General features: G+C 38.6%; 4 protein-coding genes and 1 pseudogene across 7 annotated transcripts; 2 read left to right on the top strand and 3 right to left on the bottom strand.

Annotated features, from left to right (window-relative positions):
• Positions 1-9,622: 9,622 nt before the first annotated feature.
• LOC122642623 (probably inactive leucine-rich repeat receptor-like protein kinase At5g06940) lies at positions 9,623-13,062 on the bottom strand. Its single transcript, XM_043836154.1, has 2 exons — positions 10,656-13,062; positions 9,623-10,171 (listed from the first exon to the last, which is right to left on the bottom strand). The coding sequence occupies exons 1-2, from the start codon at positions 12,955-12,957 to the stop codon at positions 9,780-9,782; spliced, it is 2,694 nt and encodes an 897-aa protein (XP_043692089.1). The 5' UTR covers positions 12,958-13,062; the 3' UTR covers positions 9,623-9,779.
• Positions 13,063-19,369: 6,307 nt separating this feature from the next.
• Positions 19,370-33,241, bottom strand: LOC122642440. Its single transcript, XM_043835912.1, has 6 exons — positions 33,088-33,241; positions 27,965-28,501; positions 26,509-26,819; positions 26,367-26,423; positions 20,349-20,833; positions 19,370-19,899 (listed from the first exon to the last, which is right to left on the bottom strand). The coding sequence occupies exons 2-6, from the start codon at positions 28,381-28,383 to the stop codon at positions 19,582-19,584; spliced, it is 1,590 nt and encodes a 529-aa protein (XP_043691847.1). The 5' UTR covers positions 28,384-28,501; positions 33,088-33,241; the 3' UTR covers positions 19,370-19,581.
• On the top strand, positions 27,880-41,738 carry LOC122642441 (PRELI domain containing protein 3B). 2 transcript variants are annotated; one of them, XM_043835913.1, is made up of 3 exons: positions 27,880-27,935; positions 29,504-29,513; positions 40,855-41,738. In XM_043835913.1, the coding sequence occupies exon 3, from the start codon at positions 40,857-40,859 to the stop codon at positions 41,412-41,414; it is 558 nt and encodes a 185-aa protein (XP_043691848.1). In that variant the 5' UTR covers positions 27,880-27,935; positions 29,504-29,513; positions 40,855-40,856; the 3' UTR covers positions 41,415-41,738. The 2 variants fall into 2 exon arrangements, with proteins under 2 accessions (XP_043691848.1, XP_043691849.1); XM_043835914.1 differs by lacking the exons at positions 27,880-27,935; positions 29,504-29,513 and adding an exon at positions 38,085-38,134 and having other exon boundaries at positions 40,846-41,738.
• Positions 41,739-50,256: 8,518 nt separating this feature from the next.
• On the top strand, positions 50,257-51,276 carry LOC122643820 (annotated as a pseudogene).
• Positions 51,277-59,173: 7,897 nt separating this feature from the next.
• On the bottom strand, positions 59,174-61,699 carry LOC122641708 (zinc finger A20 and AN1 domain-containing stress-associated protein 8-like). Of its 3 annotated transcripts, none has more exons than XM_043834996.1 (3): positions 61,587-61,646; positions 61,377-61,458; positions 59,174-60,070 (listed from the first exon to the last, which is right to left on the bottom strand). In XM_043834996.1, exon 3 carries the CDS (start codon positions 60,055-60,057, stop codon positions 59,545-59,547), a length of 513 nt encoding a protein of 170 aa, XP_043690931.1. In that variant the 5' UTR covers positions 60,058-60,070; positions 61,377-61,458; positions 61,587-61,646; the 3' UTR covers positions 59,174-59,544. The 3 variants fall into 3 exon arrangements, with proteins under 3 accessions (XP_043690931.1, XP_043690932.1, XP_043690930.1); XM_043834997.1 differs by having other exon boundaries at positions 61,377-61,454; positions 61,587-61,640; XM_043834995.1 differs by having other exon boundaries at positions 61,377-61,699.
• Positions 61,700-62,169: the final 470 nt, after the last annotated feature.

Below are 62,169 nucleotides of genomic sequence, written 5' to 3'. Positions count from 1 at the left end.
GAGAGGGATCTACGTCCTTTTTCGCCAAATTTGAGAGCTGCCAAGCCTGGAGGTAGAGACCATGGACCTGGGGAGGATCCTGGAAAGCAGAGGACGGAGCATCAATAATCGAATTGGCATCAGCCTGGTGCAGAGAACAACCTGAATTTTGATAGAGGGAGGGATGCATTGCAGGTTGCTCGAGCACCAAGTGGACCAACCTCTCTATTTTCGGCATTAGGGACGCAGCTGCCGCTATTACGATTAGGGTTTCCATCTTCAGAGGGAAGCATTGGGGAAGAAGCAGCTGTGGGACCCTTGAGGGCTGACGTAAGCAGAACTAGTCCAACCCGTGGCTCACCCTTCTCAGCCCAGGTAATGTCAAATCTGTTTAACTCTTTAGCTTCCCCCTCTCATGGGCCACCCTTATCTCAAGCCCATAACCTCCACCTGAACTTCATTGAGGCAGTGGGCCGAATGGGTGTTAGTATTTCCATCCAACCCTCCTCTTCTCATTTAAAAGTCACAGAGCCTTACCCACTTACACCAAAAAAATCCCAGAATAGTGAAGCACTGAGGCCCTTGCCTCCTGATTCGAGTAGTACTGTGGAGGAGGCCTCTGTAACTGTTGAAAAGCCTCTCTCTACATGCTCTGAGATGGACACCCACCTTGAACCACCTCAGCTTGCTCCCCCTCTCCTCAGTCTCACCCCAACTCATTTTACCTTGCCTTCATATTCCCTTACTAGCCCTATTTCGGTTGAAACTGCAGATGTGATTGAAGATATTGTAAGCCCAGTTCGAGTAGAACATCACAATAGAGGAACCAGAGCCGGTTTGGGTGGTCCTATTACCAGTGGTAGAGGTTGGAAGCGTGCTGCCCGCTTCTCGCCTTATGTCCCTACCCCCTCAAGTGTGGCAGACTCTGATTTCGCGGGATCCCGGAGTGTTTGGGCCCGCGAGGGATTATGAAAATTTTGAGCTGGAACTGTTAAGGGTTGGGGCAACCCTTGACAGTTCAATTCCTAAAGACTTTAAAGTCTAAATTTTGCCCATATGTTATTTTCTTAATGGAAACAAAGTCTAACTCTGATAGATTAAAGTTGTTGTGTAACTCGATGTTCTTTTCAAATTTTGCTACCGTTGACCCCATTGGCCTTAGTGGGGGTTTATGTATTATATGGAATGCAAATGTTGCTCTGCAAATTTCCTACTGCTCATCTCGGGTTATTGATTGTAATATTCGCATGATTGGGTCCAGTGACTGTTGGAAGCTATCTTGTATTTATGGTCCTCCTAACTCTTCAGATAGGCCGGAGTTCTGGAGGCAGCTTACTGATCTAGGGAATTCTATTTCTTGTCCTTGGTTGATCTGTGGGGACTTTAATGAAGTTCTTTCAGCTGCTGAGAAGCAAGGTGGCCGGTTAAAATCTTCTCGGCAGATCTCAAATTTCCAATCCTTTGTTGATGAGTGTGGCCTCATGGACATGTGCTCATGCGATCCTTTCTTTACTTGGTCGAACAGAAAGAGGGGAAATGATCTTATTAGGGAGAAGCTGGATTTTGCCCTGTGCTCCCTTTCTTAGAGGGATAAGTTCCCTGATGCGAGAGTCTCAGTGGAGTCGGCTTGTGGCTCGGATCATTGTCCTCTTATTATTGAAATATTTCCCCCCCCCCCCCACCTTCTGGGAAGCGGCTATTCAAATTTGAGGATAGATGGAGAGTTCTTCCAGGTTGTGCGAGTGAAGTTACTTGTGGTGGAGTGAACGCTGGCCAGGATCAGATATGTTTAAAGTCCACAAGAAAATTAAAGGGGTTAGATCTCGCCTAGCAAAGTGGAAGAAACTACATGCTAATGATGTGGATTTGGAGGTCTCTAGGCAAATGAATGTCATTAAGGACATTCAGGCTATGAGTTGGCACCCTCACTTCACAGAGTTGGAATCGGATGCTCAAAAAGATCGCCAGTTTCTTCTTGACCAGCAGGAATCCCATTGGAAGCAGAAGGCTAGGATCTTATGGTTGAAGGAGGGAGATAGGAATACAAAATTCTTCCATTCCACTACACTTTAAAGGAGAAGTAGAAATAAGATTTCAAGATTGTTGTCTCAACAAGGGGAGTGGCTTGAGAAAGAGGTAGATATTGATCATGAGAATTTTTCCTTCTTCAATAATCTCTTTACTTCGGATGGTTCGCATAGCCTAGAGAGAGCTCTCCAATTTATCCACCCGAGCTTCACTGATGATATGAATGGAACTCTTTGCCTTCCTATCTCTGATGATGAGGTTAAAGTTGCAGCTTTCAGTATGAAACCCCTTAAGGCCCCTGGTCCTGATGGCCTTCCCCCTGTGTTCTTCCAGTCTTATTGGCATATTGTGGGCCCTGAGGTGTGCAAGGCAATGAGATCCTTTTTTGATTCAGGCTTCCTTCTTAAAGAGTTAAATAGAACTCATATCCTTCTTATTCCCAAGGTGAAGGAGGCAGAAAGAGTTGACCAATTCAGGCCAATCAGTCTCTGCAATGTCGTGTATCGCATTTTTTCTAAAGTTCTTGCCAAAAGATTGAAGAAATGTCTTGATCTGATTGTGGCGCCCGAGCAAACTGCCTTTGTGGAAGGGAAGAGTATCTCTTAAAATGTTTTGATTGCGCACGAGGCCTTTCACTATATTAGGCAGGTCCAAAAGGGGAGGAATTATTTGGCGGCAGTGAAGCTTGATATGACGAAGGCTTATGACAGGATTGAGTGGAATTTCCTCTCTAGAATTTTGCTGAAGATGGGCCTATGTGACAAGTGGGTTCAGCTTATTAGCCAGTTTGTAAGTACAATTTCCTATTCCTTCTTGCTAAATGAAGTCCAAAAGGGAGCTGTTGTGCCTTCTCGTGGTATTAGGCAAGGGGATCCTCTCTCTCCAAGCTTGTTTGTTCTGTGCATAGAATGCTTCACATCCTTGATTGCGGGAGCTGTGGAAGATGAAAGCCTAAGTGGGATGCGAATCAGGCCTGCAAGCCCTTTGCTTACGCATTCTTTCTTTGCTGATGATTGCCTTATTTTTCTCCAGGCCAACCATGGCTCTCTGAGAAGCCTTCGGGATGCTCTGTCTCTTTATTGTGAAGCTTCGGGGCAGGCTATTAACGGGCAGAAGTCCTCCGCCTCCTTTAGCCCCAATACTCCACAAAGGCTAAGGCGTATTTTTGCTAGAATCATTAGAGTGGATGGTTTTATTAGCCCTGGTACATATCTTAGTCTCCCCTCTGAGATTGGTAAGAATAAGAAGGCAGCTTTCCAACACTTGAAGGATGGAACCACTGCAAAAATAGCTGGGTGGAAGGAAAAGTTACTCTCTCAGACTGGGAAAGAGGTTCTTATTAAGGCTGTGGTGACTGCTTCTCCATCTTATCATATGTCTCACTTTAAACTCCCACGTGGTCTCCTCGATGACATTAGTAGAGCAAACTGCAACTTCTTGTGGGGTCAGAAGAAGGAGGAGAGGAAGATTCACTGGGTGGGTAAGGATTGCCTCAACCTCCCCAAGCTTGATGGAAGCATGGGCATCAAAGATCTAAATATCCAAATCAAGCTCTCTTAGCTAAGCTCGGGTGGCAGTTGCTTACTAAGGAGGGTTCTCTCTGGGCAAGATTGATAAAGAGTATCTACTTTCCTTCTTCTTTTTTGATGGCACAAGTTGGTGGTAGGCCATCTTGGGCTTGGAAAAGTATCCTCCATGGAAGACAACTTCTGAACAAAGGACTGATGTGGATTGTGGGAAACGGCCTTTCAATTCACATCTGGGATGACCTGTGGATTCCAGTGTTGGAGGGCTTTAGACTTCATCTTCCCCGCCCTCCAGATTGCCCCTTCCATAGAGTTTCTGATCTTATTGACTCCCAAGCTAAGTGGGATATTGTGAAGCTCTGAGCTTTTCTTTTGCCTTTTGAGATAGAGTACATTCTGCCGATCCCTATTAGCTCGAAGAGGTGTTGTGATACGCTTTGTTGGGGCCCCTCTACTACTGGTATTTTCTCAGTCAAGTCGGCTTATAGATTGGGTACTCAGCTCCTTCAATGCTCTTCTAAGTCTGCGATGAAGGCCACCTCTACCCCAAAAGAGGTTTGGAAGTCTATTTGGAATTCACTTGCTCCTCCCAAAGTGAAGTCCTTCTTGTGGAAAGCCTGTTTGGGTGCTTTAGGGGTTTTGAAAAATCTGAGGCAGAGATGTATCGTGGACTCAGATGTTTGTGTTGGATGCGGACTTGATGTTGAATCGGTCGAGCATGCCATTTTGTATTGCCCACTGGCCAAGCAAGCTTGGTTTGCATCAGTGGTTTCGTTGAGAGTGGATGCTCTTCCCTCTCTCTCCCTCTCGGAGTGGATCTTGGAATGGAGCAAGGGGCCGGGGACTTCGAGGAAGGATCGCAAGATTTGCTTTACTTCTCATGCCTTGGTGGCCTGGGAAGTTTGGAAGCTGAGGAATGCCCGTTGCTTCAGATCTTCGGTTCCATCCTTCAAGCTGTGGATTGCCTCAGTCAATAGGGAAGTCGAGGATGTTCTGTCTACCTCCGTGCATGTTTCACAGTCGGAAGTTTTTGAGAGTTCAGTGGTGATTCCCCCCTCCCCTCCTGTGGGAACCTACTCCTTCTTTGTTGATGTGGCTACTGGTTCTAGCCCCAAGGCCCTTGGCATTGGCTGCGTCGTTTTTTATCCGAGTGGTGAGTTGTGCTTGATTGCCTCTGAGCATTTTGCCTTGGCACCGGCGGTGGTTGGTGAGGTATTGGCAATCCGATTGGCTCTCTCAACAGCTAGGAAGTTGGGAGTGCTCTCCATTTTGGTTTCGTCGGAGTCTTTCCCTCATTAAATGCTTGTCCCCCTCCCTCCTTCCTTCTTCCCCTAGTTTCTCTTGTATTATTCAGGATATTTGTATCCTGAAAGCTTCTCTCTTTCTGTGATTTTGTTCATGTCAGTAGGGATGCAAATGGCTTGGCTCATAATATTGCTAAATGGACCCTCTGTAGCCCGCTAAGCTGCTTTTGGGAACCCCCTTTTTCTAGAGACCTCATGGACATTGTAACCCCTTTCTTGTTTCGGCCTAATGAATAGTTTTTTGGCATCCAAAAAAAAAAAAAAAATTTTAAATCCATTAAATCCAATCAGAAATGGAATTTCGTTTTAATGGCAGGTAGCCAGGTACAGTTTTCAAAATGTGGTCAGACCCAAACCAGACCCATTTTGGATCTAGAAATTGGATATGAACAAAAGCAACAATTGGTTTTCTATATTGACTCATGCAACTTTTGAAATATAAATCTAGAATTTTTTTTCTTTTTTGGTAATAATAAATTCAGAATTAATGAGCATATATTTCTACACCATTATGTGGCCCATTTGACACTTAAGCTAGAATGAAACAATCCATGGGTTCAGTGCATGTGCAATTTACCTGCCCCATTGCCACCCTTGGACTTCAGGTTAATGATATTAATTACCTACCAGTCTACCATTGAATTTTTCCTTTTCCTTCTAAGATGACAATGTAAGGAGAGGGACTTCTACTTGTTTGGTATTGTAGAATTCCACCCTGTGAGGTCACCAACATCGGGGGCAACGTGGTTTTGGTGCATAGTATCGGATTGGGAATCGATCTACTTAAAAAATGATACGATAATAATATGGATCGGCCTATATCGGACAAGTTTACCCATCCCTAATTTTTTTACTGTTTTACCCATGATTCTACTGTTTCATCACCCCCGATATGAGTGACCAATATTGATACATCAAAGGACCAGGATCCTCTGTAGTACCAGTGGGGTGGCAATGCACATCCGACGGCACTGCAGAGGCCATATGTGCCATAAAATCCCCACTCCCCACAACATCATCAATCAATGCCATGTCTACCAAAAAATAAATAAATAAATAAATCAATGCCATGAAATGATGTTGAATTAAATATAAAAGATTCTCATTGGCAAGCCAACTCATAAACCCAAACATTCCCTTGTACTCAAATTAATTCAGATTCTTCTACCTAAAAAAAAAAATTAATTCAGATTCTATCAAAAAAAAAAATTTTACTTCATTTCAGACTTCTAAGTTTTATCATCTCTTTTTTCCTTTCTACGCAAACTAAAATCAAACCCTAGAATCCAGGGGTTGTGATAATGATATGTCATCAACTATCATGTCCAATCTGAATTTAACAAGCCGGGTTTAAAACAAGGAATTAGGATTTGAATCGGCTAGAATCAATCAGGAATTGGCTAGATTTCGCCTGAACCCTAGAAACATCAGCTGACTCCAATCTCGATTCTGAATGCTTCGAATCACTGGTCATTGGAATGGAATCAGGTGATCTGATCTGATTCTGATTCATCTTCTTTATTAAAAATTGAGTTTCTCGATTGGATCGGATAGATTCCAGACCCCGACCCCTATTATAACCCAAAATGGCCTGGAATCAATTGGATCAAACCGATTCGTGCCAATTCCAATCCAATTGGGATCAACGTTAGAATTGACACCAACCGATTCAATCCTTAATTCCACTTTAAAAACTTTGAACAAACTTCTCTGTTGTTTTATGGTGAAAGTTTTTCTTGGTGCCAAAAAAAATACAACCATCAATGACCATAACAAGTTACTGAAAACTTAAAGAAAATGCATGTGACATGATTCTTACTGAAGAATAAGAATTCTTTTCCAATCTTGTCTCTCTCAATCTTTATGTTTTCTAGCAAACCCATCATATCACTCCTTATCCATTTAATTATGTTCTACATCATCTAGCTATAAAAGACACTGCTTGAAACAACCGTTGTGTGAAGGGATTTTCCTATTGACACCCTTACTGGTATCAAATAATTTATAATCTTATTTATTTAATTTTTTCGAGAGAGATAGACACACTCTCCGTGTATGATAAACTACAGGGCGACACCTATGGGAGGATGGGGCAGAGCATCAAACAAGAGGGAAAAGTGGGTCATTTCAAAGGGGGGAAGAGAGAAATAAGCACATAGGGCGCTAGTTTGTGGTGCAACTAGTATTGTGACAAGTCTTTTCCTTTAGTTTTTTAATCACTTTTTCTTCAATTGAGGATAAATCCCGTCATTTCACATATGTAGTTCTAAAATATGCACTAACAATGACATCTTTAATAATGACTTATGATTTGAAAATTTTCTTTTCTTTAATTAAAGAACTTTTAAAAACAAGACCAGAAGATAAGAAGCAATCAAAAGAAGATTGCAAGATCTAAATAAACTTAGGGCATATGGAAAGCATTAACATTTAAAGCAACTGGTATTGGTGTGTGTTATTTGAAAATAGAAAATCCACCCATCCATTTTGTCCTTTTGCTTACATCATTAAATGAGTCATTGATTTCCCTTTCCTTCTGAGTTTGATTGGTCCACCCGTTTGGTCGGGTAGACCTAGGCCCCTAGCACATATTGGGCCAGATCAAAACCGACCAATTTAATTGATCCTTAAAATCGAAATTGAGACTGATTTAACTATTGGTCCATTCGGTTTCGATCATTTATCGGTTATTGATAATAAAATCAATATAATTAATAATAAAATTTAATGAGGACCTTAAATTGATTTCCTATAAGTCTATATACAACATGTATCTTAGTCTTTAATGGTTATAATCAATTACAATCCAATGATCAAATCTATAAATAAATTTGACAAAAAAGTCTAACTAGCATTCTCCATTGTAGAGGAGGCGGTAGAGCTCGAGGAAAATTTTTAGGGTATACAAGAAGGTTTAAATTGATAGCAATGGAGTTTATTAAGTTTCACAAGGAATTCATTGTAAATAGAGAGGCATGAGGAAGAGAGTTTGTAATCATATTCTCCATTTCTAGTGAAGACGCTTTCATATCACCATAAATGTAGACACCTTGTCGAACCATATATATATTTGTGTTGTAATTATTTGATTACTTGTTCTTTTGTTTTCTACATCATATATATGTTTCAATTTCTACATCACTTTTGTATAGGTTTCAGTTTTCACATGCACAATGTATTAAATGTAGGAGTGGAGTTCCTATCACGCCTGCATCTAGAACTCAAACTGTCACATGGCATTTGGTAGAACCCACATTTGGTGGACATGTTGTCCTAATCATCATCTGCTCGATCATAGTCAAATTTACAATCCACTCTACAATTTCCATTCTCTAGCAACAAGATATACACAAAAGATAAAATTGTCTACTATTATAGAATTGAAGTATCCAGTCCTCAGCTATGTAAGGCATATGATAAGTAGATTGAAGCTATCTTCATGTCTAGGATGTAGTCTCCCATCTGCAACCCCATGCAGGATTGAGAGAAACCAACTTCTTCAAAATGCTCTGTAAAAAACTAGAAGAAACAGCTACCACATGTAGCTATGGACAAAGCTATAAAATAACTGCACCAGAGGAATGGGCTACTTTTTTCAAGTGAAAGGAGCTCCTTTTCGAAATCCATGAATCAGATAATGGAGTCTCAAAATAGGTAAAATTAATAACAACTTGCTTATGTCAACATATCAAATTAAGCTAAAAGTGCCATAACAACCTGATGGTAATATGTAGTTCAATTTTCCTAAATGTGAACTAAAATAGAGAGACCAAGCATAATGCCAGAGAGCAGACTAACCTGCAATGCCATTAAATAGTTGAGAAATTCAATCTTCCTCTTTGATAAGGCTTCTCAGTCTCTCTAAGTTTCACCATAAAAGATAAAATCTTAAACAGTACAATCAGAGCCTTGAAAATGTTGAGATCTCATTGAGGGATTGAGTTTGCTTTATTTCTTTGTTAACTTGTAATTGCTAACCTAACTATTCAGGGTTTGATATCTTGACAAAATTCCTACTCCATCAGGAGAGTTTAATTTTTTTATGCTTTAAGACAAGAAGCAGATTAACATTTAGCTCTGGAAAAAGAATCAGTAGGGCCCAAAAGGATAAAATTACCCAATGATGCAGTACAAACTGAAGAGCCGCCTTGAGTCATGAGATTAAATATTGCAGAGGGAAAGCTCTTGGAAGTAGAATGAACTCCAGAAACTCTTATACTTCAGATCAAAGGGATATCTGTTGTAAGAATAGAAACTTTCAGCATTGGAAATGTGAAACCTTTCTCTAACAACTTGTCACTTTGAATGAGAGAGAACACAAATGAATGGCACTTTCGGGAATGGGAACTTCATTTCACCCACAAGAATTATCTCCTCTTTGCAGCATATGTAGCTTAATAGCCTTCCAAATGAACTCTCTCCACTTTTCACAGAATTCTAACAGTATGTGCAATCCTTCTTTGTGAGAGAAACCTCCTGACTTATGGACTCCAAATAGTGGGCAAACCATGCCCAATGCTGCATTGGATTCAAGTACTGCATCCTAGCTGCAAAGGGCAGGCACACATTGCAGTCACCAGGGAAGATGGAACCTCCCTGAAAATTTCTTTTTTGGACCCTATGAACTCTCTTTTTAGCTAGTAAGAGGTAGCAATGGTGGCAATGTTATTTACCTAATACTCAATCGACATTTATTGCATTTTTTGGATGTAGAATCAAGTATAGCACTGACTACCTTTTGCACAACTGATAACTAACACCAACTCTCTTGTGGCACTCAGAAGCAATATAAACAAAATGCATCACTATTTATAAAAATCCCAGAGAGATTCTGGAACTGATTACAAAAACCAATTCTGAAACAGATAAAATTGAAACACAAGAACCAGAGATGAATTTACAAACCCAAAAACCAAAAAATGTGCACAGGAAGTCATTCCGTTTAAGCTCTGCTTGATTCTGAATGCTCGTTAGGGGAGCATAACTCAACACTAGCAGGAAATACAGAATGGAATCGGGCTTTGGAGTCAAGGGACTGAAGTGATCTAACAACCTCAAACATTGTTGGTCGTTTCTCAGGCATGACGGAAGTGCAGCGGAGGGCAACTTCTAAAGCACCCAACATCTCATGCTGTGATGTGTTGGAGACCCTGCGGTCCAAGACCTGGAAGGCTCCATTGGCCACATTAATTTTCCTCCGAACCCATTTCACGATATCGATGGAGTCCCCAAACTCTGGCTGCTCAGCTTGTCTACCAGTGATGAGCTCTAATAACACAACACCAAAGCTGTAAACATCCATTTGTTCAGTCGCTTTCTTGATATATCCATGCTCTGTGATCAAATAACAGAAACAGTATGTCAATACATTTGTACAGTAGCCTTATGAAAATCTCAGTTTGACTGATTCGAGTTAAATCTGAAGCATAGCATTACAAGTAAATGAATGTGCAAAGGAGAAAACTCATTATTAGATCCCTATGCTCTTTTCAGTGTCCTATTTGTAGATTGGTGTTATGAGACTACTCTTTGACACCTTATGTTTCTTCTTCTGACATATGTATTAGAACTAAAGCAGAATCTTAGAAAAAACTGGTCCCTGTAGCATAGCTTAATTGAAACAGAATGCCAGAAACAATTGATCCCTGTAGCAGCATAGCTCATCTAGTGTTTTACAAGAATTTGCATGTTAATGCAGTATAGAGGAATTGGGATATGATCAATTCAACAAAGAAGATCAAAAATAAATTTAACAGGAGTTTATTGAGGCATCGCATTTATTCAGTGCTTAGGAAATGGTTTTGGAGCATATCTGTACCTGGTGCCACGTAACAATAAGACCCTGATTCAGAAGCCATGGATGACACATAAACAGACTCTCCAACAATCCGGTCAAGTGCAAAATCTGTGATCTTTGGTTCAAAATCTGCATCAAGGAGGATGTTTGTTGATTTGACGTTCCTGTGCAGTAAGTGTGGAATGTATTCCTTATGAAGATAAGCCAGTCCTTGAGCAGCTCCAACGGCAATCTTCAACCTAATACTCCACTCTAACTGAAAATCTGACCTGCAAATCAAGTCCCCTAAACTCCCCCTATGTGCAAACTCATAAATAAGAAGTATCGAATCTTCGGAATAGCAAAACCCCATAAGCTTAGTGATGTTCTTGTGCCTGATTTTAGCTAATGTCTTGACCTCAGCCTTCAAAGCTTTCCAAGACTGACTCTTAAAATTCATTAGCCTCTTTACAGCAACAAATTCACCACCTGGCAGCCTGAGAATGTAAACTCTTCCAAAAGCTCCTCCATTACCAATGGCACTTTTCTCATCCATTCCCATAATCAAACCCTGTTCAGTGACTCTTAGAGGATAATAGAACACTGAGCACCAAGCTCCACGGTGAGATTTCAACTTGTAGGATCGGTACATCGCAAAAAATCCAGCAGCAACAACCATGAGACCAGCAGCAAAAGCAATCGATATCAATACACATGTCAGTTTGGTTGGCCCAATGGACTTTGGTCTTTCTTCCAAGCAGGAATTGGGTAATCCTGGTCCACAGAGGTCTGGATTTCCTTGCAGGAATGAAGCCGGAAATCCTGAGATTAGAGATGATGGAACCCTACCGGATAGCCGATTGTAAGAGACATTGAACAGGGCAAGCTTCAGATTCTGTAGCTCTTGTGGGATTGAACCAGTGAGATTATTATCAGAAAGATCAAGATAGGTCAGCACCGGTAATTGAGCAAGAGAAGTAGGGATGTCTCCACTGAGACTGTTGTCTGATAAAGACAATGAAACTAGTTTCCTACATTTTGTAAGCTCAGGAATTCTACCTATCAGTGAATTGTGAGAGAGATTGATTATACTCATGATGGGTGAATCGCAGAAGTTTTCTGGAATCTCGCCATACAAGCCATTAAGAGATGCCGAGAACCTATAGAGACTCCTAACCCTGCCAAGGCCCCAAGGAATTTTACTAATGAAGCTGTTGTTATCTATCTGAACTTGCTCCAGTTGAGCAGCCATTGATATTGATTCGGGTATTTCACTCGACAACCTATTGTTTTCAGCTCTGATAAGCTTTATATTTGGCAATGACCACAATGCATCAGGGAATTCCCCCAAAAATCCATTGTTCTGGACTTGAAACCTCTCAAGATTCAAGCAATCATCGAATGAATCAGTTATAGAACCAGTTAAAAGATTTGTATGAACACTGAAGTTTATCAGACCTTTTCCACGGCAGATACCAGAAGGGAATGAACCAGATAGTTTGTTCTGAGAGACGTCAAAAGATATCAGATTCTCAAGACCAAAACCGAGACCTAGAGGAAACCCACCTGTTAAATTGTTCTGAGAAAGGTCTAAAACCTCCAAACGACGTAAACCTACAAACGAATCAGGAATCTCACCATGGAAACCAGAGGACTGAAGCAGAAGTCGCTGAAGTTGATCAAGATTCCCAACCTCTGCAGGTATCTCACTCGACAATAATGGATTTTCAGACAAATCGAGGTCCACAAGCTCAGTCAAGCTCCCAAAAACAAAGGAAGTGACAATACCTGAAAGTAAGTTACTCCCCAAGTTGAGAACTTGTAGGCCCTTTAGAGATACTAAGCCATAAGGGATCTTCCCTTCCACACGATTTCTGCTCAAGTCCAGCACTCTCAAGGACATAAACTGAGAAATCTGATCTGGGATTGTTCCCCATATGAAATTGTTGCTGAGGTTCAATGTCTCCAAAGCACCACATTGAGAGAGATGAAGAGGGATGGACTGGTTGAAGAAGTTGTTAGCAAGGTTAAGATAAGAGAGATTGGGTAGTTCACAGATTGAAGTGGAGATTTCGCCAGAAAGGTTGAGGCCTTGGAGATTGAGAGAAGTGACTGAGAAAGAAGGGCTGGGGGAGCAGGTTATTCCAGTCCAGTTGCATAGAGGGGTGAAAGAAGTGTTGGACCAAGTTGAGAGAGAGTTCATTGGATCTTCAATGGAGGACTTGAAGGAAAGAAGAATCTCTGCATCATCTGAAGCCCAAATGGGAATGAAAACTTGATAAAAGAGAAACAGAAAGAAGGGAAATTTGAAGGCAGAAGCCATGGAGTAAGTGAGAAAGCTCATGGGTCTATGATCTTGGAGAGTATTTGTAAAGGTTGCAGAGAACCTTTGCTTATTGATGGATGAAGAAGCTTAGAGCTCGAGACTGAAGACCGAGAAATACTGAAATGGGTCTCAGTGCTCAAGGACTAGTAGTGATTGTAAATACATACAGAACTAACTACTTCTAATTAATTAGTCAACAACTGATGGGTGTTTAAGAAATTGGCCATACCAGTCTGCAACAAAAGGAACCCAAAAAATGATGAAATTAAATGGAATTAAAAAATTGAATTATCTATTTATGGAATGAATAAACATTCACTTCAAAACAAAATTCTTTTTGGGGATTGGGTGTGTGAAGAATTTTGGCCCTACCTCACCATTAAAGAGTCTGATTCAGAGAGCCTGATTTGAGCCACTTGAATGGACCAATTGTGATCCAGTGGCCAATATTTATTGGGAAACCTTGTTGTAGGCCCCAATGAATCGGAAATTGGAAATTGGAAATTGGAAAATTGGAAATCGGATCGGGATCGGTCTCTGCTGATATCGATCCGATTTGCCTTGAATCGGTTTGGATAAGAATTGTCCCTGCATTTTAATAAAAATCAGTTTTTATTCTTTTTATCCTTAGACCATATCAGTGGATTGGTATCGGACTGATCAATATTCGGGATTGATCTTAGCCCAACAGTCAGGGTGCTGTCAGGGTCCATCCAATAGTTGAGTTGTGCTGCACACATCTCAGCGCATGTCTAAAGATGTATGTGACACAGTCCAATGACTGGCAGTGCTAAGGGCATAATGGGCTCCTTGGAGACGAGCTAAATACCCGATACTGATCCGTTCTGAACGAATTACAACCATGTTTCATATTCCGTTTGTATGGTCTCAATGTCCAAAGTGTTGTAGAGGGATCACGGATTCTTGGTGTGTGAGCAATTAGCATATCGAGGGAATCCTACGGTAAAGATGGAATAAATGAGGAAAGGTCGGGGTGGGCCATGGTTTGTCTGAGTGGGGCTGATGGGGTTATTTGAGTAAGGGGGTTCGGCATAGGTTAGGGGCTCTGCGCGGATAACTAAAGACTTTGGGTTCTCTGCTGTATTCGTCTTCTTCGCAGACCGTTCTGGGCTCTGTGGCCTGGAAGGAAGTGAAAAACAAAGAATCAAAAAGGCTAAAAGTTAAAAAAGCGAATTACTTTACAAGAGTCAGACCATTGGACCAATTTCCTCGTCACACGGACACCGAAGTCTTGGTTAACTTGTTAATCTCTCTGGCTCTGGCGCTCTATAGGGTCTTGAACCCTTTATAGAGTAGGACAAGGGTCTAAACACAAGTCAAAAGCCCTCTTATTATATAGCTCACTAGCTCAGATATTTTATGAAAACAGAGACATTTCAGGGGGTGTGTTTGGAATGAAAAAAAGATTGCCACGCTGTTAGTGTATATTTTTCTTCACATGAATTTTATTGGGAGAAAGTTCTCATTCCGGGAGTGTGGCTCATGAGTCTATCTCTATCTTTCTCATATGAAAAAACACTTCTGATCCTTTGTTTTGAGGAAGAGAGAAATAGACTCATGAGAATGCTAGTGTAAGCCACACTTTCGGATAGAAAATTATTTCCTAATTTTATTTTAGGAAAGAACCTCATTCGATCGCACATTGTGGCGTGCATTTGCATCCAAACGCATTATGAAGGTGGGAATTTCAAATCTTGGAGAAAAGAAGAGAAAGATTCCCCTTGTTAGGTTAGGAACAAACACTGGAAAGGTTAAAAATGTAGAAGGAGAAAAGTTCTCTGTGCCCATTTGACTTTTTTGGAGGAATCTCAAAGCTTTTAATTTTAATGGTGAGTGTTTCTCAGAGAGTCATTCATTAATATTGCAGAAAAAATGGAATTCAGGAACAAGAAAATCGTTTTTAATGTCACATCTCAATTGTCTTGTCTCTTTTATAGGATTCTCTAATTTCTTTATACTTTTTCGTTTTTTGACACTAATGACTAATCTGAGCACTTGTTAATCTTTATTGCAACTAAACAATATAATTACAACCTTTGAAAAGGAGAAGCTTTCCGATTGCACATGTTATGGACTTTTGGGTATTTCCCTCCAGTTTCTTGTCCGGTTCAGATTTCCAATTCCTCTAATAGGAAGTGGTGGATCCCACTCAGATAGAATATTTGAACAGGGGTAGAGTGTTCATTCCAACCCTCGTGTTAGAGAAATTGGGGAACTGAAGGGAATAAAGATTCCTCTCCTCATCTGCTGCATGGTTACAGGAATCAGGTCGGGTCCAATAACAATCCATATTGGTCCCGAACATGGCACTTTTTTTTATTGGAGTCGGTATTGGTCTGGATTAGCCTAATATTGGCTCAGATTGGTTCGTATTGGCTTGTATGTCCGTATCGATCAAACATTGGTTTGCATTGGTCAAATATCAGCTCATAGCAATTCAAGTCGGCTTTTAAATTTTTGAGCTGCCATGAATTGATATCGGCCTCTACCAATACCAATTTGAATTCGGCAAATACTCTCTCTCTCCTCTTCACATGAAAATGTTCAGCCACATCTCATTTGTGTGTTCTTCGACAATCGAGCTCCTCTACTTCCGCCTACCCCTACTATCGTGTGCGCCCCACATACAAGCAAGGCGGAAAATACTACCTTACCCTTGCCTGAGCGGAGGTAAGTTGGTATTTTCCGCCTTGCTTGTGTGTGGGGCGCATGGCAGTATTAGGCAGATGGAAGTAGAGGATCCGGATCCGTACTTCGATGTCAATGCACTACCATTCTCTTACGTGAGATTTTTTATTGTTCTCTCTTCTCATGATCATTTTTGGGTCCCATAAAAATGATACCTTTTCTTCATGCCACTGTTGGTGTGGCATGAGAGATTCCCCCATACTAACGCTGTGTGGAATCATCCTCCAAAGAAAAGTAAAAATTTTTGCCTTGAGAGGTCTCCATGGACTCACAAGCCTCAACATAAATTAAAATTACTCTACACCATAAATATTCAAAAATTAACAAATACTAGGTTCATTGTGGGCCCAGCCAATGTCTATCCCTACAAAAATTATGTTACCTTATGATGGTTGGAAATGACCAATGTGCCTTTAACTATTATTCTCTGAGATCAGTCACAATTTAAGTATAAAAGATAAAAAGGAAAAGAGAACAAAGAGGAAATAGTTGAGAGTTCTTTGACAAATAGATTTATGAAAAAAATGAGAAAACGTATAGAAACTGCTTTTTGAGTTCCTTTTTGGCTTTCCAATGATATGTACCATAGGCTATATGCTTCCTCGGTAAGCCCAATATATGTAGTTTTATAACTCTCAATTACAATGTGGAGAAGCTGAGTAAAAAAGAAGCAGGAATGATCATCTTTGATCAAGTTTACAAGCAACTATTATGACCACTTGATCTAACTTTACTTATGGCCCAAGAGAGCGAATTGGGGAAACTGTGCATTGGTGGGTCATGTTGAAGTCCCAACTAGGGTGTCAAATTCCAGTCCGAAACCCGGTTGGAACAATCGAACCGGCTGAAAAACCGAATCAAACTCATAATGGTTCAACTTTGGTTTGGGTTTTTTAAAATAGATAGAAATCTGGAAACCGATAAAAAAAATTAGACCGGCCCAAAACTGATTGAACCGAACCGACCTACCGACTGACACCCTTAGTCCCAAGTCCCAACCTTAAGCCAATAAAGATCCAATGTTGATATAGTCAAGCATACATTGCTAAAGTACTGGGTAGGGCTGCTACAGGGTCGGGTTGGGCCGGGCTTTTCAAAACCCCAGCCCAACCTTGACTCCCCTTGGCTGGGGCCAGGCCCGACCCTACCCTAACTCAGGGCCTGTAAAATCCAACCCTGACTCGCCCTCAGGGTCGGGCCGGGCTGACCTTGATTGGTCCTAATCATGGAGTGGGGAAAGGTAGAGATGCATGGACTGGACTGAGTTGGGCAGGGTCAGGGGAGAAAATTATCAATTTTACATAAAATAACACTATAATAAAATATATTGACTTACTATCTTCATATATAATATATCATATAACAAATTATGTGTGACGTTTAAAAGTTTATAATATATATAGTATGTCAATATATATATTATAGGATAACCTAAAACAGGGTCAAGCTGGGACAGGCCAGGCTCAGCCCGAGGTCTCAACCCTAACCCGACCTGACCCTAACTCAAGGCCAGCAATTTCCAGCCCTGACCCGCCCTCAGGGTCAGTTATCTCAGCCCATCCCTTGTTCGGGCTCAGGGCGGGCCAGGGCGAGTTCGGCCCGACAGGACCAAACTTGCACCCCTAGTACTGGGTAATACAAAGGGTATTCTATCCTCATCAATTAATAAGTGATCTCTCTCCAAGAGATGCTCACCAAAGCATGATAGAATAGAAGAAGAATTTTGCTAACTTCATAAAACTTCTGTGAGGGTAGCTCACTGCCCTATTTGAATGGTGCACTTGGATCCTGAGCATCAAGAAAACCCTTTGAAATATCCATCTGACATGTGATTAGGCATCACATAACCTGTGAGGTCATCATGTGTCACCAACAAGATCATGGTTTGAGATTTCTCAAGTAAAGATTCCCTTCTCATGCCACCCTTCAATGTGTGACCAACAACATAACAAGATGGAATTGACATCCACGAAATTTCCAAACAAAACCAGAGATGCACAAATATTTGCTTGATCTTTTGAAAAAGGTGTAACTAAGGTGGGTAAATTATAGTTTATTTTTACTGTAATTGAGATGAAAGGTTATAAATGATGTTTCCAAGTGGATCTAGGTATTGGTAGGTTGGAAAAAGTAATTTGTCAAAAACTGAGAGTCAACATCAAAATCAAAGGCTTGGAAGAAAAAAAAGAATGGTCACAAGGGCATGGGTGTTTGTGTTTTGTCTCCATAGAAAAGAAGTCCAAGTTCCCAGACATGAAAATTTAATGGGTGGGGCTATTTTGTCTTGATGATGACCAAAGCAGGCATGAGGAGCATATAGATGACAAAGAGAAGTAGTGGGAGAGTGATTTGGTGTTAATAGCAATATCTACTTATTGCCAGGGAGAAAGAAACAACTATAATGATAATACAGCTCCTCCACCCTCCCTTCCATACTCTACCCCTTTAGCTTTTTGTGAAGATGACCATTTATTTTAGTTTTGTTTGCTTATGCCCTTCCACTGTTTTTAACTTTCATCAGTTCATCTTCCTTTCATGTAAAGGGGTCATTAATTTCAGTATTTGTAATGTATGTGTATTTATATATATGGGGGAGCCTTCTCTGTAGGGGAGCGCAGGGGCCATGCACATGTGGCAGCAAATGAGAGCGTGCGTTGGCATCTCAGGGGCAGGGAGGTCATCTTCCCCCCCTTAAAAAAAACAAACACACGTACACACAGAGAACATTTTCCATATATATATATATATATATATATATATGAAAAATCCAAACCGAACAGAACCAGACCAAATTTGAACTTCGATTTGATGGTTTTATTTTGATTTAGCCCATTACCATCCCAAAACTAGTTCAGCCCAACCTAAACCAGACCAGACCGACCGTTTGACACCCCTACTCTACCATAATTGAGATAAGGGGTTTGATTTTTAATGCTATATGCTTATATCTGCCACATGGCATTTTGATGGGGTTTCGAGATTGCGAGAGATGTTATCCATTTCACCCTCTACTCCTAAATAAAACTGTCTTGAGCTTTATAAGATCGGGTTCGGTATTGCTGTACTTGTGAAACCTCTGAAACCCACCATTTTCCCATCCCTAGGGATTCACCAGCAGACAAATCCCATGGAACAAACATCTCCTGCAATAAAAACTGACCATACGGAATGAGCCCTTAATCTTTTGGGTCTTTTCTTGCATCCATCAATAGACTGTGTCCATGCAGGCAACAAATCTTTGAATTCCAAGGACTTCTTACCAAAACCATAAAATATGAATGCCCTTTCTTTCCTTCACACATGAGATTACAGTTACTAGTCTGTTAAAATCCATGAGAATCACACTGCCATGAAATGTTTGATTTACACGACTCTATGGTACAAATGAGGAATCAAGGAAGTTAATTGTGTTATCATATGCCAATTTGGTTTCCATAACTGACCTCCACCTAAAATTTTTAAGTTTGACTTCTAAAGAAGTATTGGGGTTTCAATTTTGATTACGTTGTAAAAAATTCCAACAGCTCAAACTTATGTCAGAGTATTAGTTTGAATAATTGGATTTTCAACTCCCACAATTCTAGGAAATTTGATAATAGACTAGAAATAGTTTTCACATTAGCCCGCAATTCCATTATTTTGTGGGCATTGAAACATTCACCCATTAGGTGAAGGTCTCAGTTCCTGTCATTATGGGAATAGGTTCTAGAAGTAAAAAACCTGTAATTCCAATGATGCTGAACCCCTGACTTCACAAAAACCATTTCTCTGAGTTTTGGATTCTCAAGATACCAACTGAGCCAAAATGTGTGTGTGTAAATTTTACGATTTCAACATAAATGTTTCTTGCATCTCTTAAAATAGAAAAACTGAACCATTTCTTTGTTGAGTGCCTCAATTTCCAAAACTAACAGGTCAATTCCAAGAAGAGCTTCAAGCACAATGGTCAGGCTCCCCTGATGATTTCTGGCTCCAACCACCAGAACCAGCTTTCCGCTCCCCTCGCTTTCTCTTGTTGTTTTTGGGGACCTGAAAGTCAGAGGCTAAGCAAGACTTCAGAGTAGACTGCTCCTCGGCCACTATGGTCCTTTGGGTAAGGTCAGGTTCTGGCGCTCGAACTGGAGAAATCTTGCTCTCCTCTTGCTCTTTCACTAGTTCACAAGGCTTCTCTAAGGGCTGACTCTTAAAACTTTCAAAAGTATGCAACTCTTCCTGAATTGCCTGATTATGTATCAGAACATCGTCCACAATCTGAAGGAAAAAAGAAAACCCAATATTACAATTATTAAGAAATAAAATAAAACAAAACAAGCAGTTGTTCAGAAACTCCACCGTAGTTTTATCAAGAAATAAAGTAATATGCTTTACAAGTACTGCACCAATGCTAGAGTTGATATATACAATGGCACAAGGTTAAGGATCTGGAAGGACAACGGGAGATTAAAGGCAGGGATCACATACCAAACCTGGTATCAATAACCCAGTTCTGGCCAAGGATACCTCCAATGTGGGTGAGGTGGGTATTTTTATTTTTCCTTCTCTAATTTCTTCGTCAGACAACTAGAGAGAGTACTATGAAGTTTTAAAATAACTTAGTAGTTTGAAATATGGCAGATTATCATCTAAAGTAAACTAACAAAGCAGTCTGTTGAATGATAAAATTAAATACCCAAGTGCTAAACAAGGAAAAAGAAACTTACATCTTCACAAGAATCACCAATCTGTGGCTGATCCAGAACAATATCAGCAGCAGATAGTAATCCCATTGTGCTTTCAATTATGTCAGGAAGAGGAGTAGCCACCTCTCCATAGCTTGAAACTGCACTTTCAGGCATAACCAGATCTCCAATCTCATACTCTGAGACATGTGGAGGTGAAGTATATAAAGCCCCAACCTGCGTGGTGTCTCTATTGCCTGGAGAGATAGTAGGACTTCGAGCAAAACTTGAAGGCACCTCAGATGGCACAAGCAGGTTCAAATTCTCCGCAGAGGAAAACCTCCTGGCATTACTGCTGATCACCTTGTCAAGCCGGGTCTTCAATTTTTGGACTCTAGATTGCACAACCTCGATCTTCCAAAGGATTTGCTCTAAAGGATTATCACCATCTCCAAAGTCAAGTGATGACCACTCATAATCAACACCAAACTCACCATTGCCGTTAGCATTTTGATCTGCTACAATAACTACCCCAAAGAAATAAAAATAAATTTAAGCAGTTGGATAGTCAACAGTACATACTCCAAGTATAAAAGATCTATGTAACCTTAATTCCTTTCCAGAACATTGCAATATTGAAATAGTAAGACGTAAAATATCACTGGAACTTTATCACACATATACATAACTGTGTGAACTGACACCAAATGTGAATCAGTGAATTGGTTATGCCACACAAGGAGCAATCATCTGTAACATCAATCAACAGTCAATGACACACCAGGGAAAGATTTGGCCAAAAGTCAGACCAGTTGAATCTTTATTGTGTCCCCAATTAGATGGTCCATAAAGGAACCTTTTTGCTTCATGCTCAATTGGTGGAAATTGTCCTTCACTAATCAAAAGTGATTAGGTTAAAAAAGAAGGCTTCTGATCAGTTGAGCTCGGCACAACCACATGTTTTCCACTTCCAACAGATGGTGGAAACATGAGGAACAATAAATTGGCATTTTTTAATTCTACGCAATATAAATGGAGTATATCTCCTTGCTATGATTTTCAGGCATATGCAAAGAGCCATATGACAATTGTTTCCACACAAATGAAAATGGGATGCAGATGATATCAATGGCATCAAATCATATTGTTCCTTCTGAGGCCATACAAGATTACCTATACAATATGCTCCACCAACCCAAAAGAGACTTATCCTAACCTCTAAAGGTCAGATTACACAGATCCATTTTGCTGTCAAACTCTTTTAATAGAGCCATTTTTTATGTGATATCTGTTATAACATCAGAACAACAGTGACCAATAAACAGAAGAAGAAGGAGAAGAGCAAGCCATATCTATAAAAACAACTTTAAGTGAAATTACAATAAACCCCAACAACTTATAATTATGGGTGCATATTGTTGTCACCAAAATGGTGAAATGAGAAGTTGTAACTTGTAACCTCCTTTTGATTACCCTTTGTCTTATTCCCAAAAGTTATTTAATGTGCAAGTCAATAAGGGCTTTCAAAATAATTTTAAGTGGTTTGTCATCATGTCATTATTAAAAGCTGCACATTTTTTTCGAGTAGGCATGTGAGATGACAGGATTTACCCTTGTTGAAAAAAAGTTGTCATACTAAAAGGGCAAAAAAGTAAGGTTATGACTTGTTTTTTGCCAAACTTGGTTACACAAGATTTTCCCTATAATTATAATACCCTATATGCCCATTGAATATAAAGACAATGACAACTAAACCTTGCACATAAGAAATAAAACATTCACATTCCCCCTCAAGCTGCAGCATAAAATCATCCATGCCCAGCTTAGAACAACCGTCAAGAATAACAGGTCAAAACAAAGCCTTGGTGAACATATCACCCAGCTGGTCACCAGAACGAACAACGGGAGTAGAGAAGACCAGATCTCCCTTCATACATGTTCTTAGATACCTGCTATTATGGTGGCTGGTTTATGTATCTTAGGATCTAGCCATCAACTTGTTTTCAAACTTTGAGATACTTTTCTACTACATACATCTTCCCTTCAACCTGAGTTTTTGGCTGATCAGTTCAGCTGATTGTTGGTGATTCAAGATCTCTCATGCAGCACACGCTCCTTGCAAGTCTGTAATTTTTCATGTGTCTTCTCCCAACTTGTGATCTGTTTCTTCTGTATAACATGTGGATGAACTGATGTTAGATGATAGATAATCAATCACTGTTTTCTGCATGTTTTTAGCTATTTACTATTTTCATGACCGTGATTTGTTTGGAGATCTGGTCATACGATTAAAATTAAGTTTTACAAGGTGTATCGTCAATCTAAAACACCCACTTGACCTTGATATAAGCCAGTAAGCCACATCAGGTCTGTTTTAACCCATTTTCTGGTTGTTTCTCTTTCTACATAAGCTGTGGTTGCTGGTTTCTCTCTTGTGGTTGGATCTCTTGGTAGGAGTTTGTGCAATTGTGTTTTGGGATTTATATCACTGTTATATTACTGCTAGACTTCTGGAAGTGAGTCGGCTGGATATATATATATGATGTAGATCAAAGCATGAAGAAAAGGGTAAAAACACTGTTCATGAAATTACTGTTAAAATGAATAGTAACCAAGTACTGTTCACATGAACAATGATATGGGCCCCACTTGGACAGCTGGCTTAGAGGAATTGGTAGGGGCATACCCAGTGCACGAGGCTCCTGCCACTGCAGGTTTGGGGAGGGTCATAATGTACGCAGCCTAACCCCTGCTTTTGCAGAGGCTGTTTCCAGACTCGAACCCGTGACCTCTTGTTCACAATGGAGCAACCTTAACCGTTGCACCAAGGCCCGTCCTCGATGGCTTAGAGGAGTTGATGTTAGGTTTTTTTTATTATTAGACTTTTATTTAGTTTCCTATTTTGTTTGAGTTGTACTCCTAATTGGGAATCCTAGTTAGATCTAGTTTCTAATTTGTTTATTTTGTCTCAGCCATTGGGCTATATATATGTAATCAGCTCTTAGGAGCAGGGGAAATTCGAGCTAATAAAATTGGAGTTGCTTTGTTTTGGCAAGTGATTGTCCTGTGAGAGGATTGGCTCTGAGAGCTAGGGCAAGAGGCCTAGGGTGAGAGACCCACTTCCTTATTTCCCCTTCCATCCTTTATTATGTGAAATTGTGAATTGAGTCGACAACAAGTTGCTGCATTACTGTTGGTTATTCTTCTGCGTTAATCATCTACTACTGCTGCTATTGAAGATCTACACCAGTTGCTGGAATTCAGAAGATTATTCAGCCATATCGATTTCACCAAAATAGGGTTTCAGAACATTGACAGACAAGATCGATTCTGTTATTTGGCTGATCAGAGTTGCATCAGGTTTTGCGTTTCTATCCCTCATCCAGGGCCCTACTCTACTAAAATAGCAGTTCCTCATTGCTGCTGGTTCCTGAGTTACTATTACTTCTCTTACTTCACTGCTGTTTGGGCCTATATTTGCAATCCTGCCTGGGATTAGACCTTTTCAGGTTCTCACTCCTACATTAATATATTTATCAGATCATTGCTGGTTGTTGATTCTTTAATCCCACCAACTCCAGCCTTGGCATCCCACCAAGGTTACCCTACTGCATCCCACAGTAGAGCAGTTTTGAATCCTACAAAACCATGCTCCATCTCTCACAAAACTCACAAGCTCAAGGCTAAAGTATTTCTCAAATTGTTGGGGTAGAATGATCCCCCTACTCCTTTATTTATAACTTTGCAACGTTACACAAAAACAGAAACTCTTCATGCACAAGCAAAGGAGTTCTCGAGAAAATAAAATAAAAAGATTCTATACTACAACAAAATAGAATCTAACCACTTCTCGTATAAGACTTAAATCCCTCATATTTAGGCTGATAGAATTGCCCCCTTCCATTAGTAAACCCAAAATTACTAGGCCCATGGCCCATTTAACCCATTGAACACTCAAAATTAAACATATTGGTCCATTCTTGGTCTATTCCAATGAACTGGTTTGCTGCTGGCCTTCTTGTTCTTCTGAACTGCATCAAAATATCAAATCCCCTCCCTCACCCTTCTACATGCATGCACAACCTTTGTTTAATAAGGGCATATACCTTAAATTCTATTGTTGCCCGCTTTTTCAAATCCCTGAACTCCTATTATAGCCTTGCTAAACAACCCCAATCACATCATTCACTGCTCCTCATAGCATATTAGCATGTTGACCAAGGACAGATCCATCCCATTCTAATCTTATCTGCTTTTCAAATCCCAACTTCCAATTTTACCCCTGCTAAACAATTCCAATCCTCACACTGTCTCGGTTCCCAATGGCTGCTATACAGGGACAACTTGGACCATAAGATTTATTTACACTCAACAGAAGACCTCCAGCTGCATTTTTATATATAGATGCAGATAGATTATGCATCAAAGAATCCAACAGAAATGTGTAATATCATATTATGTAGCAGGCTTTCTTCAAATAAGATACATTCTCTGAAATAAGAATAAAGTATAAATTTCTTGAAAATAAGGAACAGATGTTTGATGTACACAATAATGCAGCATCAGTGCAAAACCTGTCAACAATATATAGAATCCAACATTTTATTGATGCTCATATTAGAACTATTTTAGTTATAAACAGGTGTATTTGCATACATAAGTAGCATATATACAAGGTAAGTACATGAAATAATTGTAATTATGAGATATTATTTTGAACATGTTATCCATTATAACACTGTTGGATAAAGTGGGCGGTAACAAAATTCAAGTCCCAATTCCGCAGGGAGTGAGGAGGGAAGGATTGTAGATGATCCAAAACCCTGGCCTTTTTGCTCAAAGTAGCTGCTGTCAAGACTAAAAGCAGTGTCTTCATGTTGGTAGCCCAAGCTTAAAAATACTATTTACATTTCAGTAACATAAAGTTCAAAGTTATGGAATCCTAGTTTGTCAATAAGTTCGGTGCTTTCAGGACAGTACTTTGGATTCTGTTTTTGGTCTTTATAAGCTTTGAAAAATATTATAGAAAACAAATAAGATAAACAAAGGAAAATCACAAATAAAACATGGGAAATAACAGCAATATGAAAGATGAAAATAGATGAAAGTGAGAGGAAGGAGGCACAGCCCAGCAAGTCAGCTGAGATTCTCCTGACTTGCTGGGCTGTGCCTCCGTACTCTTACTTTCATATACTTTCCATCTTTCACTTTCCATTTTGTTGTAAAGTTCCATCTTTTTCATTTGTGATTTTCCTTTTTTTTCATTTCTCCTCTCATTCCCCATCCCTCTTTTCCCATCTCTTCATCCCCCTTTTCTTGCTTAGACCTTAGTTTTCCCTACTTTGTTTTGTTGGATCCATGTAGCATTAAGTTGGGATAAGGCTGTTGTTGGATCCTCGCCCTCCAAACAGCTCTATTCGAGATCATGCCTGATACAAGGTCTAAACTATGCATGTCTTTTCTCACTACTTCTCCTAGGGTCATTTTAGGCCTGCCCCTAGCTCTTTTAGTACACTGCAATAGAAAAAGAAAATGATTGCTTTATAGTAATGTTCCACAAGTCGCACTTCAGCAACTTTTTCAAGTCATTTGCTAGCCAATTTTACAAGAAGTCTGCCCACTTGAAATATGAGATAAATCATTCCTAGAATGTGCAAAAATTAAAGCACTGGTTAGAAAAGGATTGAACTGGAAATTTATGTAAAAATAGTAAGAATTTGAAGGAGTAAAGTCTTGACAACAGTCTTCCCCTCCATTTGAGGAAACCCAGAACAAGTCGGGACTCTTAAGGCTAAAGGCTAACTATGTTAACACTTCAATGTATATTTGTCAGTAATAAAAAAAAAAATCACAACTGGAAATAGGAAAATCTTTGTAAGGAGGATAAATGTTCGAATCCAAGTGATTAATCAAACTCAAAGGAAGACAACGAATGCATCATGTATGTGGATACTTGCAAGTACTTTAAAGTCTAGCATCTTTCTTATATCTCATTTATACAAAAAAGTGTTGCACAATTACACCAGGTATCTCTAGGAAGGCACAACCGTCAATTCTTACCTTGGTTACCACAATCATCATCCAAAGAGATACCATCTATATCAGACCTCTTATTCTCTGCATGGTATCACATACAAAAATATAAATGACAAAAACAGGTTGATTAAAAGCACAGTTATGAGTATAGACAAGATATTTGCACCATAATATGAGAACAGGCTATGGCATGACATATATGATGAAATATCAACTGTATCTTCAATTCTCTTTCGTTTTCTCCTCTTCATGGCCTTTTTCCTCTGAAACTGTCTAGGAAATGGTAGTGACCTCATACAGCACCCTTCTAATGCAAGTTGTCCTGAATCAAACTGCTTCCTTTGATCATATGCAGCAAGCTCTCTATCATACTTTAATGCCTGGGACTGAAATTCCTTAATCCTCAGTTCTAACCATTTGCACCGCCACATTAGAGGTCGTATATACCTCCTCCAATGAGGCGTCAACTTCTTTTTCCTGAAATATTGAAACAGCAGATGATTTGAATTAAAATAATGCAATATAATCCAAGCAATAAATGAGGACCTATCAGAATAGCATCAGAGGTATTGCCTCCGAGCCCTCAGCCACAAATGAAAAAAAGTATTGTTCTGATGATTATCTATTGTTGTTAACATTTGCTTCCTCTGGCTTGTTTACTTGCATAGCAGTATTGAAGGAGTCAAGGATAAAGGTCAACTTTAATGTCTTTGGTTTAGTGGCTATAAATGCATGGCAAATGGTCAATACATACTGAACCATATGGTTGAGTTGCGACACCCACACCTGGCATATGGCTAATCCAAAGGATGGACTACCCATTAAGCTATCAGTTGCACCAGAGAAACCCTCCACGTAGCTCAAAAACGTGGATTGTTAAGGACCCTATTTCATGAACAATGTAGACAATATTTTCCCTTGAATAAAACCCCTAAGTAATTTGGTTCACCAACTTTACCAAACACAAAAAAAACTGAAGGGCAAATCAGAGCAAATTTTTTCCTCCACCCACTGCTCCGAGACACAAGCTATTGGTTATCTTTCCTTTAAATAAGAGATAAGAGTATAAGACTCTGATCCATCTATTACATTAGCAACCAAAATCTAATCACATAACTTGAGAAGTTGAGAGGCTCTGCAAGCTCCTTTTCCAGATTATGCGTTAGTGTAACCATATATGGTGTATAGCTGTCAACCACCATCTTGAAAGATTTAGTTTCATTTGATTATTGTTAATTATCTTTGAAAATTTCCCACCTAACAACCACCACCGATAACAATGACAACTCTTTCACGCCATCAATCTCTGGAAAGGCTTTAGGATTTGGCTACTGTAAAGATAAATGTGTTAAATTAATCATTGGAATTTATATAAGTTTAGCCAGTGTTCCTTCTTTTTTTGGACAGGTGTCAATGAGCAAAATACGGCTTGAACCAAGACCAGTGATATCATAACTCAAGATTTACTGATATAATAGTGTGGCGTCTTCAGAAATATCAAGTCTAGATTTATCACTGCAAACAGCTAAAATGAATTAATGGATTAGTGGAGGTACAACGAGAGAGAGAGAGAGAGAGAGAGAGAGAGAGAGGCTGAATAGGCAAAATTGAACAGATGATACCTTGTTCTGAACACGCTATCAAATCCATCAAAAACAGACGCACTGTCACCACAGAATCTTGACTCCACTTCAGCATCACTCAACCTCGAACCATCTGCAGTCCCCAAAATTGTATCAAAAGAACTGGAATATTCAGTTGCATTTGGATCTTCAGCTTCAGCCAACCTGAGGCCATCAGAATTCACGCATTCAATTATGTCGACCTCCGTATCAACAGTCTCGTCTGCTGTAGTAATATGATGATCCAACAAAATTTCCATGTCAAATGTAGTGTCCTCATAATTGCTCATACACTTCAGACCCTTTTCATCATGGATTGCTGAGGAACTTCTGTTCTCTTTGTCAGAAGCAACTTTGGCAGTGGTTTCCAGATTTATTTTCGGGTCTAAATCAGTTAAGATTTGGGCAGGAGGAGCCATACTGAAATTCACCCAAACTTAACTGATTATCCTAACAAGATTGAAGACACTTGTCCATAAATCATCAGCAACTGGACTCCACAGGCTCTTTATATGGATAAATCCAATCCATTTAAATCTGAAATACAACCAAAAAAAAAAAAGTTCAATGCTGTATTCAAACTCAACTAGATATAGGTATCTTCAAGAAAGGGTCATTATTGGAGTCATAGTTGTCACGGCGGTTAGGCGACCCAAGGCATTGGAGAGGGCAAAAATTCAAGCTGACACCAAGTAGGTGACCAAGTTGCCCGCCTAGGCGCCCAAGTCGACCAAAGTGCCTGGACGCCTTGACGACTATGATTGGAGTCACGACTGTTTATGACTTTTATAGAAGTTACAAAACAGATCTAACCCTCTCCCCAGAGCCCGCAATGGTGGAGCCTCATGCACTGGGTATGCCCCTTTTTTTAACAAAACAGATCTGAGCCGTCCATTTTCTTGGCTTGCCTATTTAAACCATATGTTCCTGCTCAGGAGTTGAGAGAGTGCTGCTAGAGTAACGGTACACACATGAATAGACATACACAAGATACATGCCTATACAGGATGGGTATTTGATTGAATTAGATTCTGAAATTTGTTACGTTGCTAATCCAACGGTCAAAATGGCCATATCATCTGTCCACCTGGCAGACTAATTGTCTTGTGAGGTTTAGTAGAATTATAAACCTTTGTGACGTTACTACATTGCTTAAAACAAATACATTATCTGGTCAAAGAAAGTTACATTCTTCTAGCAGGAAATTTTTTAATTCAAAATTTGAACTCTCAGCAGTTATGTTCATTTTTTGTCTCTTTTTGTTTTTTAGTAGGCAAATAAGAAAGACGCCATTCAAGAGAAAGAAAAGGATGTGCAACTGTAGCAGGGCCTGCAAACAACAGAAATACAGAACAAGGCAAATAAGAAAGACGCCATTCAAGAGAAAGAAAAGGATGTGCAACTGTAGCAGGGCCTGCAAACAACAGAAATACAGAACAAAACTACACAAGAAGGAAAAACAACTCCTCAAAACTCCCTACTGCAAAGCCTGGAAATGCACCAACAAAGAGCATATCTCTGAAGACTGCCAAGAACAAAAAGCAAGCAGGTCTGAAAACAAATTGGCTCAAAAGAAACTGCAGAGCCTCACAAGAAAAAAGCCATCAACCAAAGACTTCCAAACCAAACTGCTAGAAATCAACTCCACAAATTGACAGGCACCCAACCAAAATAAAAGCAACCAAGGCAGACCAAAAAACCAATCCAAATTACCTTTAATCAATTGATTAACATCTCCAATAGCAAATCACCACGGTTTTATACTTACGCCAACTCATGGAAGCCAAAAATAGACACTAAACTCTTAAAAGAACTTCACCAAGTTTGGAGTGAAGGAATAGAAAGTCAAATGCAATCAACCACTAAAGGAAACAATAGCTAACAGCTAACAGAGACTATATCCATAAGAAGTCAAATGCAATCACCCATTAAAGGAAAGACTAGTCGAGTTGACTATAAACAACTAGTGTTTGATTCCACTAAAGAAAACAATAGCACCCAATTCACCATACTCTTCAGCTTTCCATGGATGTCTAAAGAAGAAAATATGAAACTAATGGATAAAAATTAATAGCTAACAAAGACTATATCCATAAATCTCTAATATGAAATGATCTAACTGGTTTTGCAATCGACTTTGAATTCACAACTATTATTTTTTGGGATAAGGCTAGTTGAGTTGAGTATATAAACAACTAGTGTTGGATTCCTCCAAGCCACCAAGTTTGGAGTGAAGGAAATGCCACAAGACACCCAGCTAAGTCCTTTGTGCGTGCACACATATTGACATATATAACCACCATAACAATATCGAAGCACATATCACAACTCAAGCAAACCTTTTTAATGCTTAGCAATTCCACTATTTCATCTATTCAGATCCATGACAAGAAAAGTAACTCCAATCTATTTCTTCTCTGGATGTAAAGTTGGGCAAGGCATGGTACTAAATGTTGAGATATGACACCTGAAATGTACCAACAAGTTTCCACATTGGCAAAGACCAAAATGGAATCCTACTGAAATATTAATGACATACTCTCATTTTGGTCACACCAACCGTATGCTACTTCTACCAAAATAATTTCATTGTTTCAATTCATATTAAGATATATGTCAATCAAAACATGAGAAAACCATCAATTGATTTTCTCAAAAACAGCCTGAAAGTCACATGTCAACAAGAGGTATAATACTTTCTCAACAAATTTTTGTAATAAAGACAACCAAAACTATTTGGTCTTGTTAGAATATTTTATATTTAACAATAGCGGTTCACTAGCATATACATTTTTTTTTCATATAATTCTTTAATTCTGTTAAGAACATTTTATAAATACACAAAAGTTCAGAAAATACACTTATCATTGCCAAACTTTATTATGTGGTATTTTGATGATTATGACTCTACACTTACAATCCAAGTATGGACTGAACATTATTGCTCTGAACATAATGCAATAGTGAGTGCCTCAATACTCACTCAGTAGTGAACTTCTTAAAGCTTCTTTTTTGCTTCTGTTTTTCCCCCCTCCACCTTTAGTTGGTAGCACTTTAGACGTTTGTTGATGATTGTTTTGCTCATGTGATGGTTTTAAGCATTTTTTGGTCTTTATCTCGTCATTTCCAGAAGTTCCAATTTATATTGCCCCAATTTCCAGAATATTTCCATATTTTCCGACCCCGCAATGGCAGGAGCCTTGAGCACTGGGTATGACCGTTTTGCCAATATTCCCACACATGTCTACATACTTCCACAAAATATTTCCACTTTTGGCAGGACTGGAACAATAACCAAAGCAAACATTTATTCCCGTGTCCCAGACAAAAATCCGTGAACTCCCTTGTACACTGTCATGCCCCAAACTCATTTCAACAGCAAAAGAAAAATGCAAATCAATAATCTAAAGGCCCTTCTTCTTCTTCCTATTCTTCAGCTTTGTCTCCTTAATGGCGTAAGATTTTATTAATGACAAGACCCTCGAAAGAGAAAAGTCCATTTGTCTCCATTTCCTTCTTTTTTTCCCCCTTTTCTAACGTAGCGGATAGCGCATTTTGCAAGAAGAAGATCATGTCTTCAACTTGCAAGTCTTGATTCCACAAGACAGGAAGAAACTCGACAGAAAACCCAAATCTCCAACTCGTTAATGAAAGAATGAAAGATCAGCCTACAATGTTGCATATTAGGTTATAACATCCTAAATTACCATTTCTTAGAGGGGGGTCTATCCTAATCTAGGGCTCATAGGCCAACCACAAACTACAAAGGGAAGGCTAAGACAAACCAACAGAACCTACAAGTACCAAGGGGGAGGGGGGGAGAGAGAAAGGGTGCCTTTCTAATGGCATAAATGTGACCAGGAGAGTCGAAACCCTGGACCTCCTGAGGGGCATGCACTTCAACTGGCAAGCGTCCAACCAACCGAGCTAGCGTCTATTCACAATTACCACTTCTACTAAAAAAGGAAAAGATAACTATAGAATGGACATAAGATATTGTTTAGTCTAAATACAGAAACTAGCAAAGAAGATTTTTGAACTGATAAGGGCACAGCACATAATTAACGATGCCAGACCTGGATTGGACTTCTCCGCATCTCCAATAATTCTAGTGATACCCCGCTCTACATCACATTCTTTTTTTTTTTTTTTTTTGGGGGGGGGGGGGCGGGGAGGGTTGACTCCATTACCAGTGTATTTCCCAATTGTCTCTTTCTCTTAATAAAAATCTGTTCCTAAACAAGTTTTTTTTCCAAAAAGAAGAGCAGAGTAAAGAAAGGTATACATAGCCACCATATGAATTCTATATGTGATATGAACCAAATAAGCAATATCTTAATCTGATGTTTAAAGCACTAAAACCTGAAAATCCTTTAAAATGTGTTGCCCAAAAACCTACCTCACTTTGACATTCTATAGGCAAGTTCAGATAGGCTATAAAATTCAGAAGGCCGACCACTTTCAAACCCTATGGTACTACAAAAATAGCAGATGGAGACTCAGGTCAAATCACAAACATTATGAACTTGAACTCCAATATCCAAGTACCAGAAGCAAGTTAGACCCTTCATTGGCTTCAGACTTACATGTTTGAGATAGAGTATTCTAAAGGGTCCCTCTCAATCCTTCACCACTAAACCCATTAGACAGTACAAGTGAAAAAATTTACTGAAATCGAACTCACTCATGATGGCTTATAGCATTTACTGGCCTACGCATTACAGGAACCCCAAAAAAAAAAAATGGATAAGTGGGATAGTGAGAGAAACCGACCCAAATATCTACTACAGAAGAACTCAGAGCTTGAAAGTTCAGCTTACTGCAACTCATGCGGCATCTTCCAACACAGGAATATAGTGAGAGCAAGAGGGGAGAATGCCTACCGTCTTATAGACACATAAATACCAACAGTAAGAGTGGGAAAGAGATTTCCATTTGATTCAAACTGAACCATGCAATCTCCTCGAATATACGGAAGAAACAAAAAAAAAAGGCCTTTCATTGGGATCCATTCAAGGCACGGTTTGGAAGAGCTTCTTCCTTTAGTCGATTGACTCGACCTCAATGAAACACACATACAGACACCCCACCACAGAAACCGAAGAGAGAGAGAGAGATTATACCTCTGAGTCTCAGTCAGTTCACTTGCAGTGAAAAATCTAACCGTTTGTCGATTGTCTGCACTTGCTTTTGCTTCTTCTCCTGCTTCCTCTTTACCCTGAGGGCGGCAGGCCCTGTAGAATAATAGCTTATCGGTTCATTGATTCACATTCACAGCCCCCAAACAGAAGCATATGAACCTAGACCGAATACCGAATCCAAAACCGAACCACATTAATCGAATCGGATCGACCAATCAAGATTTTATTTTGGTTTTGTATGGATATGGTTTCGATGTAGGAACCGTCGGTTCTAACCGAATGACCGAACCTAAATCCCTAGTTTTTTAAGTTTTACAACTTTACACCTTTAGGCTTTGGGCTTTAGACTTTAATGCTTTATTCCTTCATTCTTTTGTCGCAGGAGACTCTTTATCTTCCAAAGTTCTAAGTTTCAACTTTTTATAATTTTTAAAAGGTTGTATTAAGGGCTGCAACAAGGCCGGGTTAGGTTGAGCTTTTTAAAATCTTAGCCCAACCCTGAGTCCCCTTAGCTCGGCCCAGACCCGCCCTGACCCTGACTCAAGGCCTAAAAACCCTGACCTTGACCCTGACGAGCCAAGCCCAGCCCAAGCCCGCCCTGATTGGCCCTGATTGGGCCGGGCTTGGCCTATTGACCCTGACCCTGGCCCTGACCTTGACCCTGACCCTGATAGACTATATGCTTTCATTGTATAAAGTGCAAACATACTATATCTATAAGCCATGACCACGCATGCTTTCACACAAGCCGGTAGCACTCTCTCATTTTATGATATAAAGTTATAAATTTTTCATTATCAAATAACAAAATGCATTACCTGTTAATTGGTATAGAAAACAAATTTAATGAAAGTAAACCAAACTCCGCTAATACTTTTATAACTATAACTATAACAATCAAATAATGAATTAATTAATTTAATTTTTGCTTTGCATTTGTACTTAAGAGGTCAAATTTTTTCTTGTGTTCCCCTCTGACCTCTAATACCTCTCAGTCACTCACTCTCTCAGCCTTTTATTTGCTCAATGAATTTACACATTAATCCTTCCCAATCCTGATTATAGATTATATAATATATATAATATACTTAAAAGTCTAATTTATGAACCCTTGTTAGTTGTTATTTGTTACATTAATAATTTCTTATATAATATAATATCATATTATCATTATACATAATCAAGTTCAAAATCAGGGTCTAGATCAAGGTCAAGATCAAGGTCATCATCAGGGCAAAGATCAGGGTCAAAATCAAGGTCAATATCAGGGTCAAGATTAGGGCCAAGTTCAGGGCCAAGTTCAGGGTCAAAATCAGGGCCAAAATCAGGGTCGGGCTGAGCCCAAGGCCTCAACCCGGACCTGACCCTGACTCAGGGCCAGGCAATTTTGACCCTAACCCGCCCTCAGGGCTAGAAATCTTTAGCACAGGCCCTGTTCGGGTTCAGGGCGAGTTCGGGCCAACAGGGCCAAACTTGCACCCCTAGTTGTACTATCTCTATTCTCTACGATTATTTGTCTCTCCCAAGTCCCAAGTTCCAAGTTCCAACCTTTTTATAATTTTTGAATTGAATGGAATTTCAAACACTAGATTTAAAAATGTAAGACCCAAAAGTACAAGATGGGAATTTGAGCAGATGTTGCTACGAATTTAAAGCCAAATAGTAGAACCGTTTAGCAAATCGAATAGGAATCGAGCAGTATAACCGAATTAAAACTGTATCAAGACCCGAATTGGAACCATATTCTACAACCGAATTGAAACCCTAATCGAACTGAAACGAGTAGGTTCGGATTTGGGTTTAAAACTAAAACCGAGTCAGTTATCGATTCGGATTTGGATCACACTATCATTTCTTGGAACTGAATTGAAACCAAACCGAATGACCGAAACCGAACCGATTGACATCTTTAAGAGAGACAACCTCTCCATCAAGGCTCCGTTTGTTTGCAAGGAAATAAAGGAAAGGAAAATGAAATCTTTTTTTTATTATTAAATTCACTTTACTTGTAAAAAAAAAAAATAATATAAATTTTAATAAATTAACACAATCATGATTATAATTTTTCTTTTTCTTTTTATTTCTATATTTTAAATGTGATTTTATGTTTTTCGCTTTTCTTAAATTCATAAGAAAAAAAAAAAACCCCCTTCATCATTCCTCAATTCTCATTTGAATTATTTGATTGAGAATTCCTTAGATTATATTTGGTAACCAAGAAAATAAAAGAAAAAAACAGAATAGGATGATAATAATAATGGCACTAGTGATGAGGAAATTTGTCTATTTCCTTTTTTCTTTGCAAAAAATTTAATTTTTTCTTGGATTCTAAACATAGACTTAAGATGATCCATTCATAAAATTTTCAAGTGACACAAATACCCAAACCATTAATATGCAAAAGCCTTTCCAATTTAAATTAAATCAGGGGAAAAGAATGCTGCCAAACTGTGTAGTGTATACTAGTGTCTCCCTATGTCTCTCTCTCCTCCTTCATAAGATATGACATACCTATCCCCTATTATTGGAAGAGAGAGATAGACTTGAATAGATGCTAGCATACGCTACATAGTCAGATAGAGAACTCAATCCCATTTGTTACAATCGAAAAGTAATTATATATCATGGGAAAAAAGAACATTGCTTGGTTTCATGGCTCATGTGCCAAGACACATGAGTACGCAAAATTACTACTAGACCCTCTTGAAAGAAAAATTTTCATCCGTGTTGATGATCCTCCGCACACTCTCATTGGCCATGCACTGGTGCAGGAGTTACACAACCAAACAACGATCTCTTACTCGTATTTTAAATCAGTTAACAACTAATAGATATTAAGGATAATTATTTATCCACGGTAAGTGTTTATTATTTTTTTTTGGGGGGGGGGGGGGGAGAGATTAATTGGGAACTAGTTTTACTATCTTCTAAAATAATCATTGGTAAATAGATGATTTTACCATTAACCTGCAAAATAATAACGAGATGAGTCCTAAGTATTAACAAGGTGTCACAATTATTTGACTATCACATTAGGCTTTTGTTTTATTTCGAGATAAGATTTTTAAAACTCGAAATTTGACACTGGTTCGGTTTCCATCAATCTAATTCAAACAGGATTGGACTCAGAAAAACCCTATAAATTGGAATCGGGAAGAAGAAGCAAACATTTCCAGTCTTTTTTAATGAAAAAATTACTCTATTTGGGAGCTTGGCCCACATCACCACTCCCCTCTGATTATATCCCTTCTCCCTCTTATTAAATGACATATTTGCCCCTTATTAGACGAGGAAAGAAATAATAGACAGAGAATTTCATCCTTTCTATTTTATTTATTATTTTGAGTGTTTTATTCAAATTTTGTATTGATTTTATGTTATTTTATTAATTAAAAGGGGTTTTTGTCAAATGCCCTCCTCAGTACCCATTTGTCCAAATGCAACCTTACAACTTTATAATTTACATGTGCCCCTTACTTTCAAAATATTGTAACACTTTAGTCCAGTCCGTTAGTCAAGAAAGTTAGAGTTAGTTTCAAGGAATCTAATGACCAAAATGCCCTTGTGATAAAAATCCATCAAATTAAAGAGTAAAATGACCAAATTGCCCTCATCTTCCTCACATCGTGTATGGTTTGAAATTGAAAATCAAACCCTAAACCATTTGGGGAAGATAGAACCCTAAAATCAATGAATCTATCTTGGCTCACTAATGAAATTGATTATCTTCAAGTTGACTTCACAATGACGGAAAGCTGTTAAAATGCCAGCCTAACTGTTTTTTAAGGCAAGAAGGCAATCGGTTTCTGAAAGCTAACCACTCAAGATGTCAAATAGCCCTGAGAAAAATACAATTCTTGAAGCCAACTCACAAATGTTGCAACTTCAAGTTGAATTGCCTGCCAAGTTATGTCATGGAAACTAACAAGCTTACATATGGAAGATAACAGAAAGAAACAATGATGATGTCAAATGAAGAAGGTATTTAAAACTTGTCTACGGTCACTCCATCTTTGAGAACCTCATAAGCTTCTCTACTCCTAGATTTCTTCATTCCAGCACTGAAACAAATCTTGGAACCTTCAGTTGTAATGGTAGTCATTTTTACCCAAATCATCACCTTCGTCTTCATCTCCTCGACATCAACCAGTTTCCCTTTCTCCAGGTGCCCAGTCAGAGTGGTGGTGAAGCGCAACACCGACGAGTCCTTGTACCCAACCTCGCACACAGAAGGTATATAAACAGTTAATTCTAGGATTTTAGGGTTCATCTTCCCCAAATGGTTTAGGATTTGATTTTCAGTTTCAAACCCTAAACGATTTGGGGATGATGAGGGCAATTTGGTCATTTTACTTTTTAATTTTGGCGGATTTTTGTCACAAAGACATTTTGGTCATTAGATTCCCTGAAACTAACATCTATGGATTAAAGTGTTACAATGTTTTGAAAGTAAGGGGGAGGGCGTATAAATTGTAAGGTTGTAAGGATGCATTTGGACAAATGGGCATATTGAGGGGGCATTTGATAAAAATCCATTAAAAAAATACAAAATAACTGATTAAAAAAAAAAACAAAATGCATCCGTGGCTAATTCCAAAATGGATTTTGAGAAGAATCGAGCATTATTTAGAAATTGGGTTGGTTGATTCCGCCGATTTTAGTTTAATTTTTTAAATCCATGCTTTAAGAAGACTTAGAAAATTTGCTAAATAAGTTGAGAAGATATGGAACTTGGCAATAAAACAATCATGACACGTATTAAGTGATTTATAATTTGCAAGCAATATCTTGTCTTTTTTTTTTTGGTTGAAATTTTTTAATAATTTAAACCACATAGAATTGGATAAGAATAATTAGAGATAATCTCTCTCTCTCTCTCTCTATATATATATACATATATATTTATTTTAACTTCTACTCAAAAAAAAAATTTATATATATATATATTTGTTTTAACAACACTTATATATATATATATATAGAGAGAGAGAGACAGAGAGAGAGAGAGAGAGAGAGAGAGAGAGAGAGAGTTCTATATCCGGAAGTGTGGTCTATGCCAGCACTCCCATGAGTCTATCTCTCTCCTCTTTATGTGAAAAGACACATCTGCCTCCTTGTTTTAAGGAGGAGAGAGATAGACACATGGGAGTGCTGACGTAGGCCACACTCCCGTCTAGAAAACTGTTTCCCATATATATATATATTTGTTTTAACAATACTTTTCTTATGTAACATGTAATATAAGAGTAATGATAACCAATAATAACCCATAATATAATTATCCACTTGAAAGTTAAATGATGTAACAACTATAAGGATGGTTGCTGCCTTTCTTATAGTAGTACATTCCTAAGTACTTCAATGTTTAAGGATATTCAATCCCACCCCTCCAACCTCCAACCCCCAACCACACAAGTATAGGCCAGTGATTGTGGCTCACATGAAAGCATATATTTTTTCTTTGGAAAAAATATGATTTATTCAATACATATCAGATTAGCAAAATATGCAAACAATTGCTAGCTTGGTTGATTGGTCGTTTGCCAGTTGAGTGCATGTCCTCATGAGGTCAGGATCGATGCCACCTAGAACCCTTTTAAAACAAACTTAAAGAAAGAAATGGGAGGCCCTAACAAAAACGGGATAAATCTCACATCAATAAAAGTGTCAAAACTAGGGAAGTTATAACTGATAGTAGATACAAAAATCAACATCCCCATTAATCAATTGACAAAGTTCTTTTGGGAAGTCAACCGATTGGAGAATAATCTCCACATCACTTGCAGGTAAGGAGAAAATGTAATATGTTGGTTGATTCACTTCCCTCCATACATGCTTATAATTCCACCGAAGAAAGAAAGGCACTTAAATGGTGGTTTTTGCTCTTCAACCATTGTAATGATAAAGAATCTTTAATCTTTCTATTTAACATGTCTACAACCAATTTGGAATCTAACTAAATTGATACTTCATAAAAACCTTTTTCAATACATAAAGTCATACCCCCGAAAGATAGCGTACAACTCCATAGAAATGATTGATCTATCTACACCCACACCTGCAACAACAATAATGGGGGAACCCATAGCATCACGAATCAACCCACCATAAGTTGTGTTTTATTGGGATAGAAAACCACCATCACAATGCAAAACATAGATTGTGGAGGTCGAAACCATAAACATGCCTTCAGAACAATAAAAATCCGATATACATCAGTAGATTGTTGGTTATATATTACATCCATATTAGAAAATAATATTATTGACTTGGTATGAATCATTTTTGTTGTCCCCATCTCTTGTTTTTATTAATAAAAACAAGAGATGGGGACAACATAAATGATTCATACAAGTCGATAATGGATGAAGCATAGAAGTACTCACTATGAAATTCTATTGGTTCAACAACCCACGTGTTTAGAAAGTGTACAAGAGACGAAAAATGTGCCATGGCGTCTCAATCCATGTTCACACCCCTGGTCCTTTCTGCCTTTCGAGTCATTTTGCGCATGGCTGTGTCGAGCGCAGACACACGCCGCTTGACCGATGGTTATCTTCCTTCCCCCTCCCCACCCAATGCACATCAGTAGATTGTTGGTTATATATTACATCCATATTAGAAAATAACATTATTGACTTAGTATGAATCATTTTTGTTGTCCCCATCTCTTGTTCTTATTAATAAAAATAAGAGATGGGGACAACAAAAATGATTCATACAAGTCGATAATGGATGAAGCATAGAAGTACTCACTATGAAATCCCATTGGTTCAGCAACCCACGTGTTTAGAAAGTGTACAAGAGAAGAGATGGGAACAACAAAAATGATTCATACAAGTCGATAATGGATGAAGCATAGAAGTACTCAGTATGAAATTCCATTGGTTCAGCAACCCACGTGCTTAGAAAGTGTACAAGAGACGAAAAATGTGCCATAGCGTCTCAATCCATGTTCACACCCCTGGTCCTTTCTGCCTTTCGAGTCATTTCATGCATGGCTGTGTCAAGCGCAGACACACGCCGCTTAACCGAAGGTTATCTTCCTTCCCCCTCCCCACCCAATGCACATCAGTAGATTGTTGGTTATATATTACATCCATATTAGAAAATAACATTATTGACTTAGTATAAATCATTTTTGTTGTCCCCATTTCTTGTTCTTATTAATAAAAACAAGAGATGGGGACAACAAAAATGATTCATACAAGTCGATAATCGATGAAGCATAGAAGTACTCACTATGAAATCCCATTGGTTCAGCAACCTATGTGTTTAGAAACTGTACAAGAGACGAAAAATGTGCCATAGCGTCTCAATCCATGTTCATACCCTTGGTCCTTTTTGCCTTTTGAATCATTTCGCGCATGGCTGTGTCGAGCGCAGACACACGCCGCTTGACCGATGGTTATCTTCCTTCTCCCTCCCCACCCAAAAAAAATTCAAGGATATTCAACGTTGAATTTCTTATTACCCTTAAAAAAAAAAACTTGAACGGATTAAGCCAAGGACACGTGTCAAAGAGCGTCTATATAAATAGGTCAATATCCTAAGGATTCGGGCGAAACCCAATCCCCAAACCCAAAATCCATTTGTGTTTTCTTTTCTGTCTGATTCGTTCTATTTTCCTGTTTCGGTCTATTTTTCATCGCCAGGGCCGTCTCTCTCGACTACTATAAAGCAACCATTAATAGTCCTTCAATCTTCCTTTGAAGAAATCAACAAATCCAGAGAGAGAAGGAGAGGAAGCCATGGTTAGGGCATACACGCAGGAGCATGTATACAAGCATCCATGGGAACGAGTGACTTCTGCATCATGGCGGAAATTCACAGACGCTGAGAACAAGCGCATCTTATCCCATATCCTCGATGTCGACACCTTAAATCGCAAGCTCGATCCCATAAACGGCAAACTCTACACCACCCGAGCGATCACCGTCCACGCCCCTGGACCCTGGTTTATCCGCCGTATCATCGGCCAAGACATCTGCCACTCCGTCGAATCATCCGTTGTCGATGCTCGTTCTCGTTCCATGCACCTTACTACCCGTAACATTAGCCTCCGAAACTTCCTTGAAGTGGAGGAGAAGGTCTGGTACGACCCTCACCCTGAGAATCCAGAGGGTTGGACCGTATGCAAGCAAGAGACCAGCATTCGGATCAAGCCCTTGTCGGCTCTGGCTTCTATGGCTGAAAAGGTGGAGCAGAAGTGCGCCGAGAAGTTCCAGCAGAATAGTGCTAAGAGCAGGGAGGTAATGGAGAGGATCTGTAAGTACCTCGAAGCTGAATCCAGCGGCATTTCTATCTGACTCTATTTTGCTCCTACCCTTAGCGGAGCGTGTTTTAGGGATCTATTTCTCTTCGCTAGTATTTCTTGATTTTTAGGGTTGAGATCGATTTTCCAGATTGACAACAGGTTGGAATTTGGAAGGGCTCTTTTGGGAAAAATCAAAATAAAGAGAAAGCTTAGAGATTTGTAAATTGATATTGGAGCTTTCGATTTCGGATCCTTCCTTGCATCTGGTTCAGTTTTTTGCAATAACATGTATTATGTGGGCTCTGTCAATGGCAATTTTGTTTAGAACAAACCCTTTACTGCATCCTGAAAATGGAGATGTTCTCTATTAGTTGTCGGCTTATGTTAATTATGGGGTTTGATTTAAGCATGATAACCGGTACTACTATGGATTTTCTTCTTGAGTTCTTGTATTCAGCAATGTCGATATATATTGTTCTTTTTCTTTGATTCTCCCTTATGGATTGGTAGATATACAGAACATTAACGTATTCACCTCTACTCCAGATGTCACCCCTCACTCCTTTATCTTAGCGTTGGTTAATTGTTAATCTGATATTTCTAGTGTAAAATATTGATGCAGGAGCATCCAAGAGGCCTAATCACGTGCTTGGATCTTCCTTCGTTAGCCAAAATGTGTTGTATTAAAGTACACTAGATTATAAGGATTATGTCTGTCACTTTTATTTGATGATGTTTTTGAAAGATGAAAACATGCTACTTATCTATTTTGTGTTACTTTGATTTCATTTGGAAGCTTACGTAGCTGCCTTTCCTAAAGACCAAGATCATGTGATTCTAAACTATATTGGAAATTATATAATGGGATTTCTGTTTAGGATGTCTAATTAGATTAGGAGTTTCATTTAGAATATATATTTTTAAATTAGTATACTTTTTGTTTAGGAAAAGGTTAAGCACTCAAGGGAGTTGCTAACTTTTTGTTGGATTTATACTGTGAGTCTGTATTACAAATAGTCGGTTATTGAATTGTTTTAGGAATTCTGGTTAGGATCAAAAGTCAAATCGTGTAGGGATATGGGTGTCTGGTAATCACTAATAAATATCATTGTGTGCTTATTTTAGTAGATTTTGCTATTAATTGAGTTGGATAGGAATCAATTAAGTTATGGGTAGCTTTTCATGCAATATTCCGAGTATTATTACGGGGTGAATTGGCCTTCTTTGACTGTTTGCTTATAACTTGCTTTATTTATCTTCTTACTTCCGTTTATTATTCTTTTTGGCTGCATTGTTCATAACAACATCATTCAATTTTTCCCAAGGACACTTGTGACATGAATCATAATTTGGATCCCTTGGTACTTTTCTCGATCAAATATTTTCTTGGATGCTTGATGTAGGTGGCTTGAACGCACGACATTCAATTATGACCAAGGAGTAATGGTGATAAATTCCTCTTTGATGTTGGTTTTGGGAAAACCAAAAGCAAGATACTATATATATTTTAGAGAAAGTAGGCTTTGAGGTACAGTTTAAGAGGGAGAAATTACTGAACTATGTCAAAAGCATAGTTGTCAAGGCGTCGCCTAGGCGTCCAGGCGCCTTAGTCGACTTGGGCGCCTTGGACGCCTTGTTCGCTTAGTTGGTGTCGCCTTGAATTTTGACCCTCTCCACCGCCTTGGGTCGCCTAACCACCGTGACAACTATGGTCAAAAGAATTCTGAATTTGATGAATTTGAAATGATTGTTTATAATGGGCGTATTTTTGAGGTGTTCGGAGAGAAGTGATTTTCTTCTGGTTGTAACTGGTATAGATGGTGCCTCTTGGATAAAACTGACTTCATGATTCAATAATTCTATCAATTGGGGTTTAGATAAAGGAATATTGATTGGTTAATATAGATTTGGTAATTTGATGTTGTGTTTAAGGTTGATTGTGATCTTGATGAAGAGAAGAGTATTTTTCTGGGCTGGCTGATTTGATGCGTCATTGCTCTTACATAAAGTTCTTGTTTCAACAATTCAAAAGTGGGAAAAGGCTTTTTACTAATGAATCGATATTCAAAACCATTCCATTCAGAATCCTTTGTTCTACAGAGATAGATATAGAGGTAGGAATTTCTCGAACAAACCGCTCTCCTTCGTATATGTCAAGAGTCCATTGATGAGAAGGGGCTGGGGAAAGCTTGAACCCAATTCCTACAGTGATGAATATAAGCGCAATTGAAATTCCTAGGGTGTTATACATTTGTGTATTGATAAGACCATTCAACGACAAAAAAAAAAATCATGCATACTCGTAACTCAAGTTGGATAATTCTCAAAGAGCTGAAAAGAAAATCCTTGACATGATATAAAGAAACAAAATAGGAAAAGAATTGGGAAATAGAAATGAGGAAGAAGGTTCTATGGATCCACCACTTAGCGGTTAGAGTTATGACAACTCATGCTGTTAATTACAAACTACTAAAAAAAAATCAAGGAATCTTTCAAATAATTTCCTAGTGACTCAACAAAAGAAGAAACTGTTCTAGACTAATATGATACTGATGATTTCTTATTATTTACAATAATAAGCACTGCAATAGGAACCATAGACCAAAACCTCTGAAAAGGAAATGCTGCAAAGTATGCTGGGCTGGATTTAGGACTTTACCAACTTTTGAAGTTGGAGTTGAAGTTCTGCTGAGAAGTTTCCAAGGTTACAGTTTGTGACCATGATGTGGAGGCTTTAGCCTGGCTGGACCGGAATGATCCTCTTTGGAAGCTTAAGCCGAGGCGCAACCCGCCTAACACGTTTTCTGGTCTGCAGGGGGCTCTTTGTTGTAATCTTTTAGTTTATTTCATCATATTTGGGTGGAAGATTACGTAGGAATTATTTTAGTAGTTTCTATATTTGAGATGTTGCCTAGATTGTTTAGTTTCCATTTTAGTGGGGTTTCTATTATGGTGTTTTTCTTTATATTGAGCGTGTAATACGATGGAAGAATTAGAATGAATGAAATTGAATGAGTTAGGATCTGTATGGTAACCTTCCAAAAAATGTATTTTGATGTTTTTTTTCTGATTCTGGGGGCAGAATTGAAACAGATTATGTATGGGTTGTCCAGTCCGTTTCAAAGATTTTTTGAAACGGACCGGGTCATCTAATAGATTCTGGCAAGCTTTTGAGAAACATCAAAGTGGTGTTTCTCACATTTTAGAATTGATTCTACCAATTTTTCGGTGAGAAAACATGGACTGAAGTGAATCAGGGGCATTGATGGAATTTACCATCAAAACATAACAAAACCTAAAACTGAGCCCAACTTCTGAACTCGACCTCTGCAACTTTCAAGTTGAAGCTCCAATTCTCCCTACGATTGGCTTTTCTGTTTTTTCTGCCTTGATAAGCTTTCCTCTTTGTCTTGGTTCTACTTCTCTCTGCTGTGGTGGCGGAAGGGGGTCATCCATTAGGTGAAGGTTTCCGCTCGATCGTCTGCTTTTTAGCTTTTGATCGTTTCCCACTACTTGAATTTTCGGATCTGATCGATCCATTTCCTTACCTTCATCTGTAATTTTCTCTAAGCAGAGAGATCGCATAAGTAAATGCCTTGTAAAGGGACTGAGGTTTCTGCAAGCCCAAATACCAATGCTCTGTAGAAACTTCTCTGTTTTTTCTTGCCGATACCTTTACCGGCTCTGGCTCTTCTTTCACAGATAAACCCACTTTCTGGAATCTTCAAAGCCAAAACAGAAAATCAGAAATAGAAAGAGGGGATTTCCATGAATTTATAGGAGTTTTTCTCTGTAATAGCAGAATCAATTTTTTTACTAGGCTTACCATACAGCATTTGTTGGTACAGAATTACTCCAAAAATCTAGAAACAGAAAAAATCGATTCCGACTCAGAACCAATTTTTTGAAACAGAATTGTGAGTAATGTACGTAAATGCCCTTGATGCTTAAGTTATTTTTTTTTATCATTTAAGACTTAAAATCCCAGAATTGCCCTCTTCTTTGAGTTTATTCCATGCTTAATCCTTATCTTATTGCTTTACTGTGAAAGGCTTGACTGACTTCTAGAATTACAAGAGTGCCACTGCCATAGTTATCTGATTTATTTAGAGATTGGGTGGGCTCAGAAGCGATCTGAGCTGGGTCTTTGAACCTTGGATTGCATCAGACCATTCTCAGTCTGATTTTGTTCATCTCAACTTCCAAATAGTGTAAATTAGAATATATTGTCTGGAGTTTTATCACATTTCTGTTACAGTTCAAATTACTGGTACAGTTGGAGTAACACGGAAATATCTCTCTATGATGACTGGAATCTTGGATGAGAGTCGATGGTCATGGTTTATTAGTGCTAGTGCTACTCTCCTTGAGGGTGTACCAGTTATGGCTAATCCTTAGGACAGTTGGAAATTTGCTTTGAGGCTCAGAATACCAGTTACCTGATACCTTACATCTTCCTCCCCCTCCCCCTCTCCAGTTGAAAAAAGAGGTTTATAATAAAATAGATTTTTTGGTACTAAAACTCTAAAAGGTGTATTAAAATATATTGAACAGTAGAATACAGTCATTCCTTCAATCTCTTCTTTACCCTGTACCATCTTTCTGCCCTAACAATCTTTTGGCGTAAACATACTATCCTTTAACCTAATACTCTCTCTATCTCGATGTGTTTCTGACCCTCCACTCCCTTCTCAACCCTATGTCCCTATTCCATGGGCAACTGCTGAGTTTTGATCCATCATTTGTGAAAATGTGTTCTTATAACCTTTCAAAAGAAATTTCTTCAGAATATAAAATATTGCTTATGTTACAATTACATATTTACTGATAAGCAATCTGTGCTCTGCAGAATCTGTAAGTTGCTACTCTCTTTACTATCTGCAAGAGTGATAATTGAAAAGAAGATAGATGTTATGTGCTTATGGATTATAATAGGTCAATAGTATGGGAAGGGATTTCCTACCCACCCAACCCCCCAGGCAGAAAGGTGGAAATTCTGTTTGCCTTTAAATCTGTAGAAAAATGGCTGGTATCTTCTCATGATCCGGATAGAAACAGGCAGACGGTGTTAATGATGATCAATTAGCCGAAAAATCAAGGGAGAAAGTGCTTAGGAAGTGTTGTTTCAGTCACACTAATGCCATAACAGAGATTGGAGAATCAGAGGTGATGTTTTAAGCAATTCAATTTAGACATCCGTTGCACTGGTGAAACCATCTAACCCCAGTTCCAAGGATACTATTCACCACTCTCTCTGAATTTTGCCCTTTTGCTATGTCATGAAATATGTTGTGTCTATTTTGCCTCATTCAGACCTAGCAAATTCCTTTTAGCAATATGTTGTTCATATGGCTTCAAGAAGTAATCCAATAGTTGAATCATCTCTGAAATGGTTAGATCGTGGAAAGAGGTTAATTCTTGTAGCTTTGGCATCAGGGGAATGGTTTTGTAGGTGAGAAATAGTGGTTTATGGTTTTTAACAAAATCAGATTGAGAAGAGAAATAGTGGTTTATGGTTTTTAACAAAATCAGATTGAGAAGTATATGCCACTACTTATACATATGTTGTTTGGCAGACAAGCACTATTATTGACATTAAACCCATTCATACAGGGTAATAAAATTTTCTTCTCAGGCTTATTTGTTGAACACACCACTGCTTTATGCTTACTCTTAAATTAGGTCATTCAGTTATTCGCTAGGAGGCCCTTGAAGGGCATGGTGGCAACATCTTCCATTATCCTTTCTTGTTTAACTATCAATCTTGAGGTATTGCTCAGTTGGCATCATCCCTTCATATTTGACACTTTTGGGCATGATATGCTCTGCATTTACTTAATCAGCAAAAGCTATAGGACCAAATAGAACATATTAATTAAGCCCTCTCAACTCTTTGAATTGTAATACTGCATTATTTTCATCCCTCGAGTTCAATGTGAGCATAGTTAAGGTTTTGTTTGGTTACAGCCTCTTGACCAGAATTGTCCCAGCCCCCAAGAATATGCCTCTGCATGTGGGTGTGGAGAAATGGTCCTATGCCGTGATGTGCTCTTAATTTCCTTGAACATTGAACATGTTGTTAACCCACATAGGATACTAAGTTGAATTTCACGGACGAGATGGATGACAGTCTCAAACTATGGACATTCCAGATGTTTCACTAACCTTTAACTTTTTTATTGAACAAATTCTCATAAAGATTATACTAAGGGAGAGCAATTTGGCTTTGGCAAAGTTGAAAACATGGCTTTGTCTTTCACTTTTGTTTATGTAAGTGCTCAAATGTAGGGTTTCTATTTGTATTTTTTATTTATGGGAACTATGATCACCCTCCCTCTTCAAAAAACTCTACAATGAGTTCCATTCTTGGTCAGACTTGAAGGCCAAGCTATGCATGTCTTTCTTCACTGCTCCTTCAATCTGAATCATCAAATCACTCTTCCGAACTATAGCATCTAAAGGTCTCATTTGAACATAGCCAAGCCACCTTAATTGACTTTCTTGTAGCTTATCATGAATAGAAATTACTCCTAAATCAACTCTAATTTGATCATTCCTTCATCATTCTTAGTTTTGCCACACATCCATCTCAACATTCTCATATTAACTATATTGATTTTATCTATATGATGTTTTTTAATAGTCCAACATTCGCATCACATATCATAGCGGTCGTATGAGTGTCTTACAAAATTTTCCTTCAAGTTTTAATGAAACACGTCGATTACATGACACACCGCACCTCTTCATTTCATCCATCTTATTTTAATTTTATGTGAAACATCATCCTTTATATCACTTTCTTTATACACCAAATACTTGGTTTTTGTTATACTTATCTTAAAATCTTTTGATTTCAAGGTTGATCTCCATAACTCTAATTTAGCGTTAATCTCTGTTTTTGTCTTATCTACTAAGATAATATTACAACAAAAAACACACACCAAGGAACCTGGTTTTGAATGTCTCTGATTAAATAATTCATGATAAGCATCAACAAATAAGAGCTTAAAACTAATCTTTGATGTAAACTAATTGTAATTGAGAGTTCACCACCTTGACGCCCAATAGTTCTAACACTATGCACTACATTATTATACTATCTTTAATTGTGTCAACATATTTAACTGAAAAAACTCTGCCCTAGTAGTTGGACTCAGTCATAAGCTTTTTTTAGGTCAATTAAATGACTTTTCTATCTCCAGTTGAAGAACAATGTTAAAAATTAGCATAAAGAGAGTCAACTTTCTAACAAACGTTCAAAAGAAACCTAAAACAAGACTTCCAATGTGCTGGAATGACGGATAAAACAAATTGAATCAACATTATTTGACCGATATAATTGAGTTGCTAGGCTTTGCAAACAGATAATCTCTTCTCAACCCTACAAACCAAATTTCCCAACCTGGTAGCCTTAGATTTACGGGGCAGAAGCTTAGTTCCTAATAAGAGCCTCCCGAGACATCTCTTGTCCTGATAAATCAGAGAATAACTCAAAAAATTGACTTAATAGTCAATGCATCTTCCGCATATGCAAGGTAGAACAAAAAAGTGTCATTAGACAGGTAAGTGCAAAATTTGTTGTAATTTAACTTGAATTCCATTTCCCTTTCTACAAAAAAAGTGGGGTGGTTAGTACAGGTTTTTTTAAAATTTTTAAGTTACAAGACAGATCTGAATCGTCCATTTTCATGGTTTTTTCGACCTAAATTTTCCATTCTTGCTCAGATTTGGAAAAGTGCACAGTAATGATTGAGGTACAGAGTACACATATATAAATATACACGATATACAAGTCGACATAGGGTTATATGATTGAATTAGACTCTAAAATTTAAGAAGTGACTCAAGTAAACCATGTTCTTTCCAACTATCACAATGAAGTAGATAAGGTGTCTTGTTAGGTTGAAAAAATACCAAACCCTTATGAATAATATTTTGCCAAAAAATACATGAAAATTCAACTAGATTAAAAGAATGGCTGCCACCAAACAAGGTGGATAATCCTCTGCATTATGTGCCATACAATTGTGTTAAGCATTCAAAAGTTTTACGTAAGTAACCATCCCAACAACACAAAAACAAAAACAAAAACAAAAATAAAAAGGTGGCAAAGTCGAAAGGGTTGGGTCCTTTCACCCCTCATCTTATTAGGTAGCCGGAAACCCTTCATCATCATCTGTAGTTCATATGTAAGAGATTGGTGTTCCACTTCCATCTAGCGTGAGCAGAATTGTCATGTTGCGTCTCCGAACAATTTTTTTCAACTCACAGATTGGTGGAAATATTTAGACCGTTCTTTCATTCTTATGACTCCATTTAGCTGCAAGGGAAAGAGAGGGACAAAAAAAAGGTGAAATCAAAGTAATAATAAAAAGGGTTTTCATATTGAAGTGTCAAATAATTTATGGAAAATTTCACGGATACTTCCTGAAAGTATCAAATATCTCAGGAATTTACCATATTCGTAAAAAAGGCATAGGCTATCCTTATTTTATGAAGATATATGAATTTAGTTCACTCTGTTAGATTTTTGGGGTTAAGTTGCTGTTAGTTTTATCATAATGACGAAATTACCCTTACCACAGGTGAACTTCCCATAATACCCTTAAGGGTAAAACCCCAAAGAACAACCATTCTCTTCATCGTCTTCCAATGGTCTGAACGCGGAAGAAGCAAGAACAGGGAAGGGGCTTTGCAAGGCACCATTTGTGCTTCGATTTCGCGGAAGGGTGTGTCTGAGAGAAGGAGACTCAGAGAGATGAGATTTCATTTTTCAGAGCATTCGAAGCTCGGTTTCTAGGGTTTCGTTCATTTTCCAGCCACTTCGGATGGTTTTGATCTGATCGCAGTGCTCTCTCAAGAATTTCTGTGTGAAGGTAAAGTAACAAGACTCGGGAAGATCTCTTCTACTCTTGCTAAAACCTAACCCTAATTTCTAGATTTGATTGCAACCTCAAATTTGCTTCTAAAGAAGTTTCGGTTCCTATTTACAGAAATCATGCTCTTATCACCGGGTCATTCTCCTCGCCACATCTCTTTCTCCCCTTCACCTTCTCCATCCGAGGGAATCCGAGAAAACCCTTGTGATTCATCGACAATAAATCCTCCCAGAAACCCTAACAAGCGCCCCAAGGTCCTCGATGAGGACACCTATGTCGCCGCCATAGAGAAGATCATCGAACGCGATTTCTTCCCCGATATTTCAAAGCTTCGTGATCGTACCGACTGGCTCGAAGCTGTTCGCAGTGAGTGAGGATCCTGTTCTAATCTGAGATGCCCAGTTGAAGATCTTGGAGCGACGAAGAGGCAAGGCTTCAAATTCCCATGCCGAAGGTAATAAGACTCGAACTCCTGGTTCTAATTTACGAACGCCCGGTTCGATTTTCTCATTGAATTCTACTCCGTTTGATTTGGATAAAATCCCAATTCAAGCGGATGCCGAAGGCGAAGAATTCGTTGATGATTCGGTCGATGTTTCCTTGACGCTCGATGAGTTCTTCCGGCGTTATACAAGTGAAGTTAATAACAGTTTTTCTAAGATCGTGGAGAAAGTGAATCGGAAGAGGAAGGAACGATTTGGGTATTTGATTGAAGGTGAGAAGGAGCAAATTAAGACAATTGAATCTGGAAAGAGAGACCAGATCACTGATGGGTATGGGTCATCTGGTCAGCCTCCGAGCACGTTAGATGGTTGGAAATACACAGCAAAGAATCTGTTGAAGTATAATCCAGCGGATCGTGGTGAAGTCCCTTTGACAGAGGCTGAGAAAGAAGTGAGACTTAAGGCTTTGACTAAAGAAATTAACCGCACAGGTCGAGAGTTTCGTCCTCTGTCTCAATCTCACCTTCGGCAGCGACGACGGACGGCGGCGGCGGCACATCAGCCGTCAGGGAAGAAGGGGGAAGGTTGATATTTTAGGGTTAAAATGGATATTTCAACTTTGGGGTTAAAATGGATATTTCATTTTGTTTTTTTAAATAACTAAGAAGGTAAAATTGACATTTTATCTTGGGGTTTTACCCCCAAAAAAAAAAAAAAAAAAAAAAATTTTATCTTGGGGGTCACCCCGCTTAACATCAAGGGAAAGTTTGCTATTTTGATCAAGTCTGATAAGTTTATGAGATATTGAAATCTTTTAGGGGTTGTCCGTGAAAATTTTCCAATAATTTATAATCTTATTTGCTTTTTTATTATAACACTTTCTCTGGAGGAGGGTAAGTCCAATCATTTCAAATGCATAATCAAAAAACATGTTAGAAAATGACGGTTTTTAATAATGACATAATGCCAAGTCATTATTAAATTTTTTAAAACTTTGATTAAAATGTTTTTTACGAATAAAGCAAAGAAAAATTAAAAGAAAGTTTAAATTTTATATACACCTATAGAGGTGTCATTTAGATAATTCCATATTAAATCATTCAGTTACCTCACATGATTGTATAATCAACTCCAAAAATATTCCAAAGGTAAGTTAATAAATTTCACTTGCAATAAAGAAAGGCTGTACCCAGTATACAAGGCTCCCCACGTTTAGCAAGATCTGGGGAAGATCAAATATACGCAATCTTACCCCTATTTCCAGAGAAGGGATTTGATTCACGTACAATCAAATCCTTATTTAAAAAGCCAAATAAATTTTGCATATGAAAAACAAAAAAGTTACCTAATCCAATCTATCATCCTCTATTTGTCATTGAAAGAATTGACAAAAGAATAAAAAGTCTAAAGTAAACAAAATACTACATTACGAGTAATATAAAACTGGGAAAAAGGTTTCTGAGCTGACAAAGTAAGGCTCTCTCTCTCTCTCTCTCTCTCTATTGACGAATCTGATTGACGCCCCAAAATGTATATGCTCCTTCACCCCACAAGCTCAAAGAACATGAGCCAAATAAAGATATCTCATTTTATAGGTTAATAATTAGACAAGGCTCCTGAGAGGAAAACCATGTAGATAAAATAGAGTAAGTTGCATTTAAATTGGATATGTCTAAAACCTATGATAGGGTTGAGTGAAGTATTTATAAGTTATTTTAGAATTCTTAGGATTCAGTCAAACCTGGTGTGATATGATTAATTATATTGTCTCTTCAATTTAATATTTTATTAAGATAGAAGGTAGTAGTTTTGATTTTCCTTAAACCTTTTAGAGGTCTTCGTCAAGGATACCCTATTAGCCCTTATATGTTGTCATTGCCATAAAAGCTTGTCTTGAATTTTGAAAATGCATAAAGATCTGGAGTTGTTTAAAAGTATAAATATTGGTAGACACTGTCATCAATGTACTCTTGTTATTTATATATGGTATTTTTATTTTTTGTAGAGCAAATAAGAATATGGGAAAATAAACGCTAATCGGTCTTGTGCCTTCGCGTGTACTTGCGCAAAAAATGACCGGCACACCCTTGGTCCTTTTCGCCTTTCCAAGGGGGTGCGTCAATCATTTTGCACGTGGTTGTGTCTAAGCGCAGATACATGCCGAGGCACATCACCGGTTAATGTTCTTTCTTTCTAAGAATATATATCAACTTTGCATGCAATTTTAAACCCTTTTCAAAACCTCTCTTCAAGAAATTAACTTCAAAAAGAGTGGACTTACTTTTAGGGTACCAGGAATATGGTTTTTTATAGCAATCTTTTTTCTTTTTTTTTTTGTTAAGAAATAATGTCATCTAGGGGTGCAAGTTTGGCCTTGTGGGCCCGAACAAGGCCTAGGCTGAGATACTTGACCCTAAGGGCGGGTTAGGGCTGAGATACCTGACCCTGAGGGTAGGTTAGGACTGGAAATTGCTGACCCTGAGTCATGGTTGGGTCGGGTTAGGGTTGAGGCCTCGGGCTGAGCTCGGCCTGGCTCAACCCGACCTTGCTTTTTAAGTTTATATATATATATATATATATATATATATATTGATATACTATTTATATTATAAACTTTAAATGTTAATACATATTTTGTTATATAATATATTATATATGAAGATAATAAGTGATAATATATTTTATTATTGTGTTATTTTATGTAAAATCGATAATTTTCTCCTAGACCCTACCCAACTCAATCCAATCCATGCATCTCTATCTTTCCCCACTCCATGATTAAGACCAATCAGGATCAGCCCAGTCCGATCCTGAGGACGGGTCAAGGTTAGATTTTCCAAGCCCTGAGTCAGAGTCCGATCAAGCTTGGGCCCAGCTAAGGAGTCAGGATTGGATTGGAGTTTTGAAAAACCCGACCCAACCCAACCCTGTTGCAGCCCTAATGTCATCTATCTAGGTACGCCCAATATTTTTCTCTCCGAATAAATCTCAGAGTTCACAATATCTTATCCATAGAGTGGAAAGGAAACCTGGACAATTGAATCTTATTCCTTTACTTTCCCAAACAGAAAGATCAGTCAGTGTTAATAAAATCAATTCTTAGCTCATACAACACATATTGGATGTCTTGTTTCTTGCTTCCAGCTAAGGTTTGTTCAATTAATTCTATCAACTTGGGATTTTGGGAAAGGGTGGGGCTACATCGCCATAAGTGGAATTATGTGTCATGGCATTTGCTTTGTAGGCCTAGATCTTTTGGGGGATTATGTATTATATTACCATCTATTTATAATAAAGCCCTACTTGTCAAGCTATAATAAAACCCTACTTGTCAAGCTGGCGTGGCGCATCTTCTTACCAACCCTCATCAACTATGGACTAAGTTACTCACAAGGGAAATATTTCCATAATAATTTGCATCCTTCAACTTTATTAAAGAAGGGTTCTTTGATTTGGAATAGTATCTGTAAACTATTCTCTCTCCTTCAACAATTCTCTGAACAGCTGGGTAAGAGTACGCTAACACTTCTGTTTCTCTCTCTTTCTTGAACAAAACTTAACCACTTATCCTATGCTGGCTGATGTGTTCTAATTAAATCTGTGCTTGCCTCAACTCCAGCCTTTCTCATGAATTGTTTTAAGTTTCCTATTACTATCTATCAAAAAATTGACTCTCTCTGGCTTAACTTTTGGTTGGGGAATTATGGTAAACACAAGAAAAAAACTGCCCTTATATCTTGGGAGAGAATGTGTTTACCTAAATCTTTTGGAGGTTTGGGTTTTCGCAAAGCCGAAACCCACAACAAGGCCCTCTTGGTGAAACTTAGCTGGAGACTCTTAACTGAACCCTGCTCATTATGGGCTCGCCTTATTAGAGCTAAATATTTCGCAAAACTTTCATTGTTTGACCCTTCGACCAGAGCTAGAAAAGGCTCATGGACGTGGAACAGTATCTCCCAGGTAATCCCTGATTTGGAAAATCTGGTGTACAAACGGATAGGCAATGGCAAGTCTATTTTCTTTTGGTTTGATAAATGGGTCCCTACACTTGAGGTAATCTCTCTACCTCAACAACTACTCTAATTAATCCTCCTGATAAGGCTCAGCTTGTTAATGCTTTCTTAATTGGAAACAGCTCGAATTCGAACTTGATTACTAGTTGCTTACCTCGATCTGTGTCTTCTCGGATTCAATCTGTGTTAATTTCTGATTCTGAGGATAAATGGATTTGTTTAAAAGCCAAGAATGGCATCCTCACTACTAAATTAGTTGCTCATTACCTTTCCTCCAAAGTTGAAATTCTGTCTGTTACAAATCCACAATGGTGGAAGTTTTTTTGGAAACTTCACATTCACCCGAGATTTAAGATTTTCTTCTGACGTGTGCTAAATGCAGGAATTCCTACCAGGGCTACTCTCTCGAAATGGATCCAAATTGACTCTTCTTGTGCTTTGTGTGGAACTAGTCCTGAATCCTCATGGCACATTTTTGTTTCTTGTGACTAGGTTAAACATATCTGGGCTGCAGGACCACTGGGGTTAAGAACTGATTTTCTAGCGTTTGAAAGTATCCAATCCTTATGTTTGTTTCTCTATTCTATTCTCAAGTTGGACAAACAACTGGTCAAGTGGGTTTTTAGTGTGTTTCTTATAACATGTTATTTTATTTGGACAGCTAGAAACAGTGTTATTTATGGCTCGTCTGTGCCTGATCCATTATGGGTGCTTCGTAGCACTCAAAAATGGATTGCTTTCCATGACTTACTCCCCCCGTTTTTTTTATCCCTTGATGCAATGGATGGTACTGGTTCTATTTCGTTACCTACCACTAACTTTCATCTTTCTATGCTCGATTTTCCGGTGTTGATCTGTGCAGGATACTTTAAATCAGGATTAAAATTCGCAGGATGGTCATATTTCTTTTTGACAAATGGCAGAATTAAGTTTTTTGATACAGGGATTGCTCCTCCACGAGATGAGGTTTCATCCCTATTTTTTGCGATATGACAGGGTGTAAATCATGCAACCGGCATTGGGTTGAAGATTAAAGAAGTCTGGAGTGATAATCAATTCATCTTGGATACTCTTCCATCTTCTACCAAATGCTAATGGCCATGGCATCTTTTTAAAGACTTTCTCTATATAGCAGATACCACTCAAGGAGTGAAAGTATCTTTGACTAGGAATGCTTGTATTATAGATTGTGATGATCGTTAACTTGTATATCTGGTTTCCTTGAACATCAAAAAAACAATGACTTCACTGCTTTCCACTATACAATACTGTTTCGTCACACCTCGTTGGTGCATTCCTCTATGCCCTTTACTCAGAGAATCCTTTTTCTATAGTTTTTTCTTCCCATCAAATAAAACTCTAGTATCTTTGATTTGGCAATCCAGCCTCTAACAAACACAAACCTTGCGCTACCTAGCATTGTGACCCATCAATCCCACTCCACAGAAGATTCTAGTTATCACTTCACCGAAGGTCTCAGTCCCCACAAATGATTCTGAAGCCATCATCACTAACCATTATCACATCACTTATAATCCCCAACAATCTGATTCTAAAGACGGCAGCAATTAAGACCCTAGTGGATATCCAGCAACTTAACTCTTCTTATTTAAATGAACCCAGTTGACTTTGAGTCTTTCACCTACAAAAAGAGAACCTTTTAATCAATCCAACTGATCTGATCCTTGGATTGGACACAGGAAAAGTATTTCGGATCTTCACAAATAGGGCAAATCACCTGGATGTAGAGATTTTCCCTTCATCTTGGGTTGCAGAAATCTCTCCTCTATTAAAATCACTAATATTAAATGACCCCCTCTTCAGAAGATCTTGGAAACTTTTAAAAGGTAACATGTAACCCAGTATCAAACAGAGAACTAACTTCATAATGCTCTAGAGATTACTTTTTTCTTTTTGATCTACTTTTTTCTTTTGGGAAAGGTAAGAAAAATATTGAACAATAAAACGGGAGACTAAAAAACTTCCAACCACCATGGAAGATACGAATCAAACCAAACAAAGAAAAAAAAAAATGCTTGGAAATTCTACCTACAGCCTAAAAAACAAAACCCAAACAAAAATCCCAACAATTATCCCGGTCATTGAGATTTATCTTGAGATTAGCAGCTCCACCATCCCTTTAGCATCAAAATAACGACAGATCTTTCTAATGTTCAAAAATGATCTATATATCCCAACCGGGATAGTGCTCAAATCTCTTCCAAAACTCTAATGTAGAGATAAGATGGTGAGAAATTATAAGGAGATCTAACAGCGCTTGAAAAAAGAAACACTGGAAGGCAAATGACAGGATGTTGATTTCATCACGAACACAATAACTTCGTCTGACATTTATCCACATAGAAGTACCACAAGGAGTTGGAAACATCCTCACTCAACCTCCCAAAAGTAATTCCAGCGCAGATGATAAAATCACAAATGGCAATTTATGATGTAAGAATCAAGGCTCAAACTTATTTATGTCCAGCACGGGTGTTTGATACCAGAATCTGCCAGTAAATGAGTCCCCTCAAACTATTCAATCCCACTAGCATGATCAGGATTCCTTCATAAACAACCATCAGTTTAATGAATATCCATCAAGCATTACTAGAAGATACTAAGTAAGTATCACCACCATCAATAGTAATCACTGATGAATTACCTTGATAATTTCCCACAAAAATAATAAGGCCTAGTATCCACTTAGCCGCTCAGCCAACCTGGCAATAAATCAGAGACATCTCAATTGCACCAATTACACAAGGATTTAAGTAAAATCACATTACTGGACCAACCCATGCATGGGTCATTAACAGATCCACATTTTCCATGTAGAGGCCAAGTTTCTTCAAGACCATAGTCATGTAAGAAGCAGAACAACAATCTACAATTTGAAGTGAACATCATCTCATTTCAGTCCAGACTTGGAGGGATGCATTTTTTTTCACAGCTATTAAACAAAACCTAGTCCTCCCCAAAGCCCAAAGGGTCAAGTATGAATGTGTTCACTGTACAATTCTTATCAAGAGCCAACATAAGAAAATATGAAAAGAAAATTTTGTTAGTAATTAAGATACTAGCTAGACCCATTACTCTGAGAAACGTTTCCTCAACTGCCGAAAGGAACAGTAACAGAAATAATTTGCTACAATCTCATCAAACCATGGTTGAGAAAAAACGAAAACTTCAGCAACTCCATGGTTCATGGGCCCTTAGATTTTGTCGATGTCACTGAAAAAACAAGATCTTCCATTCTAGAAATGCCAAACAAAATAAAAACAAACCCTTGTCTTCACCCTGCTGTAGTTTGTAATCATCAGCAAAAGATAGCCGGATCTAATGACCCACTTAGTCCACCACTGGACTCCCCGATATAAGAATTAATGAAATTCATAAACACTGATGTTTATTGCAACATAATATATTGATGCACGCATTAGACTTCCAAATCAGATAGCTGTTTCCAAACTCCTTCACTATTTTAAATCATGAAATGAAAGAACTTATCTTTAAATGATAATTGATGCCTGCTTGAGGAATTAGGTATCCTAGATTCAAGTGGGTTTGCAACTACCAAAGGAACATGTCGGTGCAAATTCAAAGGAACCAAAGATGGCATGAAATATCACATCTGATATACTAAAAGAACCTCAGAAAACTTACTTCTAGTCTCATGGACCAATTTTCCACCAACACATCTACCTGTCCACGACTCGGATCCAATGAAACCTTAAAATTCATCTCATAAATAGATCCAGTCTAAACTAATCTGGACTTCAATACAGACAATGAAAAATCAACAAAAATTTGAATGCCAAGTTTTAAGCATTTGCGAGTTGCTCCATGCATTCCAAAAATTGACAGGAAAGATAAAACCACGAATCTTACAATAACCAAAACATGCTAAATGCTGACTAAATCCTATGCTGGTGTAACTATGATACCACAATAACCAGAAAACAGCAACTCATCAATGGATGACAGGCATAATCGTGAGCCTATGAGCAAAAAAACCACAACAGCAAACTGTTGTCTATGAAATCACTAACCAACACACCTGTCCCAGTCCAAATATGCTACAGCTGTTAAAAGTGCATATGCAAGACCCAACGTGCTCTACTAGGAACCGCAGGTGACCGCACCATAAAAGAAGGATGAAGAATAGAGGAAACAAAAGAAGTGTTTTCAGTTGACAGAGGTACCTACAAGTTCTAACAAAATTAGCAAACCTATTCATTTAAAAAAAGGGGGGGAGGAGATTTAACAAAGAAAAATGCAATCTTGAGACCTTAAGTGCACTCAAATTTATGATATAACTGGTACCCAAAAAAACAACACTTCAATAAACTCTCTTCTCTCTCTCTGAGGTGCAATGGGGGGTCATAAACTTGCCTAATTGAATTTCAAGATTTTGGTTCCGATTCTAGGCCAGCCTAGTCCCTCCCCTCCTTAAGAACTGGGTTGAGAATCCCAAACAATTAACACTGCAGAGATGATATTAAAATCCTTGCAGTATTGTATGTACCGTTATGTAATTAGCATCAGAGTGAAATGCTAGGCGAACCACGACCATAAATTACACTGCTAACCAAATCATAAGCCACAAAGATGTCCATCAAACCAGCACTAATGAAGACTTACACACTGGAGCCAACAAAGAAATCCACGCCCAACCAACAACGAATATAGAGTTCCGACTGCAAAGATGCCCTAACTATGATGCCTCCAATCATTTGTACCAATAATGGACACCTACAGAGCATAGCAGCCAATATAAAGAAGATGCATGGATAAAGAAGGAAGCAACATATTGCAACACATAAATCTTCACTCCATGACTCCTAGATCTTGTCAAGCTTTTCTGCCTTGACAACTGGGTTGGCTTTAGCTATAGCATCACGAGCAGCTGTCCGGTAATCGAAGGGGCAGTTGTGTTTGTCAGAGTAGCGATGACTGGCACAGAAAAGATTTCCACATCGACAGTTGAAACCCGTTAAGCCCACACGCTTCCTGCAGGTGTTGCATCTGTTTGGACCCTCTTTTGCCTTCACCTCACCTTCACTTGAGACTGAAGCACTCGATGCCTGTGTTGAAATTATCTTAGGCTCTACAGAAGCAACAGGAACATCAACATTACCAGCAACCACGGGCTCCTTCCCATTGTTGATAGTGCTTCCATTCACAATACTCCCGATAGATGAAGCAGCAAATTGAGCCTGTTCCTGCTTCCAAACCCAGTCCTTGTGGCACTTGGAACACATATTCATGGTGGCTGCACTACCGAAGAAGCCACAGTTGTTGATGCAAAGAATAGGACTCTCGGGAGCTTGGCATCCTGTCTCTTCGTGCTCCATATTTTCCTCTCGCCTGCACCAAAATCAACTCAACATCTCCATCAAAAAAATCAATAAAGAATGTGCCCACTCCTCCCAAGCAAAAGATAGGCACAGATGAGAGAAATAAATAAGACTAAATAGATAAATCATACAAGACAAACAGCTTCCCCTCCCCCGACGACCAAGCGCACATATTCTACCATCCCTCAAGGACAGAACACAAAAGCCAACCCAGTAGAGAAGTTGTTCATTCACTTAACATCTACTACGGGACTATCAACTCATAGCCCTCCACTCGGCCATACATAAAAACAGTAAATAGGACTAACAACCGTAAGGAATGCTATAAACTCCAACCAGTCCGCATGATACATTGACGCGTCCTTTTATAAATCAGAACCAAACAATGAAAATTATCAGACTGTTCCAAATCATTTGGTGAAAGCCCTAAAAAAGCTAACACATTCAAAGAGTTCCAATGCGTTCTCTCAGACCCTAGCAACATGGGTTCTACGAATTCTCTACTCGAACGCAAGATACCCTCAGCCTCACTGCCTACTTTCTACTCCAACAGGGAAATAAAATTCAGAACCGAACCAGAAGACAGGAATTGAATACGGCTTTCCACAATTCAACCCACAATATGTGAACTTCACATGCCACCCAGGAGAAAAAAAATTATACAAGACAAACTTCTTCCCCTCCCACGACCAAGTGAACATATTCTTCTATCCCCCGAGGACAGAATACCTAAACCAATCCAGTTAAGAAGTGGTTCATCCGCTTTACATCTACTACGGACTATCAACTCATAGCCCTCCGCTCGGCCATAAATAAAAACGGTAAATAGGACCAACAAACGTAAAGAAACGATGCTATAAGCCCCAACCAGTACGCATAACACATTGACGCAGTTCTTTTATCAATCAAAACCCAAACAAAGACAAATTTCAGACCGTTCCGAATCATTTGGCGAAAGCCCTAAAAAAATAACATATTCAAAGAGTTCCACCATGTTCTTTGAGAGCCTGGCAACATGGGTTCTACCAATTCTCTACTACAAAGCAAGATACCCTAAACCTTACAACCTACTTTCTATCCCAACAAGAAAATAAAATTCAGAACCGAACCACAAGACAGGAATTGAATAAGGTTTTCCGCAATTCAGCCCAAAAAATGCAAACTTTACATGCTACCCAGGGTATGAATCGCCCCAGCCTGAATATCAGTTAATAAACAAATGCTAACCTAAATAAAGGTAAAGAAAAATCTTACATCTCAACAACAAAGGGGAAAACAAAACCCTAAACATTCAAATAAAACAAGGAACTTCTCACCTGTTCACCAGATATATAATCTATTTGTTGAACTTTCCTTGGCCGAATTCAAATCTCAATCTCAGCAGCAGATGATTCCTGTCTTCATCAGAAGAAACCGCAATTTCAGTCGAACGAACGACGCCTCCGTCGAATTCGAAATTGACACAAAAGGAACAAAGAATTCCAAGAAAAAATAATGAATAATAGAAAGCAGAAGGAAACCCTAACCATAAGCCACAAGGCGAAAGGAAAGAAATGAAAGAAAATCCCGCAGAAGAAAGAGATATAAAGGCGAAGGGGAAAAAGAAAGGAGAGCAAGGAACGAAGGAAGAGGCGAAGAAGATGTGTCGTGTAGTATGGGCTCTCCTGTTTTCTTCTCTTCCCTACGAATTTAAGAGAAAGCTCTCACGAGTCGGTGACCCCTCATGGCCGCCAGCCCTCCACACAGGGTCCTCTGTGTCGTGGAAATTCGCCACATTGACCTCATTTTAGTTTCTTATTTACATTTTTTGCCATTTCGTAATTACATTTCTAGAAGTCCCTAGAAGTGGATTTCGCGAAGAAATAAAATAAGGGAAGTAGTTTTCTGTCCAGGAATGTGGCCTATGCCAGGACTCCCATGTGTCTATCTCTCTCCTCCTCAAAATAAGGGGGTAGAAGTGTCTTTTCAAATGGAGAGGAGAGCGGTAGACTCATAGGAGTGCTGGCATAGGCCACACTCCCGGACAGAGAACTTTTTCCCATAAAATAAAGAGAGAAAGGGCAAAAAATCGTTGCCTGGTCGGGTGCCCCCTGCACCAGCACGGGGCCA

Source organism: Telopea speciosissima, chromosome 10 (genome assembly GCF_018873765.1).
Source record: "Telopea speciosissima isolate NSW1024214 ecotype Mountain lineage chromosome 10, Tspe_v1, whole genome shotgun sequence".
Taxonomy (NCBI): domain Eukaryota; kingdom Viridiplantae; phylum Streptophyta; class Magnoliopsida; order Proteales; family Proteaceae; genus Telopea; species Telopea speciosissima.
The sequence above is the reverse complement of the archived record's forward strand: the minus strand, read 5'-3'. Positions and strand labels throughout refer to the sequence as shown.

Bases quoted from the DNA above. Each gene is read 5' to 3' on its own strand.
- LOC122641708 (XM_043834995.1), bottom strand. From the start codon at position 60,057: ATGGAGCACGAAGAGACAGGATGCCAAGCTCCCGAGAGTCCTATTCTT.
- LOC122642441 (XM_043835913.1), top strand. From the start codon at position 40,857: ATGGTTAGGGCATACACGCAGGAGCATGTATACAAGCATCCATGGGAA.
- LOC122642623 (XM_043836154.1), bottom strand. From the start codon at position 12,957: ATGAGCTTTCTCACTTACTCCATGGCTTCTGCCTTCAAATTTCCCTTC. The intron at 10,172-10,655 runs GTACAGATATGC...ATTTGATCACAG, and splicing joins TTATTGTTACGTGGCACCAG to AGCATGGATATATCAAGAAA.
- LOC122642440 (XM_043835912.1), bottom strand. From the start codon at position 28,383: ATGGCTCCTCCTGCCCAAATCTTAACTGATTTAGACCCGAAAATAAAT. The intron at 26,820-27,964 runs GTATCATCTGTT...TCAATATTTCAG, and splicing joins GATAGCGTGTTCAGAACAAG to GAAAAAGAAGTTGACGCCTC. The intron at 26,424-26,508 runs GTGCAAATATCT...GATACCATGCAG, and splicing joins TAGCCTGTTCTCATATTATG to AGAATAAGAGGTCTGATATA.